The 72,089-nt window shown below is 41.1% G+C and overlaps 2 protein-coding genes and 1 long non-coding RNA gene across 5 annotated transcripts; 2 read left to right on the top strand and 1 right to left on the bottom strand.

The window, feature by feature from the left end:
- Nucleotides 1-2,533: 2,533 nt before the first annotated feature.
- On the top strand, nucleotides 2,534-29,013 carry LOC145876289 (NLR family CARD domain-containing protein 3-like). 3 transcript variants are annotated; one of them, XM_082972077.1, is made up of 8 exons: nucleotides 2,534-2,648; nucleotides 3,613-3,711; nucleotides 10,411-10,527; nucleotides 24,585-24,701; nucleotides 25,090-25,174; nucleotides 25,304-25,532; nucleotides 25,911-27,717; nucleotides 27,985-29,012. In XM_082972077.1, the coding sequence occupies exons 2-8, from the start codon at nucleotides 3,629-3,631 to the stop codon at nucleotides 28,172-28,174; spliced, it is 2,628 nt and encodes an 875-aa protein (XP_082828203.1). In that variant the 5' UTR covers nucleotides 2,534-2,648; nucleotides 3,613-3,628; the 3' UTR covers nucleotides 28,175-29,012. The 3 variants fall into 3 exon arrangements, with proteins under 3 accessions (XP_082828203.1, XP_082828204.1, XP_082828205.1); XM_082972078.1 differs by lacking the exon at nucleotides 10,411-10,527 and having other exon boundaries at nucleotides 27,985-29,013; XM_082972079.1 differs by lacking the exons at nucleotides 2,534-2,648; nucleotides 3,613-3,711; nucleotides 10,411-10,527 and adding an exon at nucleotides 20,224-20,714 and having other exon boundaries at nucleotides 27,985-29,013.
- A 3,539-nt stretch (nucleotides 29,014-32,552) lies between these two features.
- Nucleotides 32,553-43,071, bottom strand: LOC145876286 (uncharacterized). Its single transcript, XM_082972075.1, has 2 exons — nucleotides 42,526-43,071; nucleotides 32,553-32,717 (listed from the first exon to the last, which is right to left on the bottom strand). The coding sequence occupies exons 1-2, from the start codon at nucleotides 42,881-42,883 to the stop codon at nucleotides 32,665-32,667; spliced, it is 411 nt and encodes a 136-aa protein (XP_082828201.1). The 5' UTR covers nucleotides 42,884-43,071; the 3' UTR covers nucleotides 32,553-32,664.
- LOC145876301 (uncharacterized) lies at nucleotides 33,595-35,975 on the top strand. The gene is made up of 3 exons (XR_014391490.1): nucleotides 33,595-34,790; nucleotides 35,081-35,127; nucleotides 35,557-35,975. It is a non-coding gene; the product is annotated as an uncharacterized LOC145876301 (long non-coding RNA).
- Nucleotides 43,072-72,089: the final 29,018 nt, after the last annotated feature.

The raw sequence follows: 72,089 nt of genomic DNA on the forward strand, positions 1-72,089 counted from the left end.
GTTGATATTAATAAAGTAGTGTTGACTACAGTAGGCTACGTAGACCTGTTTTTCCCCACCAATCAACACACAGAGAAATAAACAAAAAGTTATAATTGAATAGAGATAATGGTGATTTTATGAACTTAATCAGATCTAAATTATTTATTGTCACTGAATGTACTATCTACTAATCAAATGTTGTAAACATGTTGTTCAATTTGTAGTGTAGGCGTATTAATTGTGCTAATATTATATGCTAATTATGTTCTGGCCCGCCGACTTTAACTCAGAAAAAAATTATCCCGATGTCACGTCCTGACCATAGAAAGCTGTTCTTTTCTATGGTAGAGTAGGTCAGGGCGTGACAGGGGGGTTTTCTAGTTTAGTTTTTCTATGTTGTTTTCTAGTTTTGTATTTCTATGTTGGGTTTTGTTTGGGATGATCTCCAATTAGAGGCAGCTGGTCATCATTGTCTCTAATTGGAGACCATACTTAAGTAGGTGTTTTTCCCACCTGGGTTTGTGGGAGATTGTTTTTGAGTAGTGTATGTTTCACCTCTGCATCACGTTTTTTTTTTTTGTTGTTCTTTAGTTTATGTGTATGTATTGCATAGTTTCACAGTTCAATAAAATATGTGGAACGATAATCACTCTGCACTTTGGTCCGCTCCTCTCTAAGACAAACGTGACAGAATCTCCCACCACCAAAGGACCAAGCAGCGTGATATGGACCTGTGGACTATTGCGGAGATTAGGAGGAGTATATCCAGGGCTTTGGAGGAATTAGGGGCAGGAGAAAAGCGCCTCCCATGAGAACAGGTGGAGGCAGCGAGAGCGCGGCAACAAGGGAAGCACGAGAGGCAGACACCCCTCCCAAAAAATTGGGGGGCACACGGGGAGATTGGCACAGTCAGGTTGGAGACCTGAGCCAGCTCCTCATGCTTACCTTGGGGAGCGAGTGACTGAGCAAGCACCGTGTTATGCGGTGATGCACACTGTGTCGCCAGTGCGCATTCACAGCCCGGTGAGCTCTGTGCCTGCCCCACGTACCAGGCCTCCAGTGAGTCTATCCAGCCTGGTACGCCCTGTTCCTGCTCCTCGCACTTGCCCTGAGGTGCTTGTCACCAGTCGGGCGCCACCTGTTCCAGCCCCACACATCAGGTCTCTAGTGCGCCTGCCCAGTCCGGTGTGTCTTGTTCCTGCTCCTTGCCCTGAGTTGTGTGTTACCAGTCTGGCGCCACCTGTGCCAGCCCCACGCATCAGGCCTCCAGTACGCCTTCCCAGTCCAGAGCTTCCAGGCAACGTCCCCCAGTCCGGAGCCTCCAGCGACGTTCCCCAGTCCGGTGAGACCTTTTCCGGCTCCACGTAAAAAGCCTCCAGTGATGATCCATGGTCCGAAGCCTCCAATGATGATCCATGGCACGAAGCCTCCAGTGATGATCCATGGCACGAAGCCTCCAGTGATGATCCATGGCCTGGAGTCTCCAGTGATAATCCATGGCAAGAAGGCTGTTGGGATGATCCATGGCCCGGAGCCTCCAGTGATGATCCATGGCACGAAGACTCCAGTTATGATCCATGGCACGGAGCCACCAGTGGTGATCCACGGCACGGAGCCTGCAATGATGATCCATGGCGCGGAGCCTGCAGCGACGGCCCGCAGTCCGGAACCTCCTGAGACGGCCCGCTGTCCAGAGTCTTCAGCGACGGTCCGCAGTCCAGAACATCCGGTGATGATCCAAGGTCCGGTGACACAAAAGCAGAGGGATCAGCGGGCGGAGAGGGGGTTATGCCCCGAACCGGAGCCGACGCCTCTGCTGGAGGATCCGCGGGATGAGAAGGTTCTGCGTACTGCATCAGAGCCGCCATAGACATTAGTCACCCTCCCTAACCCTCCCTTTTTTTCTAATTTTTTTTAGGTGCATCCGGAGTCCGCACCTTTAGGGGGGGGTACTATCACGTCCTGACCATAGAAAGCTGTTATTTTCTATGGTAGAGTAGGTCAGGGAGTGACAGGGGGGTTTTCTAGTTTAGTTTTTCTATGTTGTTTTCTAGTTTTGTATTTCTATGTTTGGTTTTGTTTGGGATGATCTTCAATTGGAGGCAGCTGGTCATCGTTGTCTCTAATTGGAGATCATACTTAAGTAGGCGTTTTTCCCACCTGGGTTTGTGGGAGATTGTTTTTGAGTAGTGTATGTTTCACCTCTGCATCACGGTTTGTTGTTTTTTTGTTCTTTAGTTTATGTGTATGTATTGCATAGTTTCACAGTTCAATAAAATATGTGGAACGATAATCACGCTGCACTTTGGTCCGCTCCTCTCTATGACAACCGTGACACCCGAAGCCAAATCTAGTTGACAAACCCTGTTTTATAGTATGTCATGGCCTTTTCTGGCCAACTGCTGTTATGTTTATGATATACTATGGTGTTGTTGACAAACCCTGTTTTATAGTATGTCATGGCCTTTACTGGCCAACTGCTGTTATGTTTATGATATACTATGCTGTTGTGTCACTAGACTTTGACCAGATATTATTACATCCAAAGATCAACTGTACCTAGAACATAGATACAGAGCCACTTGTCATCAGGAAGCTGCTCTCTCAGCACAACGGAAAATATCTCAATGACTTGACATGTTCTGGTTGTGAATTCAGGCTACAAGGTAAGAATCTTCCCAGGGATTATTGTAAAGTGTGTAGAGAAATTAAATGTATGGTGTTATTTTAGTATAGTGAATGACAGTAAAACACTCAGATCTAACAGTCCATTTCACCTGGGACAGTTATGTGACAGTTCAATCATACAAAATGGCGCTAACTGGGCGTAGGCAAGTCAAATTCAAAAACACATTGTTCATATATTCGTATATTGTGGTTATTTTACAATTTGTATATTTTTATGTATAAGTTGTAAATCGTCTTTCAAAATATCGTAAAATGTGTTTTCAAACTTACAATGAGCTCCTCTTTCCTGTGTAATTTGGTTTGAAACCACTGAACATACTTTTCTTAACATTGTTATTATGAACTGAATTCAGTAACAGCATAATAATATCATACCTGTTAAACAAAGCAACACACTAGAATGAGAGAAATTATTAAAAGAGAAAGTGACTTATTAATATTATATTGTTGTTATTATTATTATTATTATTAATTAAACTACATGGAGAAAAGGTGAAAATATCAGTCACGACTACATGTTCATGTGATGCATTAAATCACCTGACTGTTGGGATGTGTCTGTTAGTAAATGTTTTATTTCTAAGAGATAATGAATAAAATACAACAATTGACATTCAATAATTAGTTGTCACTGTGTTAACCACAACCAACATGCTGGATCTCTGTTTAGTTGTTACTGTGTTAACCACAACCAACATGCTGGATCTCTGTTTAGTTGTTACTGTGTTAACCACAACCAGCATGCTGGATCTCTGTTTAGTTGTCACTGTGTTAACCACAACCAACATGCTGGATCTCTGTTTAGTTGTCACAGTGTTAACCACAACCAACATGCTGGATCTCTGTTTAGTTGTCACTGTGTTAACCACAACCAACATGCTGGATCTCTGTTTAGTTGTCACTGTGTTAACCACAACCAACATGCTGGATCTCTGTTTACAGGGGACAGTGCTCTAAAATGAGTCTCTCTGGGAAGAGAGAGGAGGAGGGCCCTGCCTCTAAAAGGAGTGTCTCTGGGGAACATGGCACCAAATCTAAGAGGTGAGATTAGTTTTGTAAAGAATTTATCAAGAGTTTATATCCAAAACACTATATCCACCATTTCTTCTCATTTGTGTTTTTTTCTTCAGAAATTAAGGCTTATGGGTGTGTAAAATATTACTGTTCTAAGATTTAAAATTCATAGATTTTAGCGTATGCCATTTTACTGAGAACATCACAGCAAGATGACACAAATATTGTTGCATTCTCTAGATTCTGCATTCATAGATTCTCACACTTCATTTGCGTTATAGAGCCCCACAGTGGAGGTGTTATAATACCCATAACACCTAGCGGTCAAACAGGGAAATGGTTCCAATAGTTTTATAGAGCCCCACAGTGGAGGTGTTATAATACCCATAACACCTTGTGTTCAAACAGGGAAATGTTCCAATAGTTTTATAGAGCCTGTGCCTTCTTCAGGGTGATGTCATCAATACTTGAACCAGGTTATGTAGACAAACAGTGCAATTAGTGCAACTAATGACAATAGAGAGGGGTGTGTCATAATTATTAAGTTAATTAGAATGAATTGAATGAAACTGTTAAAAAAACTATAGTTTCTGGCATATTGAATATATCAGGCTATTGTTATCATATAGAAACATAACTGATAATTGTACATAACATTAGCGTCAACATACATTATTGTTTTATTCAATTTCACATATTTAATTGTTTCCTATTTCAATAGGAAACAATCTGGTTCAACCATAATGCATAATGAGCATCATCAACAGGGGAACATATTGGATGTACTCTGATAAGCTGTAGAAAGAATATATCCATTTAAAACAGTGAACTGTTCATAAGGGCCTGAGATCAAAGTCAATATTCAGACCACTAGGGGTCCATGTTTTTAGACAGGATATCCAGTAAGCCTCCCTTTGTAGTAGTAGGATCTCCATGTTACCTCCTCTCCTTGGTAGAGCAACATGCTCAATGCCTGTGTATTTGAGGGAGGAGATTGGATGGTCAGCTTCAACAAAGTGAGCTGCTATTGGACAGTCAATGTTCTTACACCTGATTGAGCTGCGGTGTTCAGCTATGCGTTGTTTTAATTGTCTTTTCGTTTGTCCTACGTAGGCTTTCCCACATGAACAGGTGATGAGATGGATTACTCCCTTGGTCTTGCATGAGATGATCCCTCTAACAGGGATTGTTCTACCTGTATGTTGATGTCTGAAGATGGATGTTTTTATAGTGCTGTTGCACTGTGCTCATGAGCCACGTTTGTAGTTCCCATTTGGGATGGGTGTCAAGAGTGTCTGAGTGGGCTCAGAGGGCAGGTCAGATCTCACCAAACTATCTACAATATTGTGACCACGCTTATAGACCACCAGTGGGGGTTCCTTATAGACCACCAGTGGGGTTCCTTATAGACCACCAGTGGAGGTTCCTTATAGACCACTAGTGGGGGTTCCTTATAGACCACCAGTGGGGTTCCTTATAGACCACCAGTGGGGTTCCTTATAGACCACCAGTGGGGTTCCTTATAGACCACCAGTGGGGGTTCCTTATAGACCACCAGTGGGGGTTCCTTATAGACCACCAGTGGGGGTTCCTTATAGACCACCAGTGGGGGTTCCTTATAGACCACCAGTGGGGGTTCCTTATAGACCACCATTGGGGGTTCCTTATAGACCACCAGTGGGGGTTCCTTATAGACCACCAGTGGGGTTCCTTATAGACCACCAGTGGAGGTTCCTTATAGACCACCAGTGGGGTTCCTTATAGACCACCAGTGGGGTTCCTTATAGACCACCAGTGGGGGTTCCTTATAGACCACCAGTGGGGGTTCCGTATAGACCACCAGTGGGGGTTCCTTATAGACCACCAGTGGGGGTTCCTTATAGACCACCAGTGGGGGTTCCTTATAGACCACCAGTGGGGGTTCCTTATAGACCACCAGTGGGGGTTCCTTACAGACCACCAGTGGGGGTTCCTTACAGACCACCAGTGGGGTTCCTCATAGACCACCAGTGGGGGTTCCTTATAGACCACCAGTGGGGTTCCTTATAGACCACCAGTGGAGGTTCCTTATAGACCACTAGTGGGGGTTCCTTATAGACCACCAGTGGGGGTTCCTCATAGACCACCAGTGGGGGTTCCTTATAGACCACTAGTGGGGGTTCCTTATAGACCACCAGTGGGGGTTCCTCATAGACCACCAGTGGGGGTTCCTTATAGACCACCAGTGGGGGTTCCTTATAGACCACCAGTGGGGGTTCCTCATAGACCACCAGTGGGGGTTCCTTATAGACCACCAGTGGGGTTCCTTATAGACCACCAGTGGGGGTTCCTTACAGACCACCAGTGGGGGTTCCTTATAGACCACCAGTGGGGGTTCCTTATAGACCACCAGTGGGGGTTCCTTATAGACCACCAGTGGGGGTTCCTTATAGACCACCAGTGGGGGTTCCTTACAGACCACCAGTGGGGGTTCCTTATAGACCACCAGTGGGGGTTCCATATAGACCACCAGTGGGGGTTCCTTATAGACCACCAGTGGGGGTTCCTTATAGACCACCAGTGGGGTTCCTTATAGACCACCAGTGGGGGTTCCTTACAGACCACCAGTGGGGGTTCCTTATAGACCACCAGTGGGGGTTCCTTATAGACCACCAGTGGGGTTCCTTACAGACCACCAGTGGGGGTTCCTTATAGACCACCAGTGGGGGTTCCTTATAGACTACCAGTGGGGGTTCCTTATAGACCACCAGTGGGGGTTCCTTATAGACCACCAGTGGGGGTTCCTTATAGACCACCAGTGGGGGTTCCTTACAGACCACCAGTGGGGGTTCCTTATAGACCACCAGTGGGGGTTCCTTATAGACCACCAGTGGGGTTCCTTACAGACCACCAGTGGGGGTTCCTTATAGACCACCAGTGGGGGTTCCTTACAGACCACCAGTGGGGTTCCTTACAGACCACCAGTGGGGGTTCCTTATAGACCACCAGTGGGGGTTCCTTACAGACCACCAGTGGGGTTCCTTACAGACCACCAGTGGGGGTTCCTTATAGACCACCAGTGGGGGTTCCTTATAGACCACCAGTGGGGGTTCCTTATAGACCACCAGTGGGGGTTCCTTATAGACCACCAGTGGGGGTTCCTTATAGACCACCAGTGGGGGTTCCTCATAGACCACCAGTGGGGGTTCCTTACAGACTACCAGTGGGGGTTCCTTATAGACCACCAGTGGGGGTTCCTTATAGACCACCAGTGGGGTTCCTTATAGACCACCAGTGGGGGTTCCTCATAGACCACCAGTGGGGGTTCCTTACAGACTACCAGTGGGGGTTCCTTACAGACTACCAGTGGGGGTTCCTTATAGACCACCAGTGGGGGTTCCTTAAAGACCACCAGTGGGGTTCCTTGAAGAGGTGTGTGTTTATTTTTGTCTGATTGTAGAATATTCCAGTGCTTTTCCAGTATTGCTATCTATCAGAATACTTGGTGTACTTGGTGCAAAAGACGGTTGTTTTTCTTATTTGGTCGAGTTTTTAGCAATTCCTCTGTTGGTTTTTGAGATATTTTCATCATTGCTGCATCAAGAGTTCTGTCCTTTTAGCCTCTCATTTTGAATTTATCTGTAACTTCTTAGCATTGCTGTCAAAATCCAAACATTTTTCTACCGTACAGTTTTCCCATAGGGAATTGTAGAAACACTTAAAATAAGGGATGTGTTTCGTATAGGGTGGGGTGGCGCGGCGGTCCTTGTGGGCAAATTCTGTCATCAAAGTCTGTCATTCTCTGGATTTATGGTGTTTTCAAGACAACTGGGAAATGGGAAGTTCTAATGATGACGTCAGTGATCTTCGGGTTGGAGCTCTAGAAAGAGGCCGAGATCCCCACTTGGAATTTCGAGTTGGATGACTGTTCAAACCGTATTTTCTCAGTCGGAGCTCGTTTTTTTCAGAGTTTCTAGTTGTCCTGAACTCACTGAAGTCTGAGATTTCCCAGTTTCCAGTTGTTTTGAAGGAAGCAGAATTCATGCTGGATTCACAGCACGGCCAATGTATTCAGCCTTTTCTGTCCCATGGTGTTGCATGTAAATATTTATATTTTTAAGCTTGGAAAAGAGACCCTTACACTCAGAATTGGACCACACACCCTCTCCACTGAATTGCTGGCTAGTGACTGCTTTGCAATGCGTGCAGTTAGCCACTGATTCCTTCCAAACCACTCATTGCTAGCTAAGATTTTGAACGTATGATGTTGACATGATCAGTCCAATCAAAGCTAAGGTAGATATAACGTGATTTGACAATTTTATCTGTGGCCAATGACCTTGAGCCTTTTGGATGGGCACTTCTAATGTAACTCTATGGCAGCACCCAATGGGCTTGAATTTTTGAGCTCTCCCTGTAGATTTTACGGTGACGTAGTGTCTCCATGAGTGACAGAACACTGAGCCAATCAAGGCGCAACTACAGATCATTACCAACCCCTACGCTCAGTATTTTCCTCTGGCTGCCCCACCACCACAGAAAGCACTGAGCTAGGCTGAAACACCTGCATTTAGGAGCTGCCTAACTCAAGACAACAAAAAAGAGCATGTTTGTATGCAGCTTTATTATCATTTGTTTTACATTGTTTGCAAACTAATATGTGAAACGTATTAACTAGGCAAGTCAGTACAAATTCTTATTTACAATGACGCCTACCCCGGCCAAACCGGCGCTGGGCCAATTGTGCGCCTCCCTATGGGACTCCCAATCACGGACGGATTCGAACCAGGTACTTGCAGTGTGTTAGACAACTGTGCCAGTCGGGTGCCAATGTATATTGTATGTTGACTTTGACATGTTGTGGCTTTCAATATAAAAGAATATAAATATGAAGACTCGTATTTCACTTACCAGTCTAATGTAACGTTAGCAGGTAACGTTAGCGTCCTCTCCTTTAGCTGTTGTCTCAAAAAAATTTATGCAAGAATATCGTCAAAAATCTCTATGCTTGGACATTGATTTAGCTTTTCCAGTATTAGCAGCCATATTGTAAGTTCAAAATTTGCAAAACACTTTGTTTTCATAACTTTCATAACTCATAGATATGCGTAACGCGCTTCGCCATATACTTGCATAAATGGCCAAAAGGAACTAGCCTCCTGGCGCGCAAGCAAGCAATTGGTGTGGGATAGGTGAGGCAGGTTTGAGACTGATCTAATGAATTTACAAGAAAAATACACTTTATTTCTCAGCTGCCTCACCAACGTCTGAATGTGCATTAATAGCTTTTAATTGCTAAATATTTCCCATAGATGGCAGCATAAGACCACGAAACATCAGTTATAGGCTACAAGCAGCAATATGATTGACATAAAATAGCATGCAACCACAGACTATATGTCCCATGATTTTCTAAAATGGTCACTCATTACTTTAGGTAGCTATATAGCTCGTATTTGGGCTGTGTTGCTTTTGGGAGAGCAAATAAACAGTGACTATAGCAGGTATTGAACCCCGGGTAAATAATCACTAGTCAGAACCTCAACCTTATCATTGTGATTTGGATGCATTATAAAAAATCATTTTAAATATCTGATATTGTGAGTAAACAACCTCGGAATAGAAGACAAGACTGCATCTTCCATCCTGCCAATAAATTACATCGTACAAACCTCGTGGTTAGAAAATTACCTCGTTTTGCTCGAGAAGGCAGAGTGCACGTACTGAACCACAGCTACTGTAGTTTCGAAATGGGACTAGAAATAAGAATTACAATTCTCAGACCTTACACTTCCTGGTTGAAATGTTCTCAGGTTTTTGCCTGCAATATGAGTTCTGTTATACTCACAGACACCATTCAAACAGTTTTAGAAACTTCAGAGTGTTTTCTATCCAAATCTACTAATAATATGCATATTCTATTTCCTGGGCAAGAGTAGTAACCAGTTTAAATTGGGTACATTTTTCATCTGGCCGTGAAAATACTTCCCCCTAGTCCCAAGAAGTTAAATAATTGTTATATATTTTGTCAACGTTTATGATGAGTATTTTTGTAAATTGATGTGCACATTCACCGATGGTTTTGGTGGGAATACATTTTCTGAACATCAAGCGCCAATGTAAAATGCTGTTTTTGGATATAAATATGAACTTTATCGGACAAAACATTCATGTATTGTGTAACATAATGTCCTAGGAGTGTCATCTGGTGAAGATCGTCAAAGGTTAGTGCTTCATTTAGCTGTGTTTTGGGTTTTATTGACACATGTCCTTGCTTGGAAAATGGCTGTGTGATTATTTTTGTCTATGTACTCTCCTAACATAATCTAATCTTTTGCTTTCGCTGTAAAGCCTTTTTGAAATCGGACAATGTGGTTACATCAAGGAGAAGTGTATCTTTAAAATGGTGTAAAATAGTCATGTATTTGAGAAATTGAAATTATTAGATTTTTGCGCTAGCGCCCCATGTAGCCCATAGAAGTTAAACAGTTTTAGAAATGTCAGAGTGTTTTCTATCCAATACTACCATGCATATGCATATCCTAGCTTCCGGGCCTGAGTAACAGGCAGTTTACTTTGGGCACGTTTGTCATCGAAACTTCTAAATTCTGCCCCCTACCCTAAAAGCTAATACATGAACGTTTCTGAAAGTGATATATAGCGTTTTGTAATGAAACTCTTCTTATGTTTCCCCATCTGAGATCAGAGTAGATGAGAAATGTAATGTTTGTCTCTGTTGTGTTGAAGACAAATCAAGCAGGAGAGACCAGCCTCCCCTGTTCCCAGCTGTGTGTCCATGAAGAGTGACTGGTCTAAGGGTCAACCTATAAACTTTAGAGAGGGAGACTTTCCTACTGAACAAAGGTAAGAAGAACTCATGGGTCATGGTCAGTGAGTTAAACAACACTGTCTCTAGTCATTTCTCCTCTCCCATTTTCACATTTCTTTTTGTTGTTTTCATAATCCATAGGCTAATACTTTAGTCCATTTTCATAGTCCTAAAACAATATTAAACAAACACAACGTTCCCTCCCTGTGTGTGTGTGTGTGTGTGTGTGTGTGTGTGTGTGTGTGTGTGTGCTCTCCCTGGATGAGGAGATGTAATCTCTATCCTGATTGCCTAGTCACTTTTATCCTTACCTACATGTACACACCTTTTACTTTTACCTACATGTACATAATACCTCAACTTTCCTCAACTACCTGGTACCCCTGCACATTGACTCAGTACTGGTACTCCGTATAGCCTCATTATTACCTCAACTACCTGGTACCCCTGCACATTGACTCAGTACTGGTACTCCTTATAGTCTCATTATTACCTCAACTACCTGGTACCCCTGCACATTGACTCAGTACTGGTACTCCTTATAGTCTCATTATTACCTCAACTACCTGGTACCCCTGCACATTGACTCAGTACTGGTACTCCTTATAGTCTCATTATTACCTCAACTACCTGGTACCCCTGCACATTGACTCAGTACTGGTACTCCTTATAGTCTCATTATTACCTCAACTACCTGGTACCCCTGCACATTGACTCAGTACTGGTACTCCTTATAGTCTCATTATTACCTCAACTACCTGGTACCCCTGCACATTGACTCAGTACTGGTACTCCTTATAGTCTCATTATTACCTCAACTACCTGGTACCCCTGCACATTGACTCAGTACTGGTACTCCTTATAGTCTCATTATTACCTCAACTACCTGGTACCCCTGCACATTGACTCAGTACTGGTACTCCTTATAGTCTCATTATTACCTCAACTACCTGGTACCCCTGCACATTGACTCAGTACTGGTACTCCTTATAGCCTCATTATTACCTCAACTACCTGGTACCCCTGCACATTGACTCAGTACTGGTAATCCTTATAGTCTCATTATTACCTCAACTACCTGGTACCCCTGCACATTGACTCAGTACTGGTACTCCTTATAGCGTAATTATTGTTATTTTGTGTTACTATTTCCTTTTTTTTATTTACAAGGTATAAGGTCAACGTAGGAAGTCTGGTGAACAGGTCAGAGTTCATATCCTCAGTCAGACCAGTAGAAACTGTATCAGCAGCACTACAAGGTATCATGTCTGGTGGACAGGTCAGAGTTCATATCCTCAGTCAGACCAGTAGAAACTGGATCAGCAGCACTACAAGGTATCACATCTGGTGAACAGGTCAGAGTTCATATCCTCAGTCAGACCAGCAGACACTGGATCAGCAGCACAACAAGGTATCACGTCTGGTGGACAGGTCAGAGTTCATATCCTCAGTCAGACCAGTAGAAACTGGATCAGCAGCACTACAAGGTATCACGTCTGGTGAACAGGTCAGAGTTCATATCCTCAGTCAGACCAGCAGACACTGGATCAGCAGCACAACAAGGTATCACGTCTGGTGGACAGGTCAGAGTTCATATCCTCAGTCAGACCAGTAGAAACTGGATCAGCAGCACAACAAGGTATCACGTCTGGTGAACAGGTCAGAGTTCATATCCTCAGTCAGACCAGTAGAAACTGGATCAGCAGCACTACAAGGTATCATGTTTGGTGGACAGGTCAGAGTTCATATCCTCAGTCAGACCAGTAGAAACTGGATCAGCAGCACTACAAGGTATCACGTCTGGTGAACAGGTCAGAGTTCATATCCTCAGTCAGACCAGTAGAAACTGGATCAGCAGCACTACAAGGTATCACGTCTGGTGAACAGGTCAGAGTTCATATCCTCAGTCAAACCAGCAGAAACTGGATCAGCAGCACAACAAGGTATCACGTCTGGTGGAGCGTGTATCAATACTGCTACTCTCGGATCAGTTTTCTCCATTCAGATATTTCCTTAACATTATAATTATGTCACAATACTGACCCAGGATCAGCTTCTATTAGCACCTATGGCTGCAAGTATTGGGGAGGCTTAGTCTAATGCTTACCCAATAAAAATGCACTAAATCACAGATTTGGCACATCATTGTGTTGATGTTTGGATACACATCATGAAATATATTGAGACATATTTCAGACAGTAGCCTACAAGTATCCAAATATTACTCAATATATTGAACAATATGATTGAAATAGTCCTAAAGCCACTGTTTATATGTTAACCTCTCTAGGGTATGTGGGATGAAATCGTCCCACCTACTCAACAGCCAGTGGAATCCCGTGGCGCGATATTCAAATACCTTAGAAATGCTATTACTTAAATTTCTCAAACATATGACTATTTTACACCATTTTAAAGACAAGACTCTCGTTAATCTAACCACACTGTCCGATTTCAAAAAGGCTTTACAACGAAAGCAAAACATTAGATTATGTCAGCAGAGTACCCAGCCAGAAATAATCAGATACCCATTTTTCAAGCTAGCATATAATGTCACATAAACCCAAACCACAGCTAAATGCAGCACTAACCTTTGATGATCTTCATCAGATGACACTCTATGCTTTGACTTGACCATTCCAAGACATTTACATTTTTCCCCTTAAACCACTCGAGTGTTGCTTTAGCGGTCTCTAAATCTCTGGAAGTCTGAAACAGGTTTCCCTCAAGAATTTCCCTGTATTTAGCCCCATCCATCATTCCTTCAAATCTGACCAGTTTCCCAGTCCCTGCCGATGAAAAACATCCCCACAGCATGATGCTGCTGGGGATGGTGTTCTCGGGGTAATGAGAGGTGTTTGCACCAGACATAGCGTTTTCCTTGATGGCCAAAAAGCAAAACATTAGATTATGTCAGGAGAGTACCCAGCCAGAAATAATCACACACCCATTTTTCAAGCTAGCATATAATGTCACAAAAACCAAAACCACAGCTAAATGCAGCACTAACCTTTGATGATCTTTATCAGATGACACTCCTAGGACATTATGTTATACAATACATGCATGTTTTGTTCAATCAAGTTCATATTTATATCAAAAACCAGCTTTTTACATTAGCATGTGATGTTCAGAACTAGAATACCCACCGAACACTTCCGGTGAATTTACTAAATTACTCACGATAAACGTTCACAAAAAACATAACAATTATTTTAAGAATTATAGATACAGAACTCCTTTATGCAATCGCTATGTCCGATTTTAAAATAGCTTTTCGGCAAAAGCACATTTTGCAATATTCTGAGTAGATAGCTCGCCATCACGTGCTAGCTATTTTGAGACCCACCAAGTTTGGCACTCACCAAACTCAGATTTACTATAAAAAAAATTGGATTACCTTTGCTTTTCTTCATCAGAATGCACTCCCAGGACTTCTACTTCAATAACAAATGTTGGTTTGGTTCAAAATAATCCATAGTTATGTTCAAATATCCTCTGTTTTGTTCGTGCGTTCAAGACACTATCCGAAGGGTAAAGAAGGGTGACGCGCCCGATGCGTTTCGTGACAAAAAAATTCTAAATATTCCACTTCTCACGTCCTGGCCAGTATAAGGTTAATTGTGTTTGTAGTTTGGTCAGGACGTGGCAGAGGGTATTTGTTTTATGTGGTTCAGGGTGGTGTGTTTTGTAAAAAGAGTGTTTGATTTAGTAATTCCGGGTTTTGGTTTATGTTTAGGTATTTCTATGTGGAGTCTAGTGAGTGTATGTCTATGTTTGATTAATTGGGGTTGGGACTCTCAGTTGAAGGCAGGTGTTGTCTATCTGCCTTTGATTGAGAGTCCCATATAGTAGGGTGTGTTTGTGTTTGGTAATTGTGGGTGATTGTTCTGTGTTGAGCCTATGCTTTGCCAGACTGTTGGTTGTTCGTTCATTCTCGTGAGTTCGTTTTGTTTGTTTTGATGTTCATTTAGTCTGTAAATAAATACACACGATGAGCATACACATACCTGCTGCGTTTTGGTCCTCATTCACCGACGACAACCGTGACAGAATCACCCATCAACAAAGGACTAAGCAGCGGAAGAAGGCTGGCGAGGTAAGGGAGACCGAGAGGCACCCCCAATAATTTTTTAGGGGGGGGCACAAGGGGAGTTTTGCGGGGCAAGAATGGAGTCCCAGGCCAGCTCCCCGCACTAGCATGGAGGTGCTTGTTCACAATCTGGTACGCCCAGTACCAGCACCACGCACTAGCCTTCAAGTGCGTAAACCCAGCCACGCCAGTCAACAGTCACCGGAGCTGCCCGCCAGTCAACAGTTGTCATCAGAGCTGCCCGCCAGTCAACAGTCGTCATCAGAGCTGCCCGCCAGTCAACAGTCGTCATCAGAGCTGCCCGCCAGTCAACAGTCGTCATCAGAGCTGCCCGCCAGTCAACAGTCGTCATCAGAGCTGCCCGCCAGTCAACAGTCGTCATCAGAGCTGCCCGCCAGTCAACAGTCGTCATCAGAGCTGCCCGCCAGTCAACAGTCGTCATCAGAGCTGCCCGCCAGTCAACAGTCGTCATCAGAGCTGCCCGCCAGTCAACAGTCGTCATCAGAGCTGCCCGCCAGTCAACAGTCATCGTCAGAGCTGCCCGCCAGTCAACAGTCGCCGGAGTGGCCAGACTGCCCTGACCTGCCGGAGTGGCCAGACTGTCCCCAGTTGCCAGAATGCCCAGACTGTCCCCAGTTGCCAGACTGCCCCGACTGTCCCCAGTTGCCAGACTGCCCCGACTGTCCCGAGTTGCCAGACTGCCCCGACTGTCCCCAGTTGCCAGACTGCCCCGACTGTCCCGAGTTGCCAGACTGCCCCGACTGTCCCGAGTTGCCAGACTGTCCCGACTGTCCCGAGTTGCCAGACTGTCCCGAGTTGCCAGACTGCCCCGACAGCCTGGAACGGCCTGAGCCGGAGCCGCCTCCAGAGATAGGTGGGTTGGGGAGGGGGGGTGTAGCACAGTGCCGTTGTTAACGGCAGCCACCCTCCCTTCCCTCCCTTTAGAAAAGGGGAATTTTTCTTTTGGTGTTGCTTGGGGTTATTTTTTGTTAAGGTGCTTCCGGGGTAGCACCTTTAAGGGGGGGGGTACTGTCACGTCCTGGCCAGTATAAGGTTAATTGTGTTTGTAGTTTGGTCAGGACGTGGCAGAGGGTATTTGTTTTATGTGGTTTAGGGTGGTGTGTTTTGTAAAAAGGGTGTTTGATTTAGTAATTCTGGGTTTTGGTTTATGTTTAGGTATTTCTATGTGGAGTCTAGTGAGTGTATGTCTATGTTTGATTAATTGGGGTTGGGACTCTCAGTTGAAGGCAGGTGTTGTCTATCTGCCTTTGATTGAGAGTCCCATATAGTAGGGTGTGTTTGTGTTTGGTAATTGTGGGTGATTGTTCTGTGTTGAGCCTATGCTTTGCCAGACTGTTGGTTGTTCGTTCATTCTCGTGAGTTCGTTTTGTTGTTTTGATGTTCATTTAGTCTGTAAATAAATACACACGATGAGCATACACATACCTGCTGCGTTTTGGTCCTCATTCACCGACGACAACCGTGACACCATTACCGTACTTCGAAGCATGTCAAACGCTGTTTAAAATCAATTTTTATGCGATTTTTCTCGTAAAAAAGCGAAAATATTCCGACTGGGAAACCCTGTTTTCGTTCAAAGACTAAAAATCTAAAATGGACTCTTCTTGTGCACGCGCGCCCCTGTCTCATTGTTCTCTGATCGACCACTTACCAAATGCGCTACTGTTTTTCAGCAATGGGCAGCAAAGTCCTCATTCAATGTTCTGCCGCCTTCTGAGAGCCTATGGGAGCCGTAGGAAGTGTCGCGTTACAGCAGAGAACCTCAGTTTTCAATAAAGAGAGTGTAGAAGGCCAAGAAATGGTCAGAGAGGGCACTTCCTGTAAGGAATCTTCTCAGGTTTTGGCCTGCCAAATGAGTTCTGTTATACTCACAGACACCATTCAAACAGTTTTAGAAACTTTAGGTTGTTTTCTATCCAAATCAAACAATTATATGCATATTCTAGTTTCTGGGCCGTAGTAATAACCAGATTAAATCGGGTACGTTTTTTATCCGGACGTGCAAATACTGCCCCCTACCCTAGAGAGGTTAATGCAGTCATCTCAGTTTCATTTGAAGCAAATCTGCAGACATCCCTTGTTTCTATCAAATGCAAAGACATTGGCAACTTCGTATTTGTAGTCAACTTTGTTCTGAATTCATCTGCTGTCACAGAGAGACTGATAAACCATGTGATTCTATGTTTAGCAGAGATCTACTGTGTATAAAGTCAATTGGAAGGGCAAAAAAGCATCTAACAACACAATCAGCTGTTCTAGTGGTCTGAGGGAGGAGGTAGATTACTCAGCTGTTCTAGTGGTCTGAGACAGGAGGTAGATTACTCAGCTGTTCTAGTGGTCTGATACAGGAGGTAGATTACGAGCGTTTTTAAGTGCCACATTAATAACAGTGGTTTTTTGAAACAGCTCAGAGATTTAACGATGCTCCTACAAAGATTCTAATAATGCTCTTGGCCTTAAAATGCTTCTGGGAAACCGGAACCAGGATAAAAATATCTGCTAAATGACTCAAATGTCAAATGAAAATGTTTTACATACAGATCTCATTATTACTGTATTGAATTATTTTTTTTAAATATTTAAATGTATATGTCACAAGTGTATCATTTGTACAGTTCTTTATTAAAAATGTATTTATTTGTTACATTTGACTGTGTAAAATCTAGCAGTACTACTGATTTCTCTGAGAGGCAGGTATATATTATTACTGTATTAAACCTAGCAGTACTACTGATTTCTCTGAGAGGCAGATATATATTATTACTGTGTTAAACCTAGCAGTACTACTGATTTCTCTGAGAGGCAGATATATATTATTACTGTGTTAAACCTAGCAGTACTACTGATTTCTATGAGAGTGAGGCAGATATATATTATTACTATGTTAAACCTAGCAGTACTACTGATTTCTCTGAGAGGCAGATATATATTATTACTGTGTTAAACCTAGCAGTACTACTGATTTCTCTAAGAGGCAGATATATATTATTACTGTGTTAAACCTAGCAGTACTACTGATTTCTCTGAGAGGCAGATATATATTATTACTGTGTAAAACCTAGCAGTACTACTGATTTCTCTGAGAGTGAGGGAGATATATAGCATTCGGGAAAAAAACATGATTGTATGTCTCTTTGAAAGGAAATCATCAAGTGATAGATTTTAAACAAATACATGTCTGTCATCGAACAATCCCATGCCGTGATTAGATAGTGTAAAAAAACACCAATCTTTTTCATAATTTCTTTAAACAATGAAAGCTAATTTACCAACTTTTCTGAAAATTGATATATGTGTCTTGTAATTAAACCCTTCAATTGCTTATAATACCATAAGTACTCCCAACAGTTACAATGTTGTATTTAATTAAAAAATATATAATAAAATGTGGAACACCTGCAAAATGCGGAGCACCATAGGCTGGAAACCACTGATCTAAAGCCTTTAGGATTTTCAACAATGCACTGTGGGGGCACTGTGGGGACACTGTGGGGGCACTTGGGGACAATGTGGGGGCACTGTGGGGACAGACAAATCTCTTGGCATGTTTTATTGACTATATATGTTGTCTCTGACCTGGTATCAGTGACATGACATCATCACCTTTAGTCTAGATTAGACTAGAGACTGAAGGTCTGTTTCTGTTGTGTTGAAGCCCAATCCATCAGGAGAGACCAGACTCACGCTCTCTGTCCATGAATAGTACATTTACATTTTACATTTTAGTCATTTAGCAGACGCTCTTATCCAGAGCGACTTACAAATTGGTGCATTCACCTATAATATCCAGTGGAACAACCACTTTACAATAGTGCATCTAAATCTTTTAAGGGGGGGGGTTAGAAGGATTACCTTATCCTATCCCAGGTATTCCTTGAAGAGGTGGGGTTTCAGGTGTCTCCGGAAGGTGGTGATTGACTCCGCTGTCCTGGCGTCGTGAGGGAGCTTGTTCCACCATTGGGGTGCCAGAGCAGCGAACAGTTTTGACTGGGCTGAGCGGGAACTGTGCTTCCTCAGAGGTAGGGAGGCGAGCAGGCCAGAGGTGGATGAACGGAGTGCCCTTGTTTGGGTGTAGGGCCTGATCAGAGCCTGAAGGTACGGAGGTGCCGTTCCCCTCACAGCTCCGTAGGCAAGCACCATGGTCTTGTAGCGGATGCGAGCTTCGACTGGAAGCCAGTGGAGAGAGCGGAGGAGCGGGGTGACGTGAGAGAACTTGGGAAGGTTATACACCAGACGGGCTGCGGCGTTCTGGATGAGTTGTAGGGGTTTAATGGCACAGGCAGGGAGCCCAGCCAACAGCGAGTTGCAGTAATCCAGACGGGAGATGACAAGTGCCTGGATTAGGACCTGCGCCGCTTCCTGTGTGAGGCAGGGTCGTACTCTGCGAATGTTGTAGAGCATGAACCTACAGGATCGGGTCACCGCCTTGATGTTGGTGGAGAACGACAGGGTGTTGTCCAGGGTCACGCCAAGGCTCTTAGCACTCTGGGAGGAGGACACAAGGGAGTTGTCAACCGTGATGGCGAGATCATGGAACGGGCAGTCCTTCCCCGGGAGGAAGAGCAGCTCCGTCTTGCCGAGGTTCAGCTTGAGGTGGTGATCCGTCATCCACACTGATATGTCTGCCAGACATGCAGAGATGCGATTCGCCACCTGGTTGTCAGAAGGGGGAAAGGAGAAGATTAATTGTGTGTCATCTGCATAGCAATGATATGAGAGACCATGTGAGGATATGACAGAGCCAAGTGACTTGGTGTATAGCGAGAATAGGAGTGGGCCAAGAACAGAGCCCTGGGGGACACCAGTGGTGAGAGCACGTGGTGCGGAGACAGATTCTCGCCACGCCACCTGGTAGGAGCGACCTGTCAGGTAGGACGCAATCCAAGCGTGCGCGCTGCCAGAGATGCCCAGCTCGGAGAGGGTGGAGAGGAGGATCTGATGGTTCACGGTATCAAAGGCAGCAGATAGGTCTAGAAGGATGAGAGCAGAGGAGAGAGAGTTAGCTTTAGCAGTGCGGAGAGCCTCCGTGACACAGAGAAGAGCAGTCTCAGTTGAATGCCCAGTCTTGAAACCTGACTGATTAGGATCAAGAAGGTCATTCTGAGAGAGATAGCAAGAGAGCTGGCCAAGCACGGCGCGTTCAAGAGTTTTGGAGAGAAAGGAAAGAAGGGATACTGGCCTGTAGTTGTTGACATCGGAGGGGTCGAGTGTAGGTTTTTTCAGAAGGGGTGCAACTCTCGCTCTCTTGAAGACGGAAGGGACGTAGCCAGCGGTCAAGGATGCGTTGATGAGCGAGGTGAGGTAGGGGAGAAGGTCTCCGGAAATGGTCTGGAGAAGAGAGGAGGGGATAGGGTCAAGTGGGCAGGTTGTTGGGCGGCCGGCCGTCACAAGACGCGAGATTTCATCTGGAGAGAGAGGGGAGAAAGAGGTCAAAGCACAGGGTAGGGCAGTGTGAGCAGGACCAGCAGTGTCGTTTGACTTAGCAAACGAGGATCGGATGTCGTCAACCTTCTTTTCAAAATGGTTGACGAAGTCATCCGCAGAGAGGGAGGAGGGGGGGGGAGGGGGAGGAGGATTCAGGAGGGAGGAGAAGGTAGCAAAGAGCTTCCTAGGGTTAGAGGCAGATGCTTGGAGTTTAGAGTGGTAGAAAGTGGCTTTAGCAGCAGAGACAGAAGAGGAAAATGTAGAGAGGAGGGAGTGAAAGGATGCCAGGTCCGCAGGGAGGCGAGTTTTCCTCCATTTCCGCTCGGCTGCCCGGAGCCCTGTTCTGTGAGCTCGCAGTGAGTCGTCGAGCCACGGAGCAGGAGGGGAGGACCGAGCCGGCCTGGAGGATAGGGGACAGAGGAGATCAAAGGATGCAGAGAGGGAGGAGAGGAGGGTTGAGGAGGCAGAATCAGGAGATAGGTTGGAGAAGGTTTGAGCAGAGGGAAGAGATGATAGGATGGAAGAGGAGAGAGTAGCGGGAGAGAGAGAGCGAAGGTTGGGACGGCGCAATACCATCCGAGTAGGGGGAGAGTGAGAAGTGTTGGATGAGAGCGAGAGGGAAAAGGACGGGTCTATGGACGTTTTCTATGATTGTGAAGATGGAGACTTTTCTGCATTTACAGGGTAAGTAGTACTCATGGTACATACCAGGTATGTATTCACAGAGAGACAGCAGTCTGTCCATGAAGACTCCCCTCTATGATACCGCCAATTACATGCACCAAGGGAGACATTTCTTAAATCACAGAGTAAATACTAATGGTACATACCAGGTATCTAGTCACAGAGCGACATAGTAACTTATTTTAACATCTGCCATGGTCCATCGGGAGAGACAAGACTCACCCAGCTGTCTGTCCATGAAGATTGACGGGTCTATGGACCTTCCCTATAATTTCAACATGGGAGACATTTCTTCAACAAACAGAGTAAATACTCATGGTATATACCAGGTATCTAATCACAGCGTAAATACTCCAGGTATTGATACAAAAACTTGTATGTGTTCAAAATGTTAAACACAGGTTCTACAAATCCCAGGGCACAAAACAAAAATCCAAGTTTTAAAAGTTTATATTCTGTTAACTCATACCCAAATAATGTTGTTGACACATCCTTTACTCATATTTGTGGCCATAGCATAAATTGGAGAAAAATACTTAAAAAACCCCACCTCAAACTTGTATCTCAATCTGACCGTTTAAAAAATGCTGCTATTTCCTCGTAGAACTTGATTGCTCTTTGGCAGAGCTGACCAATCAGCGGTCTATTTATGAGAATGTTTGTAATGATTGTTATACGCCCACAGCATTCTGTTGTTGGGGTACGCCCACACCATTCCCATTCAACATACTGTCCGGACCTCTGGCAGTCTTTATAGGGGTGCCACAGGGTTCAATTCTCGGGCCGACTCTTTTCTCTGTATATATCAATGATGTCGCTCTTGCTGCTGGTGATTCTCTGATCCACCTCTATGCAGACGACACCATTCTGTATACCTATACTGCTCTTAAATACAAGTAAAACAAAATGCATGCTCTTCAAAACGTAGATTTTTCTATTGTGTTATTGACTGTACGTTTGCTAATCCCATGTGTAACTCTGTGTTGTTGTTTTTGTTGCACTGCTTTGCTTTATCTTGGCCAGGTTGCAGTTGTAAATGAGAACTTGTTCTCAACTGGCCTACCTGGTTAAATAAAGGTGAAATCAAATTAAAAATGTAAAACTTAATTACCATTTTTTAGAAGGAAAACTATTTCACTCTCTTTTTAATACATTTTAGGTCAGATTTCATAGAAATCTGGAAACACTGAACAGTTACTTTAAGGGTTTATAGCTCAATCATCTGAGCTACAGTTTATGAACACAGGACGTAAGACCAACACATAAACAAACTTAGTCCCAGATACAAATTAAATCAAATTGGTCACATACACATGGTTAGCAGATGTTATTTACAATGACAGCCTAGGAACAGTGGATTAACTGCCTTGTTCAGGGGCAGATTTTTACCTTGTCAGCTCAGGGATTCGATCTAGCAACCTTTTGGTTACTGGCCCAACACTCTAACCACGAGGTTACCTGCCGCCCCAGACATACATGGTATTACATGTTATACATCATTATTATACATAAATCATTGCCAAAAGCACAAGACATGCTGTTGCATGTAGGTCTATATTATTTATGGATTGATCATATAGAGATATAAAACATAATTTTTAACTACTACAAAGCATTTACATGTGGCTCAGGAACCACTGACTCACTGCATTGTTCTATAGTATTATCAAGTCACCAGCTGTTAACTCTTAACTACTTAGGACAGCTCACGAGGTGTCCTAAATATCTGCCGACTAGGTTGGACTAGAGACTTCATACATAGCTTTAATTTATTCCCATAAGTGTCAAATGTCCTTATTCTCAGCACTTATACGACCAATTTTCTACTCTGAGACGCTTTGTGGATATGGGCCCAGATCTCAAAATATTGTTATAAAAAAAGTTGAATGTTTGTTTAACATAATAATAAAAAATGAATATTACTAATGTAACCCACTGTAAAGACTGGGTTTAGTTGATTGTGTGACACTGCTCATGTCCGCGTTCTGGACCTTCCCGCGTCCCTGTACAGAACTGTCCGCGTCCACGTACATTGTGGCGCCAAACATATTGTCTGGTTACGCGCAGAGTTGGCTGAGGTGATCTTGGGGAATAACGACTGAGTTTGTTACAGTGTTGAAACGCTGAAGTTTATTGTTCAATTAGCTTTTTGCTTTACGGTCAGGGACAGTATGAGTGTAGCCAGATCCTTTTCACTCTCTATCCTTGTTTCATTTTGTGGTTCACCGGATTCGTCATCGAGACGAGGGACAGACGAACGACCTGTTAGCTAGCCAAGCTAGTCGGTACAGCTCGGTAAGCTAGCTAGTTACTAATTAGTAGCATTGTAGTTCTCCTTCTCTCTCGTTGATGGATGCTGGCTACCTCTGTCCGGTTCTCCTCTCTTCACTAGATGGATGGTAACTTTATTGTTTAACCCCTCTGTGTCCAGGACTAATCTTTTGAATATTATTTTTGGGGCTCCTCAGTAGGTTGGACACGTTCCATTTTTTTTTATTTTCAGCTGCCTCACCAACGTCTGAATGTGAATGAATAACTTTTAATTGCTAAATATTTCCAATAGATGGAAGCATAAGACAACGAAGCATCAGTTATAGGCTACAAGCAGCAATATGATTGACATAAAATAGCATGCAACCACAGACTATATGTCCCATGATTTTCTAAAATGGTCACTCATTACTTTAGTTAACTATATATCTCATATTAGGGCTGTGTTGCTTTAGGGAGAGAAAATAAAATAGTGAGGTATTGAATAGTGAGGTAAAAATAGTGAGGTATTGAACCCCGGGTAGATAATCACTAGTCAGAACCACAACCTCAGTATACATACATTGTAAAAAATCATGTTAATATTTGATATTGGGAGTAAACAACCTCGGAATAGAAAAGACAAGAGTGCGTCTTCCAGCCCACCAATAAATTACATCATTCAACCCTCCTGGTTAGTAAATTTACCTCAACATTGAGAAGGCGAGTGAGAGTGAAGTGAAGACACCAGCTTTTTAGCTGGGTGGAGAAGGCAGAGCAGGTCGATGCTGGTTGATGAATTTGAGAATGAATGTACTGGGAAAATACGTTTTTCTCGACCAGAGGTGACTGAATTAATGTTCAGCTTAATGATAATCGTTATATTAATGAAGTGTAAAACATGAGCATAAAAACAGGTAATAATAAACATGAATCATCATTATATTACTTCACAGTAATCTGTTAAATGCTTTTTCAGTCCTTCCTCTTGCGTTAGCAGTGTGGAATGGGACAGAAAGAAGCGCGGGGAGTGGTGGTGTATCCAGGGAGAACTAAACTGATCATTCATATTTCCTAAATAAATAGCTATATTAAGATGAATGCACTTACTGTACATCTCTCTGGATAAGAGCATCTGCTAAATCAGGGGTTCTCAATCCGGGGTCTGTGGAGGTACTGCAGGGGTTCTGCAGGAAGCATGGGGAGTGGTGGTGTATCCAGGGAGAAAACTAAACTAATATTCTGAAATGTCATTGTGGTCTTATGTTCCCATCTATTGGAATTATGTAACAACTGCAGTAGTGCTGAAAAAATGTGTTATTCCTTACTAAAGTAGTAATTACTCAGAATTACTAGTTAATTTTATCACTTACAATCATAAAATAACAACTTATACCATAACAAACAATTAAACTTACATAAACCAAAAACACCATACATTTAGTTAATTCAGTTAATTACCAAATTGAGCTGGTCGGTCACATTTGAGAGTGAGGGAGATATATAGCATTTTGCATAAAAAAACATGATTTTTGTCTCTGAAATGAAACCATCAAGTGATATATTTTAAACAAATCCCTGTCTGTGAGAGATGTAATGTTTGTCTCTGTTGTGTTGAAGACCAATCAAGCAGGAGAGACCAGCCTCCCCTGTTCCCAGCTGTGTGTCCATGAAGAGTGACCGGTCTATGGGTAAACCTATAAACTTTAGAGAGGGAGACTTTTCTACTGAACAAAGGTAAGAAGAACTCATGGGTCATGGTCAGTGAGTTAAACAACACTGTCTCTAGTCATTTCTCCTCTCACATTTTCACATTTTCTTTTTGTTGTTTTCATAATCCATAGGCTAATACTTTTGTCCATTTTCATAGTCCTAAAACAATATTAATTAAACAAACACAACATTCCCTCCCTCTGTGTGTCTGTCTCTGTCTGTATGTGTCTGTGTCTGTCTCTGACTGTCTGTCCCGCTTTCTGTCTGTCTGTCTCTCTGATTGTGTCTTTCTGTCTGTCTGTCTCTGTCTGTCTCTGACTGTCTGTCCCGCTTTCTGTCTGTGTGTCTGTTTGTCTGTCCGTACTCACTCACTCCCTGGATGAGGAGATGTAATCTCATGTTTTGTCCACAGAAACCAACAGGAGAGATCAGAGTCAGAGATTCTCAGTGGTCAGTCTTCCCAGAGTCATCAAACAGACCTGGACTCTATATTCAGTGTATGTGGTCCTGTTATGTACATTTGTTTTTGTTGACCTCAAGTAAAGTTGATCTGTCAATCATTCATTAATGTGTTAATGAGAAAGCATTTCTTCTCTTGCTTAACTTATTTTATTTATTTATTTCAGTTGCTTGAAGAGAATATTATTACATTTGTGAAGAACGAGCTGAAGATGTTCAAGAGGATTCTTAGTCCAGAACTCCCAGAAGGCTTTGAGAGTCAGAAGCAGGATAAGGAAGTGGTGGATGCTGAAGATGAGAGGCAGGAGAGCAGTGCCAGAGAGGGGGCTCTGAAGATCACACTGCACATCCTGAGGAAAATGAACCAGAAGGAGCTCGCTGACACACTGGAGAAATGTAAGATCTGTCTGCCTCATGTTGAATGTTGTTTTATAACATTTAAAAGCTGTAGCTAAAGTACAGCTAAAGTAGCTGTCTAACTCAATGATATTGTAGCAGCCTTAACACAACACCTAGTGACCTCATCAAGTAGCAGCAGGGATGTGTTGTGTTGATTCATTTAGAGAGAGAGAAAGACAACATTATTAATACCATCAATAATACCAATAATAATATAATCAGTCACAACAGTCTGTAATGCATTATGAAAACATTTACACATTTATACAGACAGTTAAGAGAATAAATGATTATAATGTAAAACTTTATAACAGTCCTACAATACTGTAGTTATTAAAACAGATGTAATATTAATATCCTCTGTGTTATTTCTAGATTCAGATGAGCTTGCTGTGATTTGCCAACATGAACTCAAATCTAATCTAAAGAAGAAGTTTCAATGTGTATTTGAGGGGATCGCTAAACAAGGAAACCCAACACTTCTCAATCAGATCTACACAGAGCTCTACATCACAGAGGGTGGAACAGGACAGGTCAATAATGAACATGAGCTGAGACAGATTGAGACAACAACCAGGAAACAAGCAAGACCAGAGACTGCAGTCAAATGTAACGACATCTTCAAACCCTTAACTGGACAAGACAAACTTATCAGAACTGTGCTGACAAAGGGAGTCGCTGGCATTGGAAAAACAGTCTCTGTGCAGAAGTTCATTCTGGACTGGGCTGAAGGAAAAGCAAATCAGGATGTTCAATTTGTGTTTTCATTCCCTTTCCGTGAGCTGAATTTGATGAAAGGGGAAAAACACACTTTGATTGAACTTGTCAATCACTTCTCAATGGAAACCAAACAATCAGGAATCTCCATCTACAACAAGTACAAAGTTCTGTTCATCTTTGATGGTCTGGATGAGTGCCGACTGCCCCTAGACTTCCAGAAGAACAAGATCTGTTGGGACGTCACAGAGTCAACCTCAGTGGATGTTCTGCTGACAAATCTCATCAAGGGAAATCTGCTTCCCTCTGCTCTCCTCTGGATAACTACCCGACCTGCAGCAGCCAATAAGATCCCTTCAGGGTGTGTTGACCAGGTGACAGAGGTACGAGGGTTCAATGATCCACAGAAGGAGGAGTACTTCAGGAAGAGATTCAGTGATGAGGACCTGGCCAGCAGAATCATCTCACACATAAAGACATCAAGGAGCCTCCACATCATGTGCCACATTCCAGTCTTCTGTTGGATTTCTGCAACAGTCCTCGAACACATGCTGAAACATAAGAGAGAAGAGATGCCCAAGACTCTGACTGAGATGTACACACACCTTGTGGTGTTTCATACCAACCAGAAGAATGAAAAGTATCTTGGGAAAGAAGAGACAGATCCACACTTGAATAACGAGAGCATTCTGTCACTGGGAAAACTGGCTTTTCAACAGCTAGTGAAGGGCAATCTGATTTTCTATGAAAAAGACCTGAAAGAGGCTGGCATTGATGTCAATGAAGCCTCAGTGTACTCAGGATTGTGCACACAGCTCTTTAAAGAGGAATGTGTGCTGTACCAGGACAAGGTGTACTGCTTCGTTCATCTGAGCATTCAGGAGTTTCTGGCTGCTGTGTATGTGTTCCTCTCATTCATCAACAACAATGAGAATCTAATGGATGAACCTCAATCAATGTTCAGATACTTTTTCTCGCTGTTCAGAGACAAGCCTGAAGTTACTGAAGTTACTGTCTACAAGAGTGCTGTGGATAAAGCCTTACAAAGTGAGACAGGAAACCTGGACCTTTTCCTCCGCTTCCTTCTGGGCCTCTCACTGGAGTCCAATCAGAAGCACTTACGAGGTCTACTGACAAAGACAAGAATCAGCTCACAGACCCATGAAGAAACAGTCAAGTACATCAAGAAGAAGATCAGGGAGAATCCCTCTCCAGAGAGGAGCATCAATCTGTTCCACTGTCTGAATGAAATGAATGACCATTCTCTAGTGGAGGAGATCCAAAGCTACCTGAGTTCAGGAAGTGTCTCAAAACCCAACCTGTCACCTGCACAGTGGTCAGCTCTGGTCTTTGTGTTGCTGACTTCAGAAAAGGAGCTGGATGTGTTTGACCTGAAGAAATACTCCAGATCAGAGGAAGGTCTTCTGAGGCTGCTGCCAGTGGTCAAAGCCTCCAGTGCTGCTCTGTGAGTAAATAAAATGACATATAAGAAGTATTCATCAGGAAGAAATATTATGTTTAGAGAAAAATATGTATTATAATATGTATATAATTTTATATTGAATAACATATTGAATAAATCCGATTAGTATAACAATATGACAATACAATTCTAGGAGACGGAAGATGAATCTATATGTTGTTTGAGAGAATAAACCAAATGCCATTATCCTTCTACACTACTCGTTAAATTAACAGTATGTTTGTGAAGTCATGATGATCTCTTTGTCAGGCTGTCAGGCTGTGGAGTCACAGAGGAAGGCTGTGCTTCTCTGGTCTCAGCTCTGAGGTCAAACCCCTCACACCTGAGAGAGCTGGACCTGAGTAACAATGACCTGAAGGATTCAGGAGTGGAGCTGCTCTCTGCTGGACTGGGGAATCCCCACTGTAAACTGGAGATTCTGAGGTCAGTATTCCTGTAGTTGGTCAACAAGTGATAACTGTTCACCAGATCCACATGTGTTTACCAGGCACACATAGTACACACCATATGTGTTTGGACAGTGAAGCTTACAGTTTTAAATGTGGTGCTATGATCCAGCATTTTGGATTTGAGTTGTTTCATATTAGGTGACCTTACAGAATGTCACCTTTTATTTGAGGGTATTTTCATACATATCTGTTTTACCGTTTAGAAATTAAAGCACTTTCTGTACGTAGTTCTCCCATTTGAAGAAGTCTTAATTATTTGGACAAATTCACTTATATTGTATTAAAGTAGTCAGAAGTTTAGTATTTGGTCCCATGTTCCATGCCTGCAGTGATTACATCAAGCTTGTGATTCTACAAACTTGTTGAATTCATTTGCAGTTTGTTTTGGTTGTGTTTTAGATAATGTTTTTCCTAATAGAAACTGAATGGTGAATAATGTCCTGTCATTTTGGAGTCACTTCACTTGTATTGTCAGTAAGAATAGAAGATGTTTCTGAACACTTCTACATTCATGTGGATGCTACCATGATTATGAATAATCATGAATGAATCGTTAATGATGATGAATGAGAAATTTACAGAGGCACAAAGATCAGACCCCCTCTGTTATTGGTGTTATTCTGTATACTTCTGGCCCTTCTTTGGACACTGTGTTAACTAACCTCTAGACGAGCTTCAATGCCATACACCTCTCCTTCCGTGGCCTCCAACTGCTCTTAACTACAAGTAAAACTAAATGCATGCTCTTCAACCGATCGCTGCCTGCACCTGCCCGCCCGTCCAGCATCACTACTCTGGATGCTTCTGACTTAGAATATGTGGACACCTACAAATACCTAGGTGTCTGGTTAGAGTGTAAACTCTCCTTCCAGACTCACTATAAGCATCTCCAATCCAAAGTTAAATCTAGAATTGGCTTCCTATTTCGCAACATAGCATCTTTCACTCATGCGGCCAAACATACCCTTATAAAACTGACCATCCTACCGATCCTCGACTTCGGCGATGTCATTTACAAAATAGCCTCCAATACCCTACTCAATAAATTGGATGCAGTCTATCACAGTGCCATCCGTTTTGTCACCAAATCCCCATATACAGTACTACCCACCACTGCGACCTGTACGCTCTCGTTGTCTGGCCCTCGCTTCATACTCGTCGCCAAACCCACTGGCTCCAGGTCATCTACAAGACCATGCTAGGTAAAGTCCCCCCTTATCTCCGCTCACTGGTCATCATAGCAGCACCCACCTGTAGCACGCGCTCCAGCAGGTATATCTCCCTGGTCACCCCCAAAGCCAATTCCTCCTTCGGCCGCCTCTTCTTCCAGTTCTCTGCTGCCAATGACTGGAACGAACTACAAAAATCTCTAAAACTGGAAACACTTATCTCCCTCACTAGCTTTAAGCACCAGCTGTCAGAGCAGCTCACAGATTACTGCACCTTTACATAGCCCATCTATAATTTAGCCCAACTACCTCTTCCCCTACTGTATTTATTTATTTAGCTCCTTTGCATCCCATTATTTATATTTCTACTTTGCACTTTCTTCCACTGCATATCTACCATTCCAGTGTTTTACTTGCTATATTGGATTTACTTTGCCACCATGGCCTTTTTTTTGCCTTTACTTCCCTTATTTCACTTCATTTGCTCACATTGTATATAGACTTATTTTTCTACTGTATTATTGACTGTATGTTTGTGTAATACCCTTGTTTGAACCAAGTATTGAGTTTATTTGTTATAATTAATTGGTATTATATTTAAAAGATGATTGAATTGCTCCTAAACTGTAATGTTGTTAATGCATTATGCTTTTTGAAGAAATATTTATTTAATGTATAAGTGAATAGTTTGTTTTACTTTGAAGTTTACGTTTTGACCAATAAGGTCGCTTGTTAAGTTGTGGCCAATGGGAGTTGACCTGGTTAACGGGAGGGAAAAAGACGTTGATGAAAGGATGGACGTTTTACCTCAGGACGGTTGGTGAAGAAAAATTATAAAAGAAGACGACAGAACTACAACAAAACCCATAGCTACTAAGACATGAAGGGAAATACATGTTTTATTTAATAAAAGAGTTGTTATAATTTAGTTAAAACTTAGTAAAGACTGAAGCTACCGTCTCGTCGTGGAGGTATTAGCCAGCCTAGAGGTTAGCCTAGCATCGTGTGACACCGGGAGATAATTGCTTGGGAAGCTTAACGAGTTCGTGTTGCCATGGGGATATCGGTTACGGCTAAGGAGTACTGTCTGCATGGGTCGCTGTGCTGCCTTGGACTTGGTGAGGAAACCTGCATGGAACTGCCATACTTCGCTGAGGGAATATCTACCAAGTAGTGAGTAACCACAATGTGAGGGGCTTAATTTGGACACGGGTTGTGCACGACTCATTGGGGTTTATTATTATTTATTTTTTCTTTTGATGTTGTGTCTGAACATGTATTTGTGTTTGAAAATGTTTTAATACACATATGGAACGTTATGTATGTTGCCTTGGTGGAGTCATTGATTGTTTTAATTTAATGCATGGGATGGTTTATCCTGATTCAATAACAGAAACCTATAATCATTTCATCTGAAGTTAATACCCTATTGTCATAACCCTAGATAGTTTACAATAGGAATTCATATTGGAGATGTCCTTCTCACCTAACATCCCATGCTGCTGAGATACTCTACATATGTTAATATTGTGAAAGTCATATTCAAGCCTGGTGAGAGGGTTACATTTGTTTAACTCCATGTGTTACTCTGTGTTGTTATATGTGTCGAACTGCTTTGCTTTATCTTGGCCAGGTCGTAATTGTAAATGAGAACTTGTTCTCAACTTGCCTACCTGGTTAAATAAAGGTGAAATAAATAAATAAATTGGTAATGATGAGAGGTTAGCATGTTTTGTTGTAGCCTCTGTTATTGGTAATGGTGAGAGGTTAGCATGTTTTGTTGTATCCTCAGTTATTGGTAATGGTGAGAGGTTAGCATGTTTTGTTGTAGTCTCTGTTATTGGTAATGGTGAGAGGTTAGCATGTTTTGTTGTAGCCTCTGTTATTGGTAATGGTGAGAGGTTAGCATGTTTTGTTGTAACCTCTGTTATTGGTAATGGTGGGAGGTTAGCATGTTTTGTTGTAGCCTCTGTAATTGGTAATGGTGAGAGGTTAGCATGTTTTGTTGTAGTCTCTGTTATTGGTAATGGTGAGAGGTTAGCATGTTTTGTTGTAGCCTCTGTTATTGGTAATGGTGAGAGGTTAGCATGTTTTGTTGTAACCTCTGTTATTGGTAATGGTGGGAGGTTAGCATGTTTTGTTGTAGCCTCTGTAATTGGTAATGGTGAGAGGTTAGCATGTTTTGTTGTAGCCTCTGTAACTCTCTCACTCATTATTATTCATGATCTTTCTCAATCATGGTAGTCACAGGCTTGATGTAGTCATTGCAGTCAAAGAATATGGGACCAAATAATAAACTTTTGACTAATTTAATACACTATGAGTGAATTGGTCAGAAAACATATGACTTTTTTAAATAGGGGGACTAGATGCATGAAGTGCTTTCATTTTTCTAAATGGTGAAACAGATATGTATGAAAATATCCTCAAATAAAAGGTGACATTATATACTGTCACCTCATATGAAACATTTGATCTGAAATCCAAAATGTTGGAGTTTAGAGCCACATTTAAAATGTTATCTTCACTGTCGAAATAGATATGTTGTGGACTGTATACTCAATACAATCTAAATCTGATACCTCACTGTCTGTCTTTTGACTGATACTGCTTTTAAACTGGTCTGGTCAGTCTACTCAAATATTTGTACTATACATGTTTCTATCTGCAGGCAAAACTTTGATAATTTGTAATTTATAATATGATACTTTAATTTACGAATAGATATGGAAGGTTTCAGGACACTGATATATCTAAATATGTTGAAAAAATATACTGCTACTATTTTCACCACCAAAGAATAGCAGTGTGATTTTAATATGATTTGACTCTTTGCAGGCTGTCAGGCTGTCTAGTCACAGAGGAAGGCTGTGCTTCTCTGGCCTCAGCTCTGAGGTCAAACCCCTCACACCTGAGAGAGCTGGATCTGAGTAACAATGACCTGAAGGATTCAGGAGTGAAGCTGCTCTCTGCTGGACTGGGGAATCCCCACTGTAAACTGGAGACTCTGAGGTCAGTATTATCAGATATGAAAGTACTTTATGCATGTAGTTCTCCCATTTGAAAAAGTCGTAATTATTCGGACATATTACTTATAGTGTATTAAAGTAGTCATAAGTTTAGCATGTTGTCCCATATTCCATGCCTGCTGTCACGTTTCTCTAAGACAGAACGCAGAAGCAGACCAGGACAAGGTGAGTAAAATGAAGGTGAGTATTTATTGGTAGTCTTGATGTGTAATTTGAGTGATCCAGGAGACAGAGCGGCAGCGGAGGTGAGTTGATGAGAGTAGATGGGTGGATTCAATGACGTCACTGTATCCACCGACGGCCAGGCAAGGGAGTTGAATGTTCCGGGAGGATGACTGTAGACAGAGTAAACGGGGGGTGAGTAACCAGTAACAAGGACAAAACAACAAGACTAGCTCAGGAAACATGAGGCTGTTCGTTGCTAACGATCCAGCAGGGAATGGATGTCAGCTCAGGGCTTATGAAGAGGTGATGATCAGGACCAGGTGTGCAGAAGGTTGATGAGATGCAGGTGTAGGGTAATCACTAGATCTCCCGCCTAACTTCGTCGCCTGGCAACCAGATAGGTTTCTGAACGCACCCTTAGACTCCAAACAGAAAACAGTCAGCTCAGGCAGAAACAGACTCAGGAAGCGGGATTCCTGACACCTGCAGTGAGGCTTGTGATTCTACTAACAAAGATCAAACCCACTCTGTTATTGGTAATGGTGAGAGGTTAGCATGTTTTGTTGTAGTCTCTGTTATTGGTAATGGTGAGAGGTTAGCATGTTTTGTTGTAGTCTCTGTTATTGGTAATGGTGAGAGGTTAGCATGTTTTGTTGTAGCCTCTGTTATTGGTAATGGTGAGAGGTTAGCATGTTTTGTTGTAGTCTCTGTTATTGGTAATGGTGAGAGGTTAGCATGTTTTGTTGTAGTCTCTGTTATTGGTAATGGTGAGAGGTTAGCATGTTTTGTTGTAGTCTCTGTTATTGGTAATGGTGAGAGGTTAGCATGTGTTGTTGTATCCTCTGTTGTTGGTAATGGTGAGAGGTTAGCATGTTTTGTTGTATCCTCTGTTATTGGTAATGGTGAGAGGTTAGCATGTTTTGTTGTAACCTCTGTTATTGGTAATGGTGAGAGGTTAGCATGTTTTGTTGTATCCTCTGTTATTGGTAATGGTGAGAGGTTAGCATGTTTTGTTGTAACCTCTGTTATTGGTAATGGTGAGAGGTTAGCATGTTTTGTTGTAACCTCTGTTATTGGTAATGGTGAGAGGTTAGCATGTTTTGTTGTAGCCTCTGTTATTGGTAATGGTGAGAGGTTAGCATGTGTTGTTGTAGCCTCTGTTATTGGTAATGGTGAGAGGTTAGCATGTTTTGTTGTAGCCTCTGTTATTGGTAATGGTGGGAGGTTAGCATGTTTTGTTGTAGCCTCTGTAATTGGTAATGGTGAGAGGTTAGCATGTTTTGTTGTATCCTCTGTTATTGGTAATGGTGAGAGGTTAGCATGTTTTGTTGTAGCCTCTGTTATTGGTAATGGTGAGGTTAGCATGTTTTGTTGTAGTCTCTGTTATTGGTAATGGTGAGAGGTTAGCATGTTTTGTTGTAGCCTCTGTAACTCTCTCACTCATTATTATTCATGATCTTTCTCAATCATGGTAGTCACAGGCTTGATGTAGTCATTGCAGTCAAAGAATATGGGACCAAATAATAAACTTTTGACTAATTTAATACACTATGAGTGAATTGGTCAGAAAACATATGACTTTTTTAAATAGGGGGACTAGATACATGAAGTGCTTTCATTTTTCTAAATGGTGAAACAGATATGTATGAAAATATCCTCAAATAAAAGGTGACATTATATACTGTCACCTCATATGAAACATTTGATCTGAAATCCAAAATGTTGGAGTTTAGAGCCACATTTAAAATGTTATCTTCACTGTCGAAATAGATATGGTGTGGACTGTATACTCAATACAATCTAAATCTGATACCTCACTGTCTGTCTTTTGACTGATACTGCTTTTAAACTGGTCTGGTCAGTCTACTCAAATATTTGTACTATACATGTTTCTATCTGCAGGCAAAGCGTTGATAATTAGTCATTTATAATATGATACATTAATTTCTGAATAGATATGGCAGGTTTCATGACACTGATATATCTAAATATGTTGAAGAAATATACTGCCACTATTTTCACCACCAAAGAATAGCAGTGTGATTTTAATATGATTTGACTCTTTGCAGGCTGTCAGGCTGTCTAGTCACAGAGGAAGGCTGTGCTTCTCTGGTCTCAGCTCTGAGGTCAAACCCCTCACACCTGAGAGAGCTGGACCTGAGCTACAATCACCCAGGAGACTCAGGAGTCAGACTGCTCTCTGCTGGACTGGAGGATCCACACTGCAGACTGGAGAAACTCAAGTATGTAGAGGGTTTATGTCAATGTTCATATCAGACATGTTTGACTTCTCAGGCTGGTTAAGACAAACATTCTGACCAGCACTTGGACAAAGTTGTGTGTGTGTATTTGTCCTGTGTGTGTATTTGTCCTGTGTGTGTGTGTGTGTGTATTTGTCCTGTGTGTGTGTGTATTTGTCCTGTGTGTGTGTCGTGTGTGTGTGTATGTGTGTCGTGTGTGTGTGTGTGTGTGTGTGTGTGTGAGTTCAGGTGTATCACTCATTGACTGTCTGTTTTTCTGCTTACCGCTACAGTGTGGAACATGGTGGAGAGTTCAGAATGAAACCTGGAATTAGAAAATGTGAGTGTTGACTGCTGTGAAGAATATGACTAAGAATAAGTCTTAATTCAAGTTAAGTCAAAGACCACCATCATTACTGACTTGGTCATATTAAATATCATCTGTAGTTCTACAGAAGCACAAATCAGGGACACCAACATTTACAAAGAGTTGCTGTGTGTGGTGTGTGTGTGTGTGTGTGTGTGTGTGTGTGTGTGTGTGTGTGTGTGTGTGTGTGTGTGTGTGGGTGTGTGTTGTAATTATTGTGAATAAGTGTGTTTTATATTACCATACAGTATAACATGTGATCATTCAACAAGTCTCAAGTTACCTTAACTTCTCCTTTTGATACCTAGAAACATCTACATTAAATGAATTAGTGAAAAGTGAGTTAACATTCTAATGTGAATGATGGTGATTTCTAATATTGTGTCTGGTTTCATCCATCAGATGTCTGTGATCTCACACTGGACCTAAACACAGTAAACAGACTCCTCTCTCTGTCTGAGGAGAACAGAAAGGTGACATGTAGGAGAGAGGAGCAGCCGTATCCTGATCACCCAGAGAGATTTGAGGACCTTAAACAGGTGCTGTGTAGAGAGGGTCTGACTGGGCGCTGTTACTGGGAGGTAGAGTGGAGTGGGATAATGGGGGCTGGTATAGGAGTGACATATAAAGGAATCAGCAGGAGAGGAGGGGGTAATGACTGTAGGCTTGGATACAACGACAAGTCCTGGAGTCTGGTCTGCGATGACAACAGTTACTCTGCCTGGCATAATAATAACTCCACTACCATAGACGTCCCCTCCTCCAGCTGGTATAATAATAACTCCACTACCATAGACGTCCCCTCCTCCAGCTGGTATAATAATAACTCCACTACCATAGACGTCCCCTCCTCCAGCTGGTATAATAATAACTCCACTACCATAGACGTCCCCTCCTCCAGCTGGTATAATAATAACTCCACTACCATAGACGTCCCCTCCTCCAGCTGGTATAATAATAACTCCACTACCATAGACGTCCCCTCCTCCAGCTGGTATAATAATAACTCCACTACCATAGACGTCCCCTCCTCCAGCTGGTATAATAATAACTCCACTACCATAGACGTCCCCTCCTCCAGCTGGTATAATAATAACTCCACTACCATAGACGTCCCCTCCTCCAGCTGGTATAATAATAACTCCACTACCATAGACGTCCTCTCCTCCAGCTGGTATAATAATAACTCCACTACCATAGCCGTCCCCTCCTCCAGCTGGTATAATAATAACTCCACTACCATAGACGTCCCCTCCTCCAGCTGGTATAATAATAACTCCACTACCATAGACGTCCCCTCCTCCAGCTGGTATAATAATAACTCCACTGCCATAGACGTCCCCTCCTCCAGCTGGTATAATAATAACTCCACTGCCATAGACGTCCCCTCCTCCAGCTGGTATAATAATAACTCCACTGCCATAGACGTCCCCTCCTCCAGCTGGTATAATAATAACTCCACTGCCATAGACGTCCCCTCCTCCAGCTGGTATAATAATAATCTCACTACCATAGACGTCCCCTCCTCCAGCTGGTATAATAATAACTCCACTACCATAGACGTCCCCTCCTCCAGCTGGTATAATAATAACTCCACTACCATAGACGTCCCCTCCTCCAGCTGGTATAATAATAACTCCACTACCATAGACGTCCCCTCCTCCAGCTGGTATAATAATAACTCCACTACCATAGACGTCCCCTCCTCCAGCTGGTATAATAATAACTCCACTACCATAGACGTCCCCTCCTCCAGCTGGTATAATAATAACTCCACTACCATAGACGTCCCCTCCTCCAGCTGGTATAATAATAACTCCACTACCATAGACGTCCCCTCCTCCAGCTGGTATAATAATAACTCCACTACCATAGACGTCCCCTCCTCCAGCTGGTATAATAATAACTCCACTACCATAGACGTCCCCTCCTCCAGCTGGTATAATAATAACTCCACTACCATAGACGTCCCCTCCTCCAGCTGGTATAATAATAACTCCACTACCATAGACGTCCCCTCCTCCAGCTGGTATAATAATAACTCCACTACCATAGACGTCCCCTCCTCCAGCTGGTATAATAATAACTCCACTACCATAGACGTCCCCTCCTCCAGCTGGTATAATAATAACTCCACTACCATAGACGTCCCCTCCTCCAGATCCCACAGAGTAGGAGTGTATCTGGACTGGTCAGCCGGCACTCTGTCCTTCTATAGAGCCTCCTCTGACACACTGACCCACCTGATCACATTCACCTCCACATTCACTGAGCCCCTCTATCCAGGGTTTAGGGTTTATTATGTTGGCGACTCAGTGTCCCTGAAATAATAACTGGACACACACACACACACACACACACACACACACACACACACACACACACACACACACACACACACACACACACACACACACACACACGGACACACACACACTGGACACACACACACACGGACACACACACACAAACTGGACACACGCACACACACACACTGGACACAGACACACACACACACTGGACACACACACACACACACACACACTGGACACACACACACACACACACACACAAACTGGACACACGCACACACAAACTGGACACACGCACACACACACACTGGACACAGACACACACACACACTGGACACACACACACACACACACACACACAGGACACACACACACACACCAACACACTGGACACACACACACACACTGGACACACACACTCAACACACACACACACACTGGAAACAAATTGGACACACACACACTGGACACAAAATGCACACACACTCACAGACATTCTGGACACACACACACACACACTGGACACAAACTGGACACACACATAAACATACACTCAACACACACACACACTGAACACACACACAAACACTGGGCACATACTCACACACACTGGACACACACACACACACACACACACACACTCTGGACATACACACACACACTTGACACACACACACACACACACACTGAACACACACACAAACACTGGGCACATACTCACACACACTGGACACACACACACACACACTCTGGACATACACACACACACTTGACACAGACACTGGACACACACACACATTTTGGACACACACACTCACAGGACACACACACACACTGGACAAACTGGACACACACATATACACACACACACACACTGAACACACACACACTGAACACACACACACTGAACACACACACACACTGAACACACACTGAACACACACACACACTGGGCACATACTCACACACACTGGACACACACACACTCTGGACACACACACACACACACTTGACACAGACACTGGACACACACACACGCACTGGACAGGTCCCCCTCTCCATGTAATCTGATTCATTATGATATAGGATCAGGTCCCCCTCTCCATGTAATCTGATTCATTATGATATAGGATCAGGTCCCCCTCTCCATGTAATCTGATTCATTATGATCTAGGATCAGGTCCCCCTCTCCATGTAATCTGATTCATTATGATCTAGGATCAGGTCCCCCCCTCTCCATGTAATCTGATTCATTATGATCTAGGATCAGGTCCCCCCTCTCCATGTAATCTGATTCATTATGATCTAGGATATGGTCCCCCCCTCTCCATGTAATCTGATTCATTATGATCTAGGATTAGGTCCTCCCTCTCCATGTAATCTGATTCATTATGATATAGGATCAGGTCCCCCTCTCCATGTAATCTGATTCATTATGATCTAGGATCAGGTCCCCCCCTCTCCATGTAATCTGATTCATTATGATCTAGGATCAGGTCCCCCCTCTCCATGTAATCTGATTCATTATGATCTAGGATCAGGTCCCCCCCTCTCCATGTAATCTGATTCATTATGATCTAGGATCAGGTCCCCCCCTCTCCATGTAATCTGATTCATTATGATCTAGGATCAGGTCCCCCCTCTCCATGTAATCTGATACACGTACATACATACATACACACTGTATATATACACGTACATACATACATACACACTGTATATATACACGTACATACATACATACACACTGTATATATATACACGTACATACATACATACACACTGTATATATATACACGTACATACATACATACACACTATATATATACACGTACATACATACATACACACTGTATATATATACACGTACATACATACATACACACTGTATATATATACACGTACATACATACATACACACTGTATATATATACATACACGTACATACATACATACACACTGTATATATATACATACACGTACATACATACATACACACTGTATATATATACATACACGTACATACATACATACACACTGTATATATATACATACACGTACATACATACATACACACTGTATATATATACATACACGTACATACATACATACACACTGTATATATATACATACACGTACATACATACATACACACTGTATATATATACATACACGTACATACATACATACACACTGTATATATATACATACACGTACATACATACATACACACTGTATATATATACATACACGTACATACATACATACATACACACTGTATATATACACGTACATACATACATACATACACACTGTATATATATACATACATACATACACACTGTATATATATACATACATACATACACACTGTATATATATACACGTACATACATACATACATACACACTGTATATATATACACGTACATACACACTGTATATATATACAGAAATCCACTGTTTATTTGAGGTAAAAAGGGATGACCAGAGAGTACCCATGAAGTTGTACAACATTTGACAAGACAGTCAAGACCTAAGCAGTGTGCCAGATGACCTTTGGCCTCCAATATAGGCCCCTTTCTGTGTTTGCTAAAATTGCAGCGATGCACACGCAATTTGGTTGTAGAAACTCCTCCATTCTAATGAGGAAACCACTAGTTATGGATGTAGTATATCTGCTAATGAGGAAACCACTAGTTATGGATGTAGTATATTTGGTAATGAGGAAACCACTAGTTATGGATGTAGTATATCTGGTAATGAGGAAACCACTAGTTATGGATGTAGTATATCTGCTAATGAGGAAACCACTAGTTATGGATGTAGTATATTTGGTAATGAGGAAACCACTAGTTATGGATGTAGTATATCTGGTAATGAAGAAACCACTAGTTATGGATGTAGTATATCTGGTAATGAGAAAACCACTAGTTATGGATGTAGTATATCTGGTCATGAGGAAACCACTAGTTATGGATGTAGTATATCTGGTAATGAGGAAACCACTAGTTATGGATGTAGTATATCTGGTAATGAGGAAACCACTAGTTATGGATGTAGGATATCTGGTAATGAGGAAACCACTAGTTATGGATGTAGTATATCTGCCTGGAGCAAAAATGGTGAGCGAAGATGATCGTTTTTCACAATGTATTCTGAATATTACAGCGCACTATCAGGACAAGATCAGGAGTGCTACTCAAGTAAACTCACATTAAGTTCTGTCTATTCACTAATTCAGCACTGTGGGGGAAAACTCAGGAGAGTTCTCATAGGCTGACAGCAAAAATAGCCTCCATTTACAGGTTGCATATGAGTGCATTTAACATTACTTTTGGATTATAATTGTAAAGCTCGTTTGAACCTCCTGCTTAATATGTTTGTGTTATTGTCGCAAATCAACTGCTTTACACTTAAAAAACACTTCAACCAGTAAAATGCTCTTTGGCTAGCTTTAACATCAGCCTGACAATGAGGGTTTGTACACTAAGTGTTTAACAAATTGGCCCATAACTTCACCTAACAATAACATAGACCTACTGTAGGACCCATAACTTTATCTAACAACGACATAGACGTAGGACTATAAATCATTTAATATTTCAGGTGAAACATGGACACTAAAATGTCTGTCGTGACGTTTCATAACCTGATCACCAGATAATTTTGTGAATAATCCCACTAGGCTACTCTGTAATGTGTTGTCATTCTAAATGTCCTGAATAAAGGAAAATAGCTCTGTGTGTTGTACAATAGCCTATCCATCAAGGAACATTTCTCTACACATTATGAGCAAAGTAGGGATGTTGGATCCAACGTGGAGTGTATCTCTGTGCACAAACAGAGTAATGAGACCCTACTGTAAATCAGCCAGACAGTAACACATTATAAACATCGATTTGTTTGGGATGTTGGATCCAACGTGGAGCACGGCATAACTGTCTTTACCAGAGTAATGAATGAAGAAGCACTTTGGTTGTTGTTCCATGTCGTGATGTTTGTCATGTGACTGTCATTCAGAAAATGATTTCGTGGATCAGCTGATGATAGTTGAACATGTGACTGTAAATAAACAGCTACAGTATTAAGAATTATGTGTAATTATTGAAGAACCACGTTAATGACAGTATCCATTTGGGTGTTGTCAATAAAGTTAAGGTGACTCTTGGTTAGAACCATTGGATTTAGCAAACTCTGAAATGATTTAGGATTTCTGTGCCCATGAAAACTGTTTCCCCAGCGTAACATAAGGAGACACTAAATGTTACGTAGTTAGAGAGCATTTCAGAGATCTGAATACAAAAAACTGTCCTAACAGGACAATAACCTAAACCACAAGGCCAAATCTACACTGGAGGAGCTTACCAAGATGACATTGAATGTTCCTGAGTGGCCTAGTTACAGTTCGGACTTAAATCATCTTGAAAGTCTATGGCAAGACTTGAAAATGGCTTTCTAGCAATGATCAACAACCAACTTGACAGAACAGGAAGGATTTTAAAAAGAATAATGAATATTCACATGAAGATCAGCCTCCTATTGGATGACATCACGACTTCCCATCAAGCCAACTCCTTGGAGGCCTTACTATGACATCACTCACTCCTTCTAGTTTGCAGTTGTCTAAAAAAACACTATTTTGCTCAAAACATTTATTTGTTTCCCTTTAGTGTGTTTATAATTTACTGTATTTATATATCACTTTTCAACAGGAAAGGACGTCATGAACAATTCATACAGTACAAAAACATATTGAAGTGTAGAATGCCCTTTTAAAATCACACATTAGTTCAACAACTGCAGAGTTTGTGTCCCTGTTTTATAAGATAGTACTCACTGTATTTACTGGTGTTAATCAGATCAATGTCCCTGTTTTATTAGATAGTACTCACTGTATTTACTGGTGTTAATCAGATCAATGTCCCTGTTTTATTAGATAGTACTCACTGTATTTACTGGTGTTAATCAGATCAATGTCCCTGTTTTATTAGATAGTACTCACTGTATTTACTGGTGTTAATCAGATCAATGTCCCTGTTTTATTAGATAGTACTCACTGTATTTACTGGTGTTAATCAGCTCTCCAGTCTTCTCTTCTTCGTCCTCCTCTAATGTGACAGTAATCTCCCCCTCTTCATCCTTCATTCCAAAAACGTCTTCATTTTCTTTCACTTCCTCCTCTTCTTTCACAGTAACATCCTCCTCCTCTTTCACTCTGAACGCGTCTTCCTCTTCTTTCTCTGTAACGTCTTTCTCTTCTTCTTTCACTGTAACAGCCTCACCCTCTACTTCTTGTTTTACTGTGACATCCTCCTCTTCCTTCTCCTCTTTCACGACAACGTTCAGCCCCAGAGCTTCTTTCTCCGTCCAACAGACCTCTTCTTTAGCAGGAGGAGAGTAGCTTAGTGAGCGCATGGTCGGGGATGTTAGCTAGCTAGGCTAGTGCTAACTTAACCAGCCAGATAGTTGACTTACAACGTAAATATTAAATTAAATGGGGTAGCTCGTTGTTTCCACATAAGTATGTTTAAATCACAGTTACAATTAAACCAGGAAAGTGTCTAAAGAACTTGAATGTTCCGACTTTGTCGGCTAGCGAGCTACCGAGGTGGCTGCAGTTGTTGAAGAAGCGTTCCGTCCACTAGATTATACGTCACACTAGAAACATCGCCTGAAAGACACATATCGCCATCTGCTGTCTGGAGGGAGGAAACGCAGTTGAGGAGGGAAAACTATTTTTATTCTTCATTGAATTATAATATTATAAAGCAGTTTAGGGAAACTTTTTTTCTCTCCATTAAATATGAATATTATATCAACACGTATAAAGAGCAACAAGTGTTGTTTGATTAGTTCAGATTTTTATGAGAATTTAAAACAAACTCTACATCTACTCCACATCTGTATTTCTGACTCAGTCAAAAAACAAGATATCAAAATAAGCACCTAGTTATTAATACCCTTGATAAAGATGAGCAAAAATGTATAAAATAAATCAACTTTAACCACTACCAGGATATTTTAGCCCAAAACCTGGTTACCTCTCTGCTAGGAGGCTGAAACTTGGCCATAAGTGGATCTTCCAGCAAAACAAAGAAACTGTAAATTGGGTACAAAATCAAAAATGTTCTATGGCCATCTCAGTCTTCAGACTTGAACTCCATTGAAAACCTGTGGTTTGAATTGAACAGGGCAGTCCACAAGACAGACTAAATAAATCAAGGACCTGGAGAGATTCTGTATGGAGGAATGGTCTAAGATACCACCCAATGTGTTCTCTAATCTCATAAAACATTTCAGTGTCATTATCCTCCCAAGGGGAGAGTGCTGGAGTATTGAAAACATGGGTAGCAATAATTCAGACCCCTGCCTTTTGAGAATTACATGTTAAACTAAATCTCTTTCTCTGAGCAATTGTATTAGTATAAAATAATATAATTTCCCTTTTTTTTGGTGTAACAATACATCATGTAGATGTATATAATGAACAGACTAGGTCTATACTGCTCCTACATGGTGTAACAATACATCATGTAGATGTACAGTGGGGGGGAAAAGTATTTGATCCCCTGCTGATTTTGTACATTTGCCCACTTACAAAGAAATAATCAGTCTATAATTTTAATAGTAGGTTTATTTGAGCAGTGAGAGACAGAATAACAACAAAAAAAATCCAGAAAAATGCATGTCAAAAATGTTATAAATTGATTTGCATTTTAGTGAGGGAAATAAGTATTTGACCCCCTCTCAATCAGAAAGATTTCTGTCTCCCAGGTGTCTTTTATACAGGTAACGAGCTGAGATTAGGAGCACACTCTTAAAGGAAGTGCTTCTAACTGTAAAGGGATAATTCCAGTACAGTACATGTGTAAAGGGTGTAGAGGGATAATCCCAGTGCAGTACATGTGTAAAAGGATAATTCCAGTGCAGTACATGTGTAAAGGGATAATTCCAGTGCAGTACATGTGTAAAGGGTGTAAAGGGATAATTCCAGTGCAGTACATGTGTAAAAGGATAATTCCAGTGCAGTACATGTGTAAAGGGATAATTCCAGTGCAGTACATGTGTAAAGGGTGTAGAGGGATAATCCCAGTGCAGTACATGTGTAAAAGGATAATTCCAGTGCAGTACATGTGTAAAGGGATAATTCCAGTGCAGTACATGTGTAAAGGGTGTAGAGGGATAATCCCAGTACAGTACATGTGTAGAGGGTGTAGAGGGATAATCCCAGTGCAGTACATGTGTAAAGGGTGTTGAGGGATAATTCCAGTGCAGTACATGTGTAGAAGGATAATTCCAGTGCAGTACATGTGTAAAGGGTGTAGAGGGATAATCCCAGTGCAGTACATGTGTAAAGGGTGTAGAGGGATAATCCCAGTGCAGTACATGTGTAAAGGGTGTAGAGGGATAATCCCAGTGCAGTACATGTGTAAAGGGTGTTGAGCGATATTTCCAGTACACGTGTAGAAGGATAATTCCAGTGCAGTACATGTGTAAAGGGTATTGAGGGATAATTCCAGTGCAGTACATGTGTAAAGGGTATTGAGGGATAATTCCAGTGCAGTACATGTGTAAAGGGTGTAGAGGGATATTTCCAGTGCAGTACATGTGTAAAGGGTGTTGAGGGATAATTCCAGTGCAGTACATGTGTAAAGGGTGTAGAGGGATATTTCCAGTGCAGTACATGTGTAAAGGGTGTTGAGGGATAATCCCAGTACAGTACATGTGTAAAGGGTGTAGAGGGATAATCCCAGTGCAGTACATGTGTAAAGGGTGTTGAGGGATAATCCCAGTGCAGTACATGTGTAAAGGGTGTAGAGGGATAATCCCAGTGCAGTGGTTATTGACTGCAGACTTAAAATGCTGAAAACAGGTCCCTAGTGGAATGACAACAACATGGCTGCTTGTTAAAGAAGAGATGGAGAGAGAGACAGAGATAACCATATACATTGCACATGGACCGTAAGAAATCCTGAATGTATTGAAATGCCTGGGCTCGCAGGGGATGTGTTAGTTCATAACCCATCATTTATACCTGTTAGTTCATAACCCATCATTTATACCTGTTAGTTCATAACCCATCATTTATACCTGTTAATTCATAACCCATCATTTATACCTGTTAATTCATAACCCATCATTTATACCTGTTAATTCATAACCCATCATTTATACCTGTTAATTCATATCCCATCATTTATACCTGTTAATTCATAACCCATCATTTATACCTGTTAATTCATAACCCATCATTTATACCTGTTAATTCATAACCCATCATTTATACCTGTTAATTCATAACCCATCATTTATACCTGTTAGTTCATAACCCATCATTTATGCCTGTTAATTCATAACCCATCATTTATGCCTGTTAATTCATAACCCATCATTTATGCCTGTTAATTCATAACCCATCATTTATACCTGTTAATTCATAACCCATCATTTATACCTGTTAATTCATAACCCATCATTTATACCTGTTAGTTCATAACCCATCATTTATACCTGTTAGTTCATAACCCATCATTTATACCTGTTAGTTCATAACCCATCATTTATACCTGTTAATTCATAACCCATCATTTATACCTGTTAATTCATAACCCATCATTTATACCTGTTAGTTCATAACCCATCATTTATACCTGTTAGTTCATAACCCATCATTTATACCTATTAGTTCATAACCCATCATTTATAACCCATCATTTATACCTGTTAATTCATAACCCATCATTTATACCTGTTAGTTCATAACCCATCATTTATACCTGTTAATTCATAACCCATCATTTATGCCTGTTAATTCATAACCCATCATTTATGCCTGTTAATTCATAACCCATCATTTATGCCTGTTAATTCATAACCCATCATTTATACCTGTTAGTTCAGGGGCGGTTCAGGCAGGCTGGCATGCTCCCCGACCTTACTTGGCAGGAACTAATGAAGATCCATTATAAACCCCAGGAAGAGTAGCTGCTGCCTTGGCAGGAACTAATGGGGATCCATTACAAATACTTGTATCAATATATTTGTGTCTCTTTACTCTCGGATTCTAAAATGCTAATTAGCATCAAAGTAGACGACATGCAAGACTACAAATCCCTGCAAGCTCCTGCATGTCATCTCTAGCCAACACCTTTCACAGAACAGTTCACTGAATTGTCCATTGAAATACATTTTGACACTTTAATCATTGCTACATTAAGGCCTGATTGGTGGAGTGCTGCAGAGATGGTTGTCCTTCTGGAAGGTTCTCCCGTCTCCACAGAGGAAATCCGGAGCTCTGTCAGAGTGAACATCGGGTTCTTGTTCACCTCCCTGACCAAGGCCCTTCTCCCACGATTTCTCAGTTTGTCCAGGCGGCCAGCTCTAGGAAGAGTCTTGGTGGTTCCAAACTTCTTCCATTAAATAATGATGGAGGCCACTGTGTTCTTGGGGACCTTCAATGCTGCAGAAATGTTAAAAGTAAATACATTTACAAAATGTTCTAAAAACCTGTTTTGGGTTTGTCATTGTGTGTAGTTTGATGAGGGTGAAAAATTATTCAATTTTAGAAGAATGCTGTAACGTAACAAAATGTGGAAAAGGTGAAGGGGTCTGAATACTTTACGAATGCACTGTATACCCCTGGTAGACTTTCTACCACTGGCAGAGTTTTCTACCGCTGGCAGTTTTGTACACAGTCATGTGATACGTGGTATAGAAAAGTCCAATCTTAGGAGAGTACATGGGAGGCACTATACTGTGTATCTGCATGTGTCTATCTGGTCAAAACCACTGATACAGGAGCCCCTCCACCCTCTGGTGGGATGGATCATGTCTACAGAGAAACTTAGATTTGTGTGTATTTGGTATATGTTGTAAAATTGTTAGATATTACTGCACTGTCGCAGCTAGAAAAACAAGCATTTCGCTACACCCGCAATAACATCTGCTAAACACGTGTATGTGACCAATAAAATGTGATTTTGATTTGAAATAAATGTCCTATTTATCAAAGGTGCTTTTGGCTGGTGTCAAAATGACTTCAAAGGATTTGAATTTGTTAAAAGTCCATTTTGATACAGAAACACTAAACCATGATTTAGATTTATTAAGAACAAGTTGATTGACAAAGTCATGAAAAATTGGAAGAATTTAATAAACCACATTTTGGCCATGATAAAAAGATATGCCTCTGGGATCAAAATGATCCATGTCAGAAGTATGGTTCAATGCAAATATGTAGTGGGTGTAAAGTTTGTTTCAATTTCTCACTCATTAAAAACGAATCAATCAACACATGCTTCTCTTTGAACGACTTAATATAATATTAAACTTTTATGAAATAAATGAAAAATAAACGTTTGGTTCCTCAACTGCGTTGCTTCGTCCAGTCAGCAGATGGCGATGTGCGTCTTTTAGGTTCAGGCGATGCTGCCAGTGTGACGTATAATCTAGTGGACGGGACGCTCCTTCAACAACAACAGCTAGTCAGACACCTCGGTAGCTTTCTAGCAAACATAGCTACAACATTCACGCTCTTTACACTGTTTTGGTGTATATTAGTCGATGTGTATTAAACACACTTCTGTCGTATGTACTTGTTGGCCCATTTAATTATATATTTACGTTGTTTGTCAGCTAGCTGGTTTGCTAAGTTAGCTTAGAACTAGGCTAGTCGCTAATGCTAACTAGCTAACATCCCCGACCATGAGTTCACTAAGCTACTCTCCTCCTGTTAAAGAGGAGGTCTGCTGGACGGAGAAAGAAGCTCTTGTGAAAGAGGAGGAGGAAGAGAAAGATGTTACAATACAAAAACAAGTAGAGGGTGAAGCTGTTAGCGTGAAAGAAGAAGAGAAAGACGTTTCAGTTAAAGAAGAGGAAGAGGCGTTCAGAGTGAAAGAGGAGGAGGATGTTACAGTAAAAGAAGAGGAGGAAGAGAAAGAGGAGGCAGTTTTTGGAGTGAAAGAGGAGGAGGGGGAGATGACTGTCACATTGGAGGAAGAAGAGGAGGTTGGAGATCTGTTTAACACCAGTAAGTACCGTCTCTGCAGTCGTTGAACCAATATGCAGTAAAGGGGTTCTACACTTTAATGTTGTTCTGTAGGAATGGCTGAAGCTACACTGTAACGTGTAGAACATCAAGAGTGGACCATCAACAAAACGTTAACAATTGATCAAATGCATCCAATGACAATGCCTGAAATACTGTAGTCCTCAATATCTCCTATTAGATTAGCCCAAGATGTTCTCTTAAAGGGGCAATCAGCAGTTGTTACATCCATTTTGGGACTTATACATTAATGATATGTACCCATCTGTTTCTTGAAGAAATCACTTATAAATGCCTCATGAGCTTAGTTCAACTGTCGTACCCCATCAGAACCCAAAATATAAGCTTTTATTTACTCCAATGTTTGTCAGTAAATATAAACAAACACTGTATATCCTCAAAACATGGTTAAAACTATAATGTTGATATCATGGATGGTTACATTTCTCCAGCCCCATCCCTCAGCTTTTTACCGAAACGGGCAGGGAGTTCGCTTTGTTATTGTTTCTACTGCTGATTGCTGCCCCCGTTACTCCTCAAGGTCCAAGGACTGAATGTTATTTTCAGAGGTAGACTGGCTCTGGCAGCTAAAATAGTCAAATAATCCATCTAAATGTGAATCGATTCTCAATTGCGATACGTTTCTAGAAACATAAATCGCTGTACTTTCATATCAATTCAGAATAATTTCACACAATACTTAAATATCACATCAAAATTATTTGAAATAATACTTTCATATCACATCAATTATTTCAAATACTTTCACATCAAAATTATTTCAAATAATACTTTCATATCACATCAAAATTATTTAAAATACTTTCACATCAAAATAATTTCACACAATACTTTCATATCACATCAAAATAGGTAACCAGTCGCGATGCCCCAAACATTGAATGCAAGTCAATTTATAACATTTTTGACATGTGTTTTTCTGGATTTTTTTGTTATTCTGTCTCTCACTGTTCAAATAAACCTACCATTAAAATTATAGACTGATCATTTCTTTGTCAGTGGGCAAATGTACAAAATCAGCAGGGGATCAAATACTTTTTTCCCTCACTGTAACTCCCAATCACGGCCAGTTGTGACACAGCCTGGACTCGAACCAGGGTGTCTGTAGTGACGCCTCAAGCACTGAGATACAGTGTTTTAGACCGCTGCACCACTCAGGGGCCCCAACATCATGTTCTAGTGCTGTCCCCAACTAAAATACATCTTGGTCAACCAAGAGTCATCTGTTCTTTCTACCAATCGATTGGTTTAAATGTTATGTATATTTTTCCATATATAGACACAACCCATGTGTTTTAATAAAATCAACTATATGTACTGAACTGGTCTGATGCTTTAAGCACACTGTTTGACCAAATAATTAAGACACACAAATGACTCGAGGGATGACTCGAACCTTTTCCATTTCGAGTGGCAATTTATCTGACCATTTCTACTGATCTGGTGCCAGTTAGGATTTTCATATGCACATTTTCATGGAAGATTTTAAAATCATTGTCTGTGATTAATCTACATTCTATCTAAATCTAAAAGAAAATTATACAAATCTAAAAGTAACTTTTATTGCCATTGCCAACTATGTAAAAATAGCCTACATAAAACCAACAAATAAAAACATTGCAGCCTGCAGGTAGAAAATATCCTATAAATCACATTTGCTGCACATGGCCTGTCTACAACAAACTTAAAACATATCAACTATCAACTGGGTCCTCCTAAACTTGTGATAGCAAGCCTGCAACATTGTATAAAATATTCTGGGCCTTATTCCCTGCCAGTGAGTTCTGGACAGACACAGCTGTAGGCTATTTGTGCAAAGGATAAGAAGTAATCAGGTCTTTTATGACATTTCCACTGGATCAGAGCATTACATTTTTCCCTTTTATGCTGAGTGTTTATCGAAAGGGTGAGAGCTGGAAATATATTTTTTAAATACTTTGAGGAACTATTCTCATTTGCAATTGATTTTGATTAGACTTTGTTTACTTGCTTTTTGATGTGAAGAAAATAATACTTTGAGAAGCTCCACAACTCATTAGTGGTGGTGCGTTAAGACAATCAGAAATACTATCAGACATCACCAAATGGGCACATTTATAGACCTACATTTGCACACAGGCCAGGTAGACTAGTCCTACTTCTATATGCGTATTCAGGTGTGCGTCCTTACTCAACATTGACAGGAGTGTTTCAAACAAAAGACAATTAATAAATTGACAACAATCTTGCGGGGTCAGGTCTGGGTGGTCTGCCAGGGGCCGTTTCATTTAGTATCCGTTTGGGTCAGTTGGGGAATGATTGTATTTCCCCATAGTATGTTGTACCGAAGTTGACCAACTGAAAGGGAGTGTAACTTTATGACTATAATTACTGTTCCCTGAAGGAGGGAAACGAGGTACAACACCTGTTTGGCCCCACCCCTTCCTGGGTCGGTGAAGAGCGATATTAAATTGAATATGACCTAAGGCTCGTATTTCTGTGTGTTATTATATTATAATTAAGTCTATGATTTGATCTTTGATATAGCAGTCTGACTGAGTGGTGGTAGGCAGCAGCAGGCTCGTAAGCATTCATTCAAACATTCATTCAAACAGCACTTTCCTGCGTTTGCCAGCAGCTCTTAGCAATGCTTGAAGCACAGCGCTGTTTATGACATCAAGCCTATCAACTCCTGAGATTAGGCTGGCAATACTAAAGTGCCTATAAGAACATTCTGGGTGGCAGGGTAGCCTAGTGGTTAGAACGTTGGACTAGTAACTGAAAGGTTGCAAGTTCAAATCCCCGAGATGACAAGGTACAAATCTGTCGTTCTGCCCCTGAACAGGCAGTTAACCCACTAAAGGTAAGAAAATATATAAATTAAATAAATAAATAAAAATGTATATGAATTTCAAATGATATAGAGAGAAATAGTTATATGTTAAAAGCTTTTTTACATGGCACATATTGCACTTTTACTTTCTTCTCCAACACTGTGTTTTTGCACTATTTAAACCAAATGGAACATGTTTCATTATTTATTTGAGACTAAATAGATTTTATTGATGTATTATATTAAGTTAAAATAAGTGTTCATTCAGTATTGTTGTAGTTGTCATTATTACAAATATATATAAAAAATCGTCCAATTAATCGGTATTGGCTTATTTTGGTCTTCCAATAATCGGCATCGGCATTGAAAAATCATAATCGGTCGACCTCTACTATGTTATCGTTGGTGATGTTATGGGTGGGCCTCTACTATGTTATTGGTGGTGATGTTATGGGTGGACCTCTACTATGTTATTGGTGGTGATGTTATGGGTGGATCTCTACTATGTTATTGGTGGTGATGTTAAGGACCTCTACTATGTTATTGGTGGTGATGTTATGGACCTCTACTATGTTATTGGTGGTGATGTTATGGACCTCTACTATGTTATTGGTGGTGATGTTATGGACCTCTACTATGTTATTGGTGGTGATGTTATGGGTGGACCTCTACTATGTTATTGGTGGTGATGTTATGGACCTCTACTATGTTATTGGTGGTGATGTTATGGACCTCTACTATGTTATTGGTGGTGATGTTATGGGTGGGCCTCTACTATGTTATTGGTGGTGATGTTATGGACCTCTACTATGTTATTGGTGGTGATGTTATGGGCCTCTACTATGTTATTGGTGGTGATGTTATGGGTGGACCTCTACTATGTTATTGTTGGTGATGTTATGGACCTCTGCTATGTTATTGGTGGTGATGTTATGGGTGGACCTCTACTATGTTATTGGTGGTGATGTTATGGGTGGACCTCTACTATGTTATTGGTGGTGATGTTATGGGTGGACCTCTACTATGTTATTGGTGGTGATGTTATGGGTGGACCTCTACTATGTTATTGGTGGTGATGTTATGGGTGGACCTCTACTATGTTATTGGTGGTGATGTTATGGGTGGACCTCTACTATGTTATTGGTGGTGATGTTATGGGTCTCTACTATGTTATTGTTGGTGATGTTATGGGCCTCTACTATGTTATTGGTGGTGATGTTATGGGCTAATTTGTTAAACACTTAGTGTACAAACCCTCATTGTCAGGCTGATGGAAAAGCTAGCCAAAGAGCATTTAACTGGTTGAAGTGTTTAACTATAAATCAGTTGATTTGCGACAATAACACAAACATATTAAGCAGGAGATTCAAACGAGCCTTACAATTATAATCCAAAAGTAATGTGAAATGTACTCAACCTGTAAATGGAGGCTATTTTTGCTGTCAGCCTATGAGAACTCCCCTGAGTTTTCCCCCACGGTGGTGAATTAGTGAATAGACACAGAGCTTAATGTGAGTTTCCTTGAGTAGCACTCCTGATCTTGCGCTGTAATATTCAGAATACAACGTGAAAAACTAAAATCTTAGCTCACCATTTTTGCTCCAGGCAGATATACTACATCCATAACTAGTGGTTTCCTCATTAGCAGATATAGTACATCCATAACTAGTGGTTTCCTCATTAGCAGATATACTACATCCATAACTAGTGGTTTCCTCATTACCAGATATACTACATCCATAACTAGTGGTTTCCTCATTACCAGATATACTACATCCATAACTAGTGGTTTCCTCATGACCAGATATACTACATCCATAACTAGTGGTTATTTACCAGATATACTACATCCATAACTACTGGTTTCCTCATTACCAGATATACTACATCCATAACTAGTGGTTTCCTCATTACCAGATATACTACATCCATAACTAGTGGTTTCCTCATGACCAGATATACTACATCCATAACTAGTGGTTATTTACCAGATATACTACATCCATAACTACTGGTTTCCTCATTACCAGATATACTACATCCATAACTAGTGGTTTCCTCATTACCAGATATACTACATCCATAACTAGTGGTTTCCTCATTACTAGATATACTACATCCATAACTAGTGGTTTCCTCATTACCAGATATACTACATCCATAACTAGTGGTTTCCTCATTACCAGATATACTACATCCATAACTAGTGGTTTCCTCATTACCAGATATACTACATCCATAACTAGCGGTTTCCTCATTAGCAGGGAGGAGTTTCTACAATCAGATTGTGTGTGCATCGCCCTCAATCATCGATGTTACTACTAATGTGAAAACAATACAAAATATGACTATTCTTGCTCATTTTGTGGGCCTTTAATCATCTGTCTGACTTTGTTGTTCATGCAGGAGAGAGACGTGACTATCGTGGATCCTCTGGGGAGCCTCAACAACCTCTTGATGCTGAAGAGGCAGAGAAGAGTCTCTCCACATTAGAACACCTCAAGAAACACCTGCAGACATCCACAGGGAAGAGAACTCACTGCTGCTCTGACTGTGGGAAGAGATTCACCTCATCAACAGGCATTAAAATTCATCAGAGAATCCACACAGGAGAGAAACCTTTTAGCTGTACTCAATGTGGGAAGAGTTTTACTCAATCAACCAGCCTGATATCACACCAGAGAACTCACACAGGAGAGAAACCTTATAACTGTGCTCAATGTGGGAAGAGTTTTACTAGGTCAACTGGCCTGATATCACACCAGAGAACACACACAGGAGAGAAACCTTATAGCTGTGATGAATGTGGGAAGAGTTTTGTTACATCTAACAGTCTGACTAAACACCAGAGAACACACACAGGAGAGAAACCTTATAGATGTGATGAATGTGGGAAGAGTTATGTTAAATCTAGCAGTCTGACTAAACACCAGAGAACACACACAGGAGAGAAACCTTATAGATGTGATGAATGTGGGAAGAGTTATGTTAAATCTAGCAGTCTGACTAAACACCAGAGAACACACACAGGAGAGAAATCTTATAGATGTGATGAATGTGGGAAGAGTTATGTTACATCTAGCTGTCTGACTAAACACCGGAGAACACACACGGGAGAGAAACCTTATAGCTGTGCTCAATGTGGGAAGAGCTTTAATGAGAAAAGCTGTCTGACTAAACACCAGAGAACACACACAGGAGAGAAGCCTTTTAGCTGTAATCAATGTGGGAAGAGTTTTACTCAGTCAACCAGCCTGATGTCACACCAGAGAAAACACACACAGGAGAGAAATCTTATAGCTGTGCTCAATGTGGGAAGAGTTTTACTATGTCTAACAAGCGGACTTCACACCATATAACACATACAGGAGAAACCTCAGCTGTGATCAGTGTGACCAGAGATAATCTGATAAAATACCTCAATCAATGAAATAATGTCAAATGTTTTAACATTGTAGAAGGAGTATTTTAATGATGTCACAATGTAGAACCCTAAACGTTTGTCCCCTGTTCTATTGATTTCAACATGATATGGATATTAGCCTCAGGGGGGAAATCCAGGCTCTGAATTGAAAGAGTTACTATTTATGAGATTTAACAAAAAGTGACTAACAAAAAAAGAGTTGTGTTACACTTACCATGTTGGTGACCCACTTGAATCAAAATGTAGCTAGCTGTTTCCTACAAATTATTAAGAAGTTAGTTTTCCGTATTGGATATGAGTTTTGTTTGGGTTCATTCCAAGGGGACGAGAGTTCTAGAAGCTCGTGGTAATTATTATTTTTTAAATTGTTTTTAATTGTTGACAGCCAGTGGACACCATGTTTATATTGGTGAAGGTGAAGCATTGTAGTGGATGGAAGTTGTTTTCTGTTGGTGGTGAGCACGTAAAGTGGAGTTTTTAGAAAAGCCTCTGAGTGTGTATTCCTAAGTGGGGGGCACCTTGGAGGTGTAAACAGGGCTGAGTCAGCTATCTGTGTGAACTGGATGAAAACTAGAATCTTTGTTTACTATTTAAGACAGTTTATGATATAGTATAAGCTAGTAAGGTGCACCTGGAATTATTTTAAACCTGTAATTGTTTTAAACCTGTAATTATTTTACACCTGTACCCCATTTTAGAAGTATTGAAAGATATAAATGTATGAGTTGCAAAATCCTAGGAACTAACCTTGACATAGAAATGTGAAAAATGAAAATATTCCTGTAGGTTAAAATATTAATTGATTATTAATATTAGTTATGTTTGAGAATAGCATTGTGTGACAGGCTGACTTGAAAGATTATACTCAACATTTTGCTGCGTGGCAATACTGTGTTTGGATTCTGAAGGGCATTTATACAAAAGAGGTAGTCTAGACACTGTATTAATACCATTATGCATTTGAATCCCATCTACAGCTACCATCTCCCTCCACAAGGGGGCGGACATGTAACGTTTCCAAAATGGGATAGTATTGTACATGTAACGTTTCCAAAATGGGATAGTATTGTCCATGTAACGTTTCCAAAATGGGACAGTATTGTACATGTAACGTTTCCAAAATGGGATAGTATTGTCCATGTAACGTTTCCAAAATGGGATAGTATTGTCCATGTAACGTTTCCAAAATGGGATAGTATTGTCCATGTAACGTTTCCAAAATGGGATAGTATTGTCCATGTAATGTTTCCAAAATGGGATAGTATTGTACATGTAACGTTTCCAAAATGGGATAGTATTGTACATGTAACGTTTCCAAAATGGGATAGTATTGTTCATGTAACGTTTCAAAATGGGATAGTATTGCACATGTAACATTTCCAAAATGGGATAGTATTGTCCATATAACGTTATGCCCCTTTGTGAGTTAATAGTATTGCATGCTGTAGCAGGCTATATAAAGAGGAAGACCTCCATTGACGATTCAGTTCGTTGTAACATCTCGTCTGGACAGGTCACCGTCCTAAGTTAGTTAGTTAGTTAGTTAGTTAGTTAACAAAGCTAACGTTAGCTAGTTCATTATCACAAAAGTGAGAACTGCTCTTGATTGGAAACTTACGTTAATGAGTGTAAAGCCATGTTGGCTTTATGGAAACGATATAGAATATATGGGAAAGAATATAGTTGAGGAAATAATCCAAACCTAGTTGTGCCTAGTTAGGACATAACGTTAGCTAGCTAGCTAACGGTACTGTACTGTAGCTCATACAACGCCGACGGTCAAACCCGGCTTTCTAATATTTACGTTCATTAACTATCGTAACGTTATGGAAGATATTCACAGAAAACCATCATTGTCTTCGTAATTCATTATTAATATGTTATATTATTATATAAATTATTTCGATAAATATTCAGAGCCAAACATCAACCCAACTTAACCTTTTTAACTGTTGTCGCATCCAAACTTGTCACCATCGTTTTCAGTTGTAATTGCGAAGTTCCCGGAAGAAGTCCAGCAACAACGGAGGTTCCTCGATGAACCCACCTTCTAACAAGTTCTTTGAAGAACCTTTTGGGGCTGTTTTTCATTGACCAAGAACCCTACGGTTCTTAGGGGATCTGAGAACAACTCCAGTTGAACCCTTCATTTTTAGAGTTGTAGTCGGCTCTATTTACTCTCAGATTCAAACATGATGATTAGCATCAACGATCAAGTCAGCTGCTGCTGCTCCAATACATTATGAGGTGAGACGGTGAACTGATGTTGAACTGGGCAGTCAGCTGCTGCTGCTCCAATACAGTATGAGGTGAGACGGTGAACTGGGCAGTCAGCCGCTGCTGCTCCAATACAGTATGAGGTGAGACGGTGAACTGATGTTGAACTGGGCAGTCAGCTGCTGCTGCTCCAATACAGTATGAGGTGAGACGGTGAACTGATGTTGAACCGGGCAGTCAGCTGCTGCTGCTCCAATACAGTATGAGGTGAGACGGTGAACTGATGTTGAACTGGGCAGTCAGCTGCTGCTGCTCCAATACAGTATGAGGTGAGACGGTGAACTGATGTTGAATCATAATGATTAAGTTAATTAAAATGAATTAGTGATACTATTAAAAAATTGTATTTGTCATATTAAATATATTACTATTGTTATCAGATAGAAACATGATGGAATATTGTACATCATATTAGCATCAACATACATTATTGTTTCATACAATTTCACATAATAAGGATATTTAATATTTTCAAGTTCAGAACTCATCACCTGCTATGTAAAAGAGACAGCATTGACCATTGTGCATTATTCTATCTGGGATCCTTGGGACATCCCTACCCTAAACCCTAACCTTAACCCCTACCTTAACCATTTTAAATGTCAACTTCAACGGGCTAGGACGTCCCAAGGATGTATCTCTACCTGAAAATACATGATCTAAATGATTGATCGTTGGTATTCAGCAGTCATAAAGCCTTATTTACTTTAATGAACTACTAAAATTGTGATTTTGTCAGACAGCATAGACAGCAGCTCTACACTTTATTGACTGACTGATCCATTCATCCTTCCATCCCTACTCAGCCTTCCTCTCCTCTGAAGACCCAGTGAGGGTGGAGCTCAGTCAGAGAGCTGTTGAGGGACTGGTTAGGAAGAACACTTCTACAGCCAGAGAGGTGAGAGGTCACACATGGTTTAGATGGTAAATATTTATGTCCCCTTAGCGGTTCATCACGTCAGCTAAAGGGAATATGTTCCATCATCTATATTTATTTACATTAGTGCAAATTGTCCACTGATATGGGTGTAATTTCTCACCCCTTTTGGCTGTATGAAAGTTAATTTCCCCTCAGGCACACACATTTCTTCTTTGTTATTACCCGAGCCACTGCCTGTTCAGCCTGCTATCATCCAGAAGGTGAGGTCAGTACAGGTGCATCAAAGCTGGAACTGAAAGACTGAAAAACAGCTTCTATCTCCAGGCCATCAGACTGATAAACAGCTTCTATCTCCAGGCCATCAGACTGATAAACAGCTTCTATCTCCAGGCCATCAGACTGTTAAACAGCTTCTCTCTCCAGGCCATCAGACTGATAAACAGCTTCTCTCTCCAGACCATCAGACTGATAAACAGCTTCTATCTCCAGACCATCAGACTGATAAACAGCTTCTATCTCCAGGCCATCAGACTGATAAACAGCTTCTATCTCCAGGCCATCAGACTGATAAACAGCTTCTATCTCCAGGCCATCAGACTGTTAAACAGCTTCTATCTCCAGGCCATCAGACTGAAAAACAGCTTCTATCTCCAGACCATCAGACTGTTAAACAGCTTCTATCTCCAGGCCATCAGACTGTTAAACAGCTTCTATCTCCAGGCCATCAGACTGAAAAACAGCTTCTATCTCCAGGCCATCAGACTGATAAACAGCTTCTATCTCCAGACCATCAGACTGTTAAACAGCTTCTATCTCCAGGCCATCAGACTGTTAAACAGCTTCTATCTCCAGGCCATCAGACTGAAAAACAGCTTCTATCTCCAGGCCATCAGACTGATAAACAGCTTCTATCTCCAGACCATCAGACTGTTAAACAGCTTCTATCTCAAGGCCATCAGACTGTTAAACAGCTTCTATCTCCAGGCCATCAGACTGGTAAACAGCTTCTATCTCCAGGCCATCAGACTGTTAAACAGCTTCTATCTCCAGGCCATCAGACTGTTAAACAGCTTCTATCTCCAGGCCATCAGACTGTTAAACAGCTTCTATCTCCAGGCCATCAGACTGGTAAACAGCTTCTATCTCCAGGCCATCAGACTGTTAAACAGCTTCTATCTCCAGGCCATCAGACTGTTAAACAGCTTCTATCTCCAGGCCATCAGACTGTTAAACAGCTTCTATCTCCAGGCCATCAGACTGTTAAACAGCTTCTATCTCCAGGCCATCAGACTGTTAAACAGCTTCTATCTCCAGGCCATCAGACTGTTAAACAGCTTCTATCTCCAGACCGTCAGACTGTTAAACAGCTTCTATCTCCAGGCCGTCAGACTGTTAAACAGCTTCTATCTCCAGGCCGTCAGACTGTTAAACAGCTTCTATCTCCAGACCGTCAGACTGATAAACAGCTTCTATCTCCAGGCCGTCAGACTGGTAAACAGGCATCATGAAATCATTGGCCCTTTAATAATGTTTGCATATCATTTCTCATCTCATATGTATAAACTGTATCTCAGTCTATGCTGCTCTAACATTGTTTATCCATATATTTATATATTCCTAATTCCATTCCTTTACTTAGATTTGTGTGTATTAGGTATTTGTTGTGAAATTGTTAGATATTAATTGTTAGATATTACTGCACTGTGGGAACTAGAAGGACAAGCATTTCACTACACCTGCAATAACATCTGCTGAACACCTGTATGTGACCAACAACATTTGATTTATTATGAAGGTAATTTGTGTCAAATTTACTTTGCCCCTCATTCACCCCACCTCTTTACATTGCTGATGCATAATCAGTGGCCTGACTGTGTCAAAGGCCCATCCTGGTAGATCTGAACCTAAAGCAGCTTGGAGTGATCGGATGACAGAAGTCACATTTAGGTGCCAGGTGTAACTGAGGCCATAGATGCTCCATATCCATTACTTGAGTGTTTTGTATAATATGACTAAATGTGTTTTTGTGTTGCAGGGTGTCGTGTCTTTGGGGTACGATTAAACTGAAGACATGTTTATCAATTAACTCCCTGTAATTATTATCACGCGATTAAACTGATTAATCGTTTAATTGTAATTAACTAGGAGATCGGGGCACCAAGGAAAATATTCAGATTACAAAGTTATAATTTTCCTAATATAACTTTCCTATATTATAACATTATATATTATAGTATAGGCCGATTATCTTCTGGTTTAAATGGTGTATTTTACCTCGCGTCCAGTCTCATTCCAAACGTCGTAAATTGTTGTATCTGCACGAACCCAGTCTTTACTAAAATCATCCATACATCAATTGTCTTAAAATAATTTATTTACTAAACTAAGTAATTCACAGAAAGTATACAAACAGTAATTATCATCACAAAGAATTGGTAGAGTAATGTGCTTTAGTGGTCTAAACAGGCCTGGCGGCCTGTTGAACAAAGGGTCATAAACGGTCAGCTGAGGAGACACACAAGAGTTCATTAATATTAACAATTGACATGCTAATCCTTTGTACATGAACGCTCACTCATTCGGGAACAACTGCAATCAATATATATTTACGCTCAGTGTGTCGTCGGGATCCTTGTTGAAGAGTCGTTCTGTTGGAGAGTTTTGTCTCTCTCTCTCTCTCTCGGTTAGAATGGATCTTTCAAAGCGACATTCATTAATGTCGTCATAGAATAGATGTTTCGTCGGTCTTCGCGTTCAATGATATAATTTCTAGCTGCAGACTATTAATTAATATCAAAGACTTGTTCTTATTCTGTTGGTCTCGATAGTCTAAAAGTTAACCACGTGGTATAGTTCACTTTCAGTAGAGTACTTGGATGGTCAAACCTATTGGCCAACTCACAATGGAGTGGAGGCCTGGTCTGGAGAAAAGTAAATCAGGGTGGGTTTTATAGTGACATAGAACAGCTTGTCACATGACGCCTGGTCCTGTATGGGTCCCTGGGGGCGTGCCGATGACTGAGTTAAGCTTGGTACAGGAATACAATTCTATCACATTAACATCAGTACATAGCATCTCAATGTATTACAAAAACTTTATCCTTATTAATACATTTTATACAACCATGTGGATGCAAGTCTCATCGCTGAGGCTATTATATAAACAGTTTTATGGTAATATGGCTATGTTGTCTCTTCTGAGTATCACAAAATTGTACCAAGCGGACCAGTTCGTAGCTGGATTCTTCACCAATCTTCCATACCTTCTCCAGAACACAAATGTCGCTTGGCTCCCCAATTCTGTGAGTTGGAAGAATTTCCTGTGTCTCTCTATGTGGCAAGACATTCTCCTCAGAGTTTTTACAACCCTTTCACACAGGGCCTGGGTGGGGTAAGGTAGGTTGGGGGATGGTGTAAGGGGGGAGGGGGTCAACTGTCCTCCCTGTACTCAAAGAGGCCAACGTCATGACAAGGGGCAGTCAGAAATGGAACAGCAAGGCCACAGAACATGACATAAGCAGAGCTGTGGGAGACCACCTCAAGCCCCTGGTAGAGCCAGGGGTGGTGTTTACCACTCCACCACGCCTTCAGCAGGCTGGAAAAGTTGGATTGATACCGTTTTTCGGACCAAGAGTCTGTTGCTTGGTCAGTCATTGGGTTCATTCAATAGTTTTATTTATACAGCACATGTCAGACATGGATGCAACACAATGGCTTCACAGGAAAAAACTATGAAAATTAAACTGAAATATTTAGTACACAAATATGAGGATAAAAAACAATAATAACAACTGAAAGACTAATGAGCATTGTAAGGAAATGCCATTGATTAAAATATCAACAATATGATGCAATATCCAACCCAAAATATAACTTGTTTTTAGGAGGGGCTCTGAAAGACACTATGGGGGTGTCCACTGGAAGTTGACTAGTAACAACAACTGGGACATAAAAGACACCCACCATGAGACCCACTAAATCTGCCCAAGAAGAGGAAAACAAAAGAAATACCCACACCAAACTTAAAGACAGGAAGCAAACCAAAAAGGTGGAGCAACTAAAGGTGTTGACTCTCCACATGTATCAAGACAACTGGAGCACTGGGCCAGACACTCTTAAATAGAACCTGGACCAGCTCAGGTGAAACACCTTCCCACTAACGAGATGGACAAGCCAGCACAGGTGTAACACATACTGACTAACGAGGTGACACCAATCAGTGCACCCAAGACACATTTCAGTTGAATGTATTCAGTTGTACAATCAATCAATCAAATGTATTTATAAAGCCCTTCTTACATCAGCTGATATCTCAAAGTGCTGTACAGAAACCCAGCCTAAAACCCCAAACAGCAAGCAATGCAGGCGTAGAAGCACGGTGGCTAGGAAAAACTCCCTAGAAAGGCCAAAACCAAGGAAGAAACCAGGCTATGAGGGGTGGCCAGTCCTCTTCTGGCTGTGCCGGGTGGAGATTAGAACACAACATGGCCAAGATGTTCAAATGTTCATAGATGACCAGCAGGGTCAAATAATAATAATCACAGTGGTTGTCGAGGGTGCAACAGGTCAGCACCTCAGGAGTAAATGTCAGTTGGCTTTTCATAGCCGATCATTCAGATCTCTACAACTTCCATTTCACGTAATCATCTACAAAGCTTCACCTTCTACAATATAAACATGGTGTCTACTGGCTACACGTATTTCTAAATAATAATATACAATCATACTTTTTTATCCTTTCTCTTTCTATAGAATCCTAAAACTCACGAGCTTCTAGAACTCTCGTCCCCTTGGAACGAGCCCAAACAAAACTCATCTCCAATACATTTATTGTATATATACAATACAGTGTGTTCTCTGGTGTAATGTCAGCTGGCTAGATTGACCAAAACTCTTCCCACATTGATCACAGCTATAAAATTACTCCCCTGTGTGTGTTCTCTGGTGCACTGTCAGATTGCCAGATTGACAAAAACTCTTCCCACATTTACCACAACTATAAGGTTTCTCTCCTGTGTGTGTTGTCTGGTGTAATGTCAGCTGGCTAGATTGACCAAAACTCTTCCCACATTGACCACAGCTATAAGGTTTCTCTCCTGTGTGTATTCTCTGGTGTAAAGTCAGCTGGCTAGATGTAGTAAAACTCTTCCCACATTGATTACAGCTATAAGGTTTCTCTCCTGTGTGTATTCTCCGGTGTAAAGTCAGAGAGCCAGATGTAGTAAAACTATTCCCACACTGATCACAGCTGGAAGGTTTCTCTCCTGTGTGTATTCTCTGGTGTTGAGTCAGATGGCAAGATCGACCAAAACTCTTCCCACATTGATCACAGATATAAGATTTCTCTCCTGTGTGTGTTCTCTGGTGTAGATTCAGAGAGCCAGATGTAGTATAACTCATCCCACATTGATCACAGCTGTAAGATTTCTCTCCTGTGTGTGTTCTCTGGTGCACTGTCAGCTGTCCAGAATGACCAAAACTCTTCCCACATTGACCACAGCTATAAGGTTTCTCTCCTGTGTGTATTCTCTGGTGCACTGTCAGCTCTCTAGATTGACCAAAACTCTTCCCACATTGATCACAGCTATAAGGTTTCTCTCCTGTGTGTATTCTCTGGTGTTGAGTCAGATGGCAAGATTGGCCAAAACTCTTCCCACATTGATCACAGCTATAAGGTTTCTCTCCTGTGTGTATTCTCTGGTGTTGAGTCAGATGGCAAGATTGACCAAAACTCTTCCCACATTGATCACAGCTATAAGGTTTCTCTCCTGTGTGTGTTCTCTGGTGTAGATTCAGAGAGCCAGATGAAGTAAAACTCTTCCCACATTGATCACAGCTGTAAGGTTTCTCTCCTGTGTGTGTTCTCTGATGAATTTTAATGCCTGATGAGGAAGTAAATCTCTTCCCACAGTCAGAGCAGCAGTGAGTTCTCTTCCCTGTGGATCTCTGTAGGTGTTTCTTGAGGTGTTCTGATGTGGAGAGACTCTTCTCTGCCTCTTCAGCATCATGATGTTGTTGAGGCTCCCCAGAGGATCCACGATAGTCCCATATCTCTCCTGTGTGAACAACAAAGTCAGACAGATGATTAAAGGTCCACAACAGCGGTAATCCACTGTAAAAGGTGATGCCAACAGCGGAGCCATGATGTTGGACAACAATTGACGTCTGTAATAAATGTTAAAATTATTTGACATTTGCCTTAAAATGAGCAAGAATAGTCATATTTTGTCTTGTTTTCACATTAGTAGTAACATCGATGATTGTAGGCTAGAAATAAGTTATTCATGTTGTTGAAACTCTAAGCAGTGTGCCAGACGACTTTTGGTCTCCAATATAGGCCCCTTTCTGTGTTTGCTAAAATTGTGGCACGAGTGCAATTTGATTGCAGAAACTCCTCCCTGCTAATGAGGAAACCGATAGTTATGGATGTAGTATATCTGCCTGGAGCAAAAATGGTGAGCAAAGATTTTAGTTTCTCACAATGTATTCTGAATGTGAATGGGGGAAAACTCAGGGGAGTAACCTCCATTTCCAGGTTGGTAATGAGTGCATTTCACACTACTTTGGATTATAATTGTAAGGCTCGTTTGAATGTCCTGTTTAACCTCTATGGGCTAGGTGGGACGCTCAGCCAGTTGAATCCCGTGGCGCGATATTTAAATACCTTAGAAATGCTATTACTTCAATTTCTCAAACATATGACTATTTTAAACCATTTTAAAGACAAGACTCTCCTTTATCTAACCACACTGTCCGATTTCAAAAAGGCTTTACAACGAAAACAAAACATTAGATTATGTCAGCAGAGTACCCAGCCAGAAATAATCAGACACCCATTTTTCAAGCTAGCATATAATGTCACAAAAACCAAAACCTGCTAAATGCAGCACTAAACTTTGATGATCTTCATCAGATGACAATCCTAGGACATTATGTTATACAATACATGCATGTTTTGTTCAATCAAGTTCATATTTATATCAAAAACCAGCTTTTACATTTGCATGTGACGTTCAGAACTAGCATACCCCCCGCAAACTTCCGGTGAATTTACTAAATTACTCACGATAAACATTCACAAAAAACATAACAATTATTTTAAGAATTATAGATACAGAACTCCTTTATGCACTCGCTATGTCCGATTTTAAAATAGCTTTTCGGTGAAAGCACATTTTGCAATATTCTGAGTACATAGCCCGGCCATCACAGGCTAGCTATTTAGACACCCGGCAAGTGTGGTACTCACCAAACTCCGATTTACTATTAGAAAAGTTTGATTACCTTTGCTGACTTCGTCAGAATGCACTCCCAGGACTTCTACTTCAATAACAAATGTTGGTTTGGTTCAAAATAATCCATAGTTATATCCAAATAGCGGCATTTTGTTCGTGCGTTCAAGACACTATCCGAATGGTAAATAAGGGTCACGCGCACGGCGCATTACGTGACAAAAAAATTCTAAATATTCCATTACCGTACTTCGAAGCATGTCAACCGCTGTTTAAAATCAATTTTTATGCTATTTTTCTCGTAAAAAAGCGATAATATTTCGACCGGGAAACCCTGTATACGTTCAAAGAGAGAGAAAGTAAACATGGAGTCGGCCCGTGCACGCCCCTCCATTCTCATTGTCCTTTGATAGACCACTTACAAAAGGCGCTAATGTGTTTCAGCCTGGGGCTCCAAAGCAACCATTCAAATTTCTGGCGCCTTCTGAGAGCCTATGGGAGTGTTAGAAAATGTCACGTCATGCCAGAGATCCCCTGTTTTGGTTAGAGATGATCAAGAAGGCCATGAAATGGTCAGAGAGAGCGTTTCCTGTTTGGAATCTTCTCAGGTTTTGGCCTGCCAAATGAGTTCTGTTATACTCACAGACACCATTCAAACAGTTTTAGAAACTTTGGAGTGTTTTCTATCCAAAGCTTATAATTATATGCATATTCTAGTTTCTGGGCAGGAGTAATAATCAGATTAAATCGGGTACGTTTTTTATCCGGCCGTGCAAATACTGCCCCCTATCCCCAACAGGTTAATATAATGTTTGCTACAGTATTATGAGTTATGTGTAATTATTGAAGAACTGTGTTAATGACAGTATCCATTTGGGTGTTGTCAATAAAGTAAAAAAAATATATATATTATTTTCACCTTTATTTACCCAGGTGGCCAGTCAAGAACAAGTTCTCATTTACAACTGTGACCTGGCCAAGATAAAGCAAAGCAGTGCGACAAAAAAACAACAGTTACACGTGGGATAAACAAAAGTACAGTCAATAACACAATAGAAAAATCTATATACAGTGTGTGCAAATGGAGTAAGGAGGTAAGGCAATAAATAGGCCATAGTAGCGAAGTAATTACAATTTAGCAGATTAACACTGGAGTGATAGATGAGCAGATGACGATGTGCAAGTAGAGATACTGGTGAGCAGGATACTGTAGGACCCATAACTTCACCTAACAACAACATAGACCTACTGTAGGACCCATAACTTCACCTAACAATAACATAGACCTACTGTAGGACGCATAACTTCACCTAACAATAACATAGACCTACTGTAGGACCCATAACTTCACCTAACAATAACATAGACCTACTGTAGGACCCATAACTTCACCTAACAACAACATAGTCCTACTGTAGGACCCATAACTTCACCTAACAATAACATAGACCTACTGTAGGACCCATAACTTCACCTAACAACATAGACCTACTGTAGGACCCATAACTTCACCTAACAATAACATAGACCTACTGTAGGACCCATAACTTCACCTAACAATAACATAGACCTACTGTAGGACCCATAACTTCACCTAACAACAACATAGACCTACTGTAGGACCCATAACTTCACCTAACAATAACATAGACCTACTGTAGGACCCATAACTTCACCTAACAATAACATAGACCTACTGTAGGACCCATAACTTCACCTAATAACAACATAGACCTACTGTAGGACCCATAACTTCACCTAATAACAATATAGACCTACTGTAGGACCCATAACCTCACCTAACAATAACATAGACCTACTGTAGGACCCATAACTTCACCTAACAATAACATAGACCTACTGTAGGACCCATAACTTCACCTAACAATAACATAGACCTACTGTAGGACCCATAACTTAACCTAATAACAACATAGACCTACTGTAGGACCCATAACTTCACCTAATAACAACATAGACCTACTGTAGGACCCATAACTTCACCTAATAACAACATAGACCTACTGTAGGACCCATAACTTCACCTAATAACAACATAGACCTACTGTACGACCCTGTAGATGTTATATCCGTGTATTGCTACTGCTGTATCAAAGGAATTATCTCAGTGAGTTTCAGAGATGAACAGTACAGTGCATTCCAAATTCAATAGGCAGGCAAGTAAACAAAAACGTTTTCAAATAAAAACTATTCCAGAAAATGTCAGGGCGTATATAACTCCCATCCAAGAGACTGTCGACCAATCGCGTTCACATTGTCATGCTGTGACACGCAGTTCCTAAACTAATTCTCACCAAATCCCTTTTTAAAGTCAGGGTATGAGTCGAGAAACATGTCTATTTTCCTTGAATGTGTCGCAATTGAGAATCGATTCACATTTAGATGGAATGCTGCCAGAGCCAGTCTACCTCTGAAAATAACATACAGTCCTTGGACCTTGAGGAGTAACGGGGGCAGCAATCGGCAGTAGAAACAATAACAAAGCGTACTCCCTGCCCGTTTCAGTAAAAAGCTGAGGGATGGGGCTGGAGAAATGTAACCATCCATGATATCAACATTATAGTTTTAACCATGTTTTGAGGATATACAGTGTTTGTTTATATTTACTGACAAACATTGGAGTAAAAAAATGCTTATATTTTGGGTTCTGATGGAGTACAACAGTTGAACTAAGCTCATGAGGCATTTCTAAGTGATTTATTCAGGAAACAGATGGGTACATATCATTAATGTATAAGTCCCTAAATGGATGTAACAACTGCTGATTGCCCCTTTAAGAGAACATCTTGGGCTAATCTAATAGGAGATATTGAGGACTACAGTATTTCAGGCATTGTCATTGGATGCATTTGATCAATTGTTAACGTTTTGTTGATGGTCCACTCTTGATGTTCTACACGTTACAGTGTAGCTTCAGCCATTCCTACAGAACAACATTAAAGTGTAGAACCCCTTTACTGCATATTGGTTCAACGACTGCAGAGACGGTACTTACTGGTGTTAAACAGATCTCCAACCTCCTCTTCTTCCTCCAATGTAACAGCCTCCTCTTCCTCCTCCTCTTTCACTAGAGTTTCTTCCTCCGTCCAGCAGACCTCCGCTTCTTTAGCAGGAGGAGAGTAGCTTAGTGAACTCATGGTCGGAGATGTTAGCTAGTTAGCATTAGCGACTAGCCTAGTTCTAAGCTAACTTAGCAAACCAGCTAGCTGACAAACAACGTAAATATATAATTAAATGGTCCAACAAGTACATACGACAGAAGTGTGTTTAATACACAGCGACTAATATACACCAAACCAGTGTAAAGAGCGTGAATGTTGTAGCTATGTTTGCTAGAAAGCTACCGAGGTGTCTGACTAGCTGTTGTTGTTGAAGGAGCGTCCCGTCCACTAGATTATACGTCACACTGGCAGCATCGCCTGAACCTAAAAGACGCACATCGCCATCTGCTGACTGGACTGGGCAACGCAGTTGAGGAACCAAACTCTTATTTTTCATTTATTTCATAAAAGTTTAATATTATATTAAGTCGTTCAAAGAGAAGCATGTGTTGATTGATTCGTTTTTAATGAGTGAGAATGTAAAACAAACTTTACACCCACTACATATTTGCATTGAACCATACTTCTGACATGGATCATTTTGACCCCAGAGGCATATCTTTTATCATAGCCAAAATGTATTTTATTCAATTCTTCCAAATTTTCATGACTTTGTCAATCAACTTGTTCTTAATAAATCTATATCATGGTTTAGTGTTTCTGTATCAATATGGACTTTTAACAAATTAAAATCCTTTGGAGTCATTTTGACTCCAGCCAAAAACACCTTTGATAAATAGGACGTTTATTTCAAATCAAATCACATTTTATTGGTCACATACACATGTTTAGCAGATGTTATTGCAGGTGTAGTGAAATGCTTGTGTTTCTAGCTGCGACAGTGCAGTAATATCTAACAAGTAATATCTAACAATTTCACGACATAGACCCAATACACACATATCTAAGTATTTGAATCTAGGTTTCTCTGTAGTCATGATCCATCCCACCAGAGGGTGGAGGGGCTCCTGTATCAGTGGTTTTGACCAGATAGACACCTGCAGACACACAGTATAGTGCCTCCCATGTACTCTCCTAAGATTGGACTTTTCTATACCACGTATCACATGACTGTGTACAAAACTGCCAATGGTAGACAACTCTGCCAGTGGTATACAATGCATTCGTTAAGTATTCAGACCCCTTCACCTTTTCCAGATTTTGTTACGTTACAGCCTTATTCTAAAATTTAATAATTTTTTCCCCTCATCAATCTACACACACAATACCCCATAATGACATCACAATAACCCATAATGACATCACAATACCCCATAATGACAAACCAAAAACATGTTTTTACTTAAGTATTCAGACCCTTTGTTATGAGACTTGAAATTGAGCTCAGGTACATCCTGTTTCCATTGATCATCCTTGAGATGTTTCTACAACTTGATTGGAGTCCACCTGTGGTAAATTCAATTGATTGGACATGATTTGGAAAGGCACACACCTGTCTATGTAAGGTCCCACAGTTTACAGTGCATGTCAGAGCAAAAACCAAGTCATGAGGTCAAAGGAATTGTCTGTAGAGCTCTGAGACAGGATTGTGTCGGGGCACAGATCTGGGGAAGGGTACCAAAACATTTCTGCAGCATTGAAGGTACCCAAGAACACAGTGGCCTCCATCATTCTTAAATGGAAGAAGTTTGGAACCACCAAAACTCTACCTAGAGCTGGCCGCCCGGCCAAACTGAGCAATCAGGGGAGAAGGGCCTTGGTCAGGGAGGTGACCAAGAACCCGATGGTCACTCTAACAGAGCTCCAGAGTTCCTCTGTGGAGATGGGAGAACCTTCCAGAAGGACCATCATCTCTGCAGCACTCCACCAATCAGGCCTTTGGCCACTCTACCATAGACGGAAGCCACTCCTCAGTAAAAGGCACATGACAGCCAGCTTGGAGTTTGACAAAAGGCACCTAAAGGACTCTCAGACCATTGAAAAACAAGATTCTCTGGTCTGATTAAACCTAGATTGAACTCTTTGGCATGAATGTCATGTGTCACATCTGGAGGAAAATTGGTACCATCCCTACGGTGAAGCATGGTGGTGGCAACATCATGCTGTGGAGATGTTTTTCAGCAGCAGTGAAAATTGTCCACTGATATGGGTATAACTTCTCACCCCTTTTGGCTGTATGAAAGTTAATTTCCCCTCAGACACACATTTGTTCTTTGATATAATGAAGGTCATTTCTGTAGAATGTACTTTTACCCACTCATTCATCTTTATTTTTTTTTCAAGAGAAAAACTGCTGATGTACTTTTCGAAATTACACTGTCTATTCTTCTATTCTAACTCTCAACAGTAAGTTTAGACCCCGACTGATTTAAAAATATATATATATATTATTATTTATTACAAACAACACAAGGAAGGGGTAACATTAAACTTTTTCCTTTACTTTTTCACTGATTCACCCCATCTCTTTACATTGCTTATTTATATTCGGTGGCCTGACTGCATCCAGACTGTCAAAGGCCCATCCTGGTAGATCTGAACCTAATGCAGCTTGGAGTGATCAGATGACAGAAGTCACATTTAGGTGCCAGGTGTAACTGAGGCCATAGATGCTCCATATCCATTACTTTGAGTTTTTTATATAATATGACTAAATGTGTTTCTGTGTTGCAGGGGCAGTCAAGAAATGGAACAGCAAGGCCACAGAACATGACATAAGCAGAGCTGTGGGAGACCACCTCAAGTCCCTGGTAGAGCCGGGGGTGGTGTTTACCACTCCACCACGCCTTCAGCAGGCTGGAAAAGTGATACTGTTTTTCCTACCAAGAGTCTGTTGATTGGCCAGTCATTGGGTTAATTTGTACGAAATCAAATCCAGCTTTATTTATACAGCACATTTCAGACATGGATGCAACACAATGGCTTCACAGGAAAAAAAATAAAAAATGAAAATAAACAGAAATATTTAGTAAACAACAAACAGAAGACTAACAACTGAAAGACTAATGAACATTCTAAGGAAATGCCATTGATTAAAATATTAATTGGATGCAACATCCAACCCAAAATATAAGCTTGTTTTTTAGGAGGGGATCTGAAAGACACTATGGGGGTGTCCACTGAAAGTTGACTAGTAACAACAACTGGGACCTAAAAGACACCCACCATGAGACCCACTAAATCTGCCCAAGAAGAGGCAAACAAAAGAAAATCCCACACCAAACTTAAAGACAGGAAGTAAACCAAAAAGGTGGAGCAACTAAAGGTGTTGACTCTCCACATGTATCAAGACAACTGGAGCACTGGGCCAGACACTCTTAAATAGAACCTGGACCAGCTCAGGTGAAACACCTTCCCACTAACGAGATGGACAAGCCAGCACAGGTGTAACACATACTGACTAACGAGGTGACACCAATCAGTGCGTCCTACGTGCTAACGAGCTAGACGGGCTAACGAGCTAGACGTGCTAACGCGCTAGACGTGCTAACGAGCTAGACGGGCTAACGAGCTAGACGTGCTAACGAGCTAGACGTGCTAACGAGCTAGACGTGCTAACGAGCTAGACGGGCTAACGAGCTAGATGTGCTAACGAGCTAGACGAGCTAACGAGCTAGACGAGCTAACGAGCTAAAGTTCAACCTCAAAACATAAATGGAAAAACCAAAGCCTGTAACACCTTCCCCCTTAAGACAACAAATATATCCTATATTTTTGTTGGACAAGTTTGCTCACCACCAACAGAAAACAACTTCCATTTCACATTATAATCAACTACAATGCTTCACCTTCTAGAATATAAATATGGTGTCTACTGGCTGTCAACAATTAAAAACATGCATTTC

This window comes from Salmo salar, unplaced genomic scaffold (genome assembly GCF_965601325.2).
Source record: "Salmo salar unplaced genomic scaffold, fSalSal1 ptg000566l, whole genome shotgun sequence".
Lineage (NCBI taxonomy): Eukaryota > Metazoa > Chordata > Actinopteri > Salmoniformes > Salmonidae > Salmo > Salmo salar.

Excerpts from the sequence above, each read along its gene's own strand:
- LOC145876289 (XM_082972077.1), top strand. The coding sequence starts at position 3,629 with ATGAGTCTCTCTGGGAAGAGAGAGGAGGAGGGCCCTGCCTCTAAAAGG. Across the intron at positions 24,702-25,089 it reads GACTTTTCTACTGAACAAAG|AAACCAACAGGAGAGATCAG; the intron begins GTAAGAAGAACT and ends TTTTGTCCACAG. Across the intron at positions 25,175-25,303 it reads ACCTGGACTCTATATTCAGT|TTGCTTGAAGAGAATATTAT; the intron begins GTATGTGGTCCT and ends TATTTATTTCAG.
- LOC145876286 (XM_082972075.1), bottom strand. The coding sequence starts at position 42,883 with ATGCGCTCACTAAGCTACTCTCCTCCTGCTAAAGAAGAGGTCTGTTGG. Across the intron at positions 32,718-42,525 it reads GATTAACACCAGTAAATACA|TCATCCTCCCGGAACATTCA; the intron begins GTGAGTACTATC and ends CTCTGTCTACAG.